The sequence below is a fragment of the Mustela lutreola genome, chromosome 10, assembly GCF_030435805.1.
Source record: "Mustela lutreola isolate mMusLut2 chromosome 10, mMusLut2.pri, whole genome shotgun sequence".
Taxonomy (NCBI): domain Eukaryota; kingdom Metazoa; phylum Chordata; class Mammalia; order Carnivora; family Mustelidae; genus Mustela; species Mustela lutreola.
The window spans coordinates 14,560,224-14,629,164 of NC_081299.1; the positions used below are offsets into that span (position 1 = coordinate 14,560,224).

At 48.9% G+C, this 68,941-nt stretch overlaps 3 protein-coding genes across 4 annotated transcripts in view; 2 read left to right on the forward strand and 1 right to left on the reverse strand.

Annotated features, from left to right (window-relative positions):
* Positions 1-9,184: 9,184 nt before the first annotated feature.
* Positions 9,185-38,485, forward strand: CDA (cytidine deaminase). 2 transcript variants are annotated; one of them, XM_059138344.1, is made up of 5 exons: positions 9,185-9,452; positions 21,390-21,501; positions 26,747-26,804; positions 36,991-37,072; positions 38,265-38,485. In XM_059138344.1, exons 1-4 carry the CDS (start codon positions 9,299-9,301, stop codon positions 37,042-37,044), a joined length of 378 nt encoding a protein of 125 aa, XP_058994327.1. In that variant the 5' UTR covers positions 9,185-9,298; the 3' UTR covers positions 37,045-37,072; positions 38,265-38,485. The 2 variants fall into 2 exon arrangements, with proteins under 2 accessions (XP_058994327.1, XP_058994326.1); XM_059138343.1 differs by lacking the exons at positions 36,991-37,072; positions 38,265-38,485 and adding an exon at positions 30,270-32,241 and having other exon boundaries at positions 9,196-9,452.
* A 4,250-nt stretch (positions 38,486-42,735) lies between these two features.
* PINK1 (PTEN induced kinase 1) lies at positions 42,736-61,388 on the forward strand. The gene is made up of 8 exons (XM_059138341.1): positions 42,736-43,210; positions 52,169-52,447; positions 53,408-53,508; positions 56,456-56,638; positions 57,113-57,276; positions 58,265-58,392; positions 58,916-59,152; positions 59,997-61,388. Exons 1-8 carry the CDS (start codon positions 42,815-42,817, stop codon positions 60,252-60,254), a joined length of 1,746 nt encoding a protein of 581 aa, XP_058994324.1. The 5' UTR covers positions 42,736-42,814; the 3' UTR covers positions 60,255-61,388.
* Positions 61,389-61,545: 157 nt separating this feature from the next.
* DDOST (dolichyl-diphosphooligosaccharide--protein glycosyltransferase non-catalytic subunit) overlaps positions 61,546-68,941 on the reverse strand; it is an 8,173-nt gene continuing 777 nt past the window's right edge. Inside the window, exons 3-11 of the mRNA XM_059138342.1 lie at positions 65,779-65,865; positions 64,689-64,792; positions 64,481-64,575; positions 64,096-64,189; positions 63,563-63,711; positions 63,031-63,178; positions 62,391-62,511; positions 62,178-62,284; positions 61,546-62,087 (exon numbers count right to left, since the gene is read on the reverse strand). Coding sequence (XP_058994325.1) covers positions 61,938-62,087; positions 62,178-62,284; positions 62,391-62,511; positions 63,031-63,178; positions 63,563-63,711; positions 64,096-64,189; positions 64,481-64,575; positions 64,689-64,792; positions 65,779-65,865 — 1,055 coding nt within the window. The 3' untranslated portion in view covers positions 61,546-61,937. The remainder of the gene's footprint in view (positions 62,088-62,177; positions 62,285-62,390; positions 62,512-63,030; positions 63,179-63,562; positions 63,712-64,095; positions 64,190-64,480; positions 64,576-64,688; positions 64,793-65,778; positions 65,866-68,941) is intronic.

Here is a 68,941-nt window from a genome sequence, read left to right on the forward strand (position 1 = left end):
TCTCTGGCTTCATTTAATTCTTGGATGAATGCGTCTACTGCCTGGGAGATGCCATTCAGAGTCCAGCCAAGCAAGTATACAGACGAGGATTGCCATGGGACAAGAATACTTACTGAGACCTTTTGAATTTCAGAGCGTTCAGGTAGAGAGAAAAGTTAAATGCTACAATTTGTTTATAAATAAATACTTCGTCACATTTCTATAAGTCGTAGATATCGATTGTTTCTTTCTTTATCTCTTTAATTTTTTAATTTTTTAATAAACATATCATGTATTATTAGCCCCAGGGGTACAGGTCTGTGAATCGCCAGGTTTACACACTTCACAGCACTCACCATAGCACATACCCTCCCCCCATATCCATAATCCCACCACCCTCTCACTACCCCCCTCCCCTCAGCCCCCCTCAGTTTGTTTTGTGAGATTAAGAGTCTCTTATGGTTTGTCCCCCTCCCGATCCCATCTTGTTTCATTTATTCTTTTCCTACCCCCCAACCCCCCCACATTGCATCTCCACTTCCTCCTATCAGGGAGATCATATGATAGTTGTCTTTCTCCTATTAAGTCATAGATATCTTAAGAGAAAGTTTCCTTAATCTGGAAGACTAAACTTTAGAGAACCAGCAATGTTTCAAACAAGGGTCATGAAACTATCATCTTTTTAGTTCCTTTGGTCCCATGTTACCAATTCTTGTTCGGTCTGAATACAGTCTTTTGGTTACTTCTGGAAATTCTTACCCATTTCAGTTTCAGAATACCTGTATTCATCCTAAATACAGGTAAAGAATACCTGTATTCATCCTAAAAGTCCTTTTTGCGAATCTCCTTGAAGATGACACTCATTTCACAAGAGGACAATTATAAGTGACAAAAAAATCAAAAACAAATCTTGTTAATCACCTGAGAGTTCATGATGATGCCACTGACAAGGAAATTCACTTATCTCTGCACATAATACTTCAATAATCAGAATATCAGGTGATGGTGGCCTTATAACCAGAAGGTAACATACCAAACAAACAAGCCTAATTAGTCAACGAAACTTTGAGATTTCATTTATGACTCAAATCTTGGGGAAGTTTGTTTGTTTGCGGGTTTTCTAAGATTTTATTTATTTGAGGGATGCCTGGGTGGCTCAGTCGGTTAAGCGTCTGCCTTCGGCTTAGGTCATGATCCTGGGGTCCTGGGATGGAGTCTGGCATCAGACTCCTTGCACAGCAGAGAGCCTGTTTCTCCCTCTGCCTGCCATTCCTCCTGCTTGTGATCTCTCTCTCCCTCTCTGACAACAAAATCTATATATACATATATATGTGTGTATATATATATATTTTTTACTTTATTTATTTGATAGAGAGCATGAACAGGGGGAGCAGCAGAGGGAGAGGGAAAAGCAGATTCCCCACTAAGCAGGGAGCCTGATTTATGCAGGACTCTTGGGGTCATGACCTGAACCACCCAGGTGCCCAGGAGGTGGGGAAGAGGGGGGATGCTGTTAAACCCTTAGAAAGTTCTAAAGCACAGTCCTAAATAGGATTAGGGATCATTAAAGACCTGATTAAAGTAAATAATAGAAACCGGTTTTCCTGGGAAAAGAAAAAAAGCCTTTGCTTCATTTCCTTATAAAGAGCAAACCAACAATTCAAGGAAACTTTCTTCTTAACAGAGAGAAAGCAGACTTTCAATCTTGTATCAATATACCTTAAAATCCATCTTAGTCCATCCTGACACCTAAAATTTCTTTCCAAAGATTTCCCTTCACAAACTTTCCACAACTTTCCTTTGCATTCAGATTTTGTCCCAAGCCATTTCTTACCCAAAAAAACCATCTTACTTAGGACAAAATTACCTTCATTTACCTTCAACAAAAATGTGGTTCCATTCCTTATAGCTTTCTTAAACCTACCAAGCTGCTTGCCTATTTCCATCAACCTTAATTCCGCTTAGCCAAATTTTAACTCTTAGAAACCTTAGTCAAACTACTCAGTGAAGACAAAGTAGTAACCAATGCAAATTGTCACACTAGAATTCTTTGGATCGCAAACCCACGAATCTATTAAGCATGGCTTTTTCCAACAGAAAAAGGCGCCCTCAGTCGAGGTTCTGGGACTCAGGAGGAAAGTCGGGGAAGTTGTGCCCGGGAAGGGGTTGAGTGAGCTTTTATTGGGCCAAGGCAGGGCGGGGCTCATAACCATATTTGGTGAGGTTAAAGGTTGGGGGTTGGAAAGTCCCAAAGTGGCTGGTTTCTGTTTCTCACATAGGTATCAGTTTACTCAAAGTGCCATGTCCTTGATAGATGTCCTTCTGGCCAGAAAGTCATGGGTAGAGGAAGAGGGCAGTCTGGAGGCCATTTTATTGTTCCTCCTGCATTCCCAGGGCCACCCCACCTAACAAAGAGGTCTTGTCCTTTATGGCTGCCACTAGAACAATGGCTTCCTTTTGGTTGCCCTTTTCCTTCTCTTGGGCCTCTATTTAAAAAGAGGAGACGTATTTGGAGACCTATTTGGATAATTATCATCCAATAGATCACAAGGGATCTCTATTTAAAAAGATGAAATTATCCATCTTCAGCAGTGTGTCTAGGGAGCTGGCTGGACCTACACCAGCTTGTGCAATTTCTGCACAGAAGCCGATTGAGTTACAAACTTATCTTGTGATATTATTCTCCCTCTGGAGTATCCAGGACGAGAGAGGTGTGTTGTGTTAAAGCCTCTCTTAGTCTAAGGTAGAGGGGGGCTCAAAGGGCTCCTGCACTACATGGGCCAGCTTGGACTAGTTTAAAGACTTAGCCCTAGTTCTCTTAAACCTTCTAAAACCCATGCCTGAGAGTATTTTTGTCTCCAGAATCCCAAGAACCATCATAGTCCCATTTGGGGTCTTCTAGAGAGACCTCCTGTTTACCAGCGGGGCAGGTCTCCTGACCTATTCGTGTTACAGGTTTTCTTTCTCCACCAGTGCCCGTGGTTCTTGGTCATGTGTCTTCAAAGAACAAAGAGGTAGACCAGAGAGTGGTAGGCAGCAAAGCAAGGCTTGCTGAGCACCAGCAAAGCCATCCTACAAGCCTCCCAAAAGAGAGGGGACCCGAGAGGGTTGCCACCCAAATTTCTATGTCTGGGGGTTTTTATGGGATTGTTGGCAGGCTGTTTTAATCTGATTAACCCTCCCTGCACGGGTCATCCAATCACATTTTTGTGACGTGGGAAAGGGTGGCGGGCTTCTTCCAGGATGCTGTAAAGGGTGGTTTCCTCTTAGGGCAGGGGCTCCTGTCCCTGCCTGCCGGTTTTCCAACGCTCTGTCATTACTGGTATTCCTTTCCCCATCGGCCATGCTTCATCCCCAATGTACCGAGCAGCCCGTAGGGCAGCTGGCTTTTCTGTAAGAATCAACATTCTAGCTTCCCAGTCTAATTCCAACATTTGAGTTAAATCTTGAAAGACTTCAGTGTATCGGCCAGGGTTATCTGCAAATTTGTCCACATCCCTTTTAATCTGTTTAAAATCTTGGAGAGAGAAAGGTCCATGGACCTTAATTGGGCCGAATTCACTGGCGTCTTAGTTCATGGACATAACAAATGTATCTCTTTGTCATCAGGAAGACTTTTGGTCTCAAGCAACCCAGGATAAGGACGGGGAGAAGGCTTAAAGGGCAGCAGTACCACCAGGAAAGGAACCTCAGGGAGTGAGTTACTAGGTATTTGCTTTTCTTGATCACTTATGGAGGCCAGGAGACTGGGGCCCAATTTATAGGTTTTACAAAAATCTGCCTGCTTTCACAGGGGGAAAAATAACCCTGAACATAAGGAACGTCCTCCCATTTACCCGCTCTTCTACAATAGAGATCTAATTGCTTTAAAAAAAAAAAAAAAAGATTTTATTTATTGGGCGCCTGGGTGGCTCAGTGGGTTGAGTCGCTGCCTTCGGCTCGGGTCATGATCTCAGGGTCTTGGGATCGAGTCCCTCGTCGGGCTCTCTGGAGGCTCAGCAGGGAGCCTGCTTCCCTCTCTCTCTCTGCTGGCCTCTCTGTCTACTTGTGATCTCTCTCTGTCAAATAAATAAATAAAATCTTTAAAAAAAAAAAAGATTAAAAAGATTTTATTTATTTATCTGACAGAGAGATCACAAGTAGGCAAAGAGGCAGGCAGTGATTGGCGGGGGGAAGCAGGCTCCCCACTGAGCAGAGAGCCCAATGCGGGGCTCAATCCCAGGACCCTGAGATCATGACCTGAGCCAAAGGCAGAGGCTTAACCCACTGAGCCACCCAGGTGCTCCAATAGAGATCTAATTGTAAGGTAATATTATATTTAATACTTGCCCTCTGGGGGCCAAATTTCACTATCCTCCAGGTGACATTGAGGCCAGGCCTACAAACAGAAAAACTTCATACATTTCCTTTTAAGTATCTGTGGATCATACTTCTCCCCGTTTTTGTTTTTGTTTTTGTTTTCAAGATTTTATTTATTTGACACAGAGAGACACAGCGAGAGAGGGAACAGAAGCAGGGGGAGTGGGAGAGGGAGAAGCAGGCCCCGCGATGGGCAGGGAGCCCTATGTGGGGCCCGATACCAGGACCCTGGGACCACGACCCAAGCCGAAGGCAGACGCCCAACTGACTGAGCCACCCAGGTGCCCCAAACTTCTCCCGTTTTTCAGGATGCATTCCAAAGGAGTTCCCGTGGAGGATGGGGTGCTTCCCATCTCGCCATCCCAGTGGGAGTCAGTTGCCTAGTACCTGTTACAGAGAGGTGACTACAAAGGTGTCTGTCATCTCTCTCTCATAAGCCAAGGCATCCCTTAGCGTGCCTACCCAATGTGAGAGGACGGCCTAACATCTTGGGGTGAGGAAGGACCAGGCCGGCAGGAGTAGCCATCTTTACCTACTCTGGGGTGTGACCCCTCAGGGCTGTCTCCATCCTTTTATGTGTCTCAGAGACCCCCGGGTCACCCATGGAGACCAACGCCAGGTGCAAAATGTCAGATTGCCAATCCTTACCTGTGCCCCCTGGCTGAACCTCGGACAGAGTAGGGGAAATCCTTTTCAAGGGCCTCATTCTTCGGAACCCTCTCAATTTAACTCTCATTGTTTGGTCATATAAATTTGCTTGCCACCCTAGCCCCGTGGTGCCTGGTCAATCAGGCTAATGATAAGCCAAATTCAATTATATTTCCTTGCCTTACTCCTTGGGCACTTTTTCCATCCAGATACCTGATGTCCCAACTGCAAGTATGGCCTGATGAGGGGGGCGGGCCCTGACATTTAGCATCATTGTTATTCCATATTCTTGTGTTGGGGCAAGAAAGTCTCAACCGTATGACCCCTTAAAGCCTCAGCCACTAATGCAACTAATCAAGGAATTGGCTAGGGGTTTAAAATTCCCTCCTTAATGTCCAAAGGATTCCATGGAGAGTAAAGACCCAGGAAATTTACCACATAAGAAGATAGCTCTAATCCTGCTTGCTGATAATTTGGGTTTTAATTTCTGTGATTACACTTAAATTGTACCTAACAGAAAAACCCTTGTCTTACCAGGCAGCAAAAAATGAGGGAAAGGTGATTCCTCCTAAGCTAAGTTCTCATGAAAGATACTTTTTTAAAAAGAATTTTATTTATTTATTTATTTGACAGAGAGGGATCACAATAGGCAGAGAGGCAGGCAGAGAGAGAGGAGGAAGCAGGCTCCCTGCCCAGCAGAGAGCCCGAAGCGGGGCTCGATCCCAGGACCCTGAGATCATGACCTGAGCTGAAGGCTCAGCCACACAGGAACCCTGAAAGATACTTTTAAATGAAAAAGTCTTATATGTACATAGGCAACTCCCTTCCCCCAGATGACAGTCAGCAGGAAGACCACTTTCAGAACCACTGAACCCATGACATTCCCAGGTGCTTAGAGAAGAAATTGCAGAGGATAGAAATCGATTTTAAATCCTGAAATGAATCCCTGATTAGAAGGGGGTACTTGAGGCGCCTGGGTGGCTCAATGGGTTAAGCCTCTGCCTTCAGCTCAGGTCATGATCTCAGGGTCCTGGGATCGAGCCCCGCATCAGGCTCCCTGCTCAGTGGGGAGCCTGCTTCCCCTCACCCCCCGCCTGCCTCTCTGCCTACTTGTGATCTCTCTCTCTCTCTGTCAAATAAATAAATAAAATCTTTTAAAAAAAGAAGAAGAAGAAGAAGGGGGTACTGATCATCGGGGGTTGGAAGGGCCTTACTATGGGCAAAGTCCCTGAGGTGGGAGAAAGCCTTTTTTAAAAAATCAGTGAACAGAAAGCAGAGCTGCGTAGAGTTAGGTCAACATTCCCTTCTTTTATGGAAGGGGGATTGACCAAATCTTTGTCCAGAAGCCTGTCCCCTAAGACTTGAGACCAATGGCGACACTATTCACTTTTAACTGGCTGACAGGTGCCTGGTTTTGTTGTTTATTAAAAGAAGAGGTCATCCAAGGGAAAGACTCCCTCCCAGGAAAGAAAAGAAAAGAGTTCACTTTTCTCACCCTTTAGTGGGAGTGTTCCCAGGTTTCAGCACCAAAACGAAGCAAGAAAGTGAGATTCTTGTCTCACGGTTGAAGAATGAATTTTGCAGACAAAGGAGAGTGAGCAGAGCCTTAGAATCTCATGAAGCAAGGATATGGAAAAAGCTCTCAGGAGGGAGAGGGGTCCTGACCCTGTCGCCAACTTGGAGACCTTGTGGCCTTGACAATCTTGTGACATCTTGGTTTGAGTAAGGACTGGTGATGACATCTCCAGGGTGGGGTCATCTGGTTTGTTCCCCTTATTTCTGGTTTCTCTGGTCTCAGCATTTCTGGGGTTTTTGCTGAGCCTGATCACGTAACCGTCCGTACCTACCCCGCCTGTCCCTGACTCATCTTCATCAGTAAAACATGGGCAGGAAACTTGTTTGCATCTACCTCTTGGTGAGGAGAACATGAAATAATTCAAATCATTGTGTTTAGCCCAGGGCTTGGCACATGGGAAGAGCTTAATAAGAGTTAGCTGTGATTATGAGTAACTGTTCTTTGAATGAAGAAGTCAGTTAATGGTATCTGAGCTCTAACTCGGGGATCCTGGGTGGTCCTCCTTCACAGAGGAAAGGTCTGGGGGTTGGAGGGGAGGGCTTTGGGCTCTGACAGTCTCCACCGCCACTCAAAACTCCTCTCTTATATATTCCTCTTCTTTGAACTGGGCAATTAACCTTTCTTAATTTTATATAGAGCAGAGATTAAAGCAAGTTTAGAAAATGTTGGTAATATTATTAATCTAAAACTTAGCTCTGTACATGTTTTCAAGCCCTCTCTCCCCCTCCAGATGGCCACTCCAAGCACATTCTGTCAGGAATTCTAGAACGACTATTGGTCCCAAGCCCCATTCAGCTGGGTATGCAAGGGGCACTGTCCCCACTTATGACCCAGGTAAAGAGCTTTGAAGGGGCCAATGCCATAATCTGCCTGGAGGTTATCCAAGTTTTCCTGATGCTATGGAGCCAAGAAGCCCAGCCCCAGTCCCAGGCAGGGCTGGCCTCGGCTGATGTGAGTCAAGACAGGGCAGGGGACAGAAAGAGCACTCCGACAGGCCTGATAGGACAGCAGGGCCTATATCCCTCTTCCCTTTGCAATTATACTTGGCTCCCAAAAGCTTTACAATTATTTCCTTGTGGAGTGGGTGCACTCGGTCCCCAGACATCCTTGGTTTTCTTTCCTGGAACCTTAGGAGAGGGGTCATCAGGTAGCCGGGTACGACAGCAGTACAAAAGCCAGGGGAACACAAGGACAGGTATCTCTGCCAGTCCTGCTTCAGATCCAAGAAAATGCTCTCAATGCCAAGTGTGTAGAACCAGAAGAAAATTGCACCAGCCGGCAGGAAGGAACCAGCTGCCTCTCTGAGGGCTAGATGTGTAGAAACGGGGTGGGAGGAATCTGAAGGGAGGAGGGCAGGGGAAGGGAGAGGAAAATGAGACAGACTTTGCCCAGCTGGGTGTTTCCCTATACCTCCATGGAGGAAGAGCTCCAGGCTAAAGGACAGAAAGATACTGGGCTGCATCTGTTTTGCCCGAGATGTCCGCATGCAGGAAATGGACATGCTGCCTCATCTTCTCCCCTCCTCCACCTTCCCCTCTTCCCCTGCCCCACCCTCCGTCCAAGCCCTCGGAGAAGCTGCTGGTTCACTTCCACTTGCTGGGGGTCCGCGGACGTTTGGACACCTCTGGACACGCTATCTGGTGTTCTGCCTTTCTTATGTGATCTTGGCCCAGTCGCTTAATGACAATAACTTCGTCTGCATGAAGTCACAAAGAGTGCTTTGTCCTGATGCCACAAGAGCCTCTAACCATACTCACTGGACACACATTATCTCATTCGAGCCTCATGACAACTCTGCAAGATACTGTTAGTGCACCCGCTTTACAGATGAGGAACCTGAGGCTGCAGAGACAGATGGTTATTAATTTCCTAAGGTCCTATGGCTAATACGAACTGGAATTCCAGCTAGGGTCTACTAAACTCCAAAGTTCAAGCTCTTCTCTAAGGAGGTAGAACAGAGATGGTCACTATCCTCACTGTAGAGATGAGGAAACTAGCTCAGAGAGGTCAAAGAACTGGCCAGTGGTTGTACATGTGGAAAGTGGTGCTGCCAGTATGTAAACCCATTTCTTTGGCCACCAACCCAATGTTTATTTTGCCAACAAAAATGTGAGGAAACCTGAGTAGACCACCTCAGAGATTCCCTCCAGCTGAGATACATTTAAATTCTGGGTTAAGAGAGGAGTCAGAAGGAGAATGGGTGAAAATAAAGAAGCAACTTGGTCTTACTGCTTTGTCTCACACTCCCTCCCTCGGGAAGCCAGAGTGGCTGCCCCAGCTCTGCCCTTTCAGCCTCATCGCATCACCCAGGGAAGGAGACAGTCAACACATTGAGGTGCATTTCAACCCTTGGAGTTTGGACTCCCCAGACCTCACACTGACGCCCCTGCCCAGCAGCCTCTTCCCCGAGGAGCCTGTGTCCGCAGTTGCCCCTTACACAGGCGCATCCATGCCCTGACCATTCGCCCCTCAGAGTGTTGGCAGCGAGAGTGGTCCCCAGGGGAGAGGGTGAGCACACGTGGGCACAGTCGCATCCTTACACACTGCCCCCCCCCCCCACCGCACCCTCCAATCCCAGCCTGCGGAGCGGGGCGGGGGGCGGGGGAGGCGGTGGCTGGAGACCCCGGCCCCGCCCAGCGCCCCACAGGGACACGCCCCGGGGGAGGAGCTAACGTTTCGCCGGCCGGGTGAGGCTGAGAGCGGACTTCTGCGCCTCCGCCGCCCTGGGGGAGAGACATGGCCCACGAGCGTCCCGCCGCCGCCCTGGAGCCCGAGCTCGTCCAGCGGCTGCTGCTCTCCTGCCGGGAAGCCAAGAAGTCTGCCTACTGCCCCTACAGTCACTTCCCCGTGGGAGCCGCGATCCTCACTCGGGACGGAAGGATCTTCTCCGGTAAGGGCGCCCCTGTCCCCCTCGGTCGCAGCCCGGGAGAGAGGTCGCCGGAGGACGGGAGGGAGGCGGCAGAGCAGAGGGCAGCTCTGGCCGCTCGTGGCTGGGCCAACACTGTAACGCTGGCATCGCCCCCTCCCCACCAACTACCCTCTCCCCCGCGCCCTGCCTGCTGTCCGGGACCGTGGGGCTGAATGCAGGTGCTGCTCAGATGCAGCGACCTTTTCAGTTCTTAGAGGACTGGGAAGCCAGAGGTGGGACGGGGAGGGACATGGGAAGGGGAGGCTGTAACTCAAAGCTGGGACACGGCTGATACTTTGTGAGCCCCCCCTCCACGCGTGGCCCTCTGCGAAGGCTTCCAGGTTTCATCACTCTCACCCACCCATATCCGTGTTCGGCCCATTTTTCAGTAGAGAAACTGAGGCCCGGAGAGAGGGACACGACTTGCTCAAGGTCACGCTCAAGGGGCGTTGGTGGTGGAACTCAGGGCTGGTGTCCCCCAAACCCTACTTTCTTCCCATCACCTACTGGGCGAGGAAGGAAATTGAGGAACCTATGGCCAACAGGCAGTGACTTGTTAGCGGAGTTCAGGCCTTGCAGAGTGATCCTGGAGGAAAGAATCAGAGAGGAGTTTGGGTGACTAGCAATGATCACTGGCCTGGGGAAGGTGAGAACTGGACGATGGAAACTGGAGTCAGCACTAATCGATTCCTAAGCTCCCTTTCTCTGGTCTGTTGGTTTTCTAGAAGGGCTCACTTGAACAAAAGTTCAGACTTGTTTTTGCTAAGCTAAGAGGCATTCGCATTCAAAGCAGCGGGGGACTTGGTGAGGAAGTAGTAGGGAAGCTACGCCCCTCCCCTTCAGAGGGTAGATGAGAATTGGCACAGTGGGACAGATGGGGACACCCAGCACTGCTGCCCAGAATCCGCCTCTACTTGGCAATGGCAGCTATTTAAAGGGACAGAGGTTCACAGGTGGACATCCAACCCATGACCTCCAGTAGCCTAAGCCAGTTGTGAGCCACTGCTCAGCTGTGAGTCTGGCTGGGGATCCCTGTCTCCCCTTGTATGGTGCCCCCCCCCCCGGGCCCGGGCTCTCCTTGCTGTTCATGTTACCTCTTGTCTTGGAGGTTCTGTCCGGTTTCAGGAGTCACCTGGGTCTTAAACCTCTTTGAGCAGGAGAAGGAACCTTGAGGGAGTGCTAGTATGTGAAAGGATAGTGAAGAATGTTATCCATTAACCCTTATAACCCCTCATGGCAGTTTGGGATCACAGAGAAATAAATGGAGGCTTGCAGGAACTAAATGCCCAAGTCATAAAGTTGAGATTCGAACCCAGAGCTCCCCTGACTCCAAGTTGGCTATTTCGTAGGGAATCAAGACTCTGTGTGTCTGGTGGGAATTCAGACCTGGCCTGGTGGGTCAAATGACTATTAAACATTAACCACCACCACAAACAACATTGCAGCCCACACTGTCCTTGGGCTCCAGGGGCTTGAACGCTGAATCCGCCATTGGCTCTTTCCAAAGCCTCCTTGCATGGATTTATTCATTCAACAAATATTTGTTGAGCACCGTGACGTCCGAGGTAAAGTGCCAAGTACCAGGGATATTGCAGTGAGCACAAATGATGTAATCTCTGCCCCCCCAATGGAGGTTCTGCGTCTTACACGGATCATGGTTTGAAAGGGGAAGCCTCAACCAATGACTGTAGGAGTGAATGAAGGAGGCGAGCCCGAGTGCGGCCTGTTGAGATTGCAGGAAAGAACCTTGTCATGCGGTGGAGATTTAGGGAAGCCTTTTGGGACGGGGCGGAGTCTCTGGACTTAGAGGCTCCTGGGTGTGAATCCTGGAGCTGCTGTTTTACCAGCTGTGTGACCCTGGACATGACCCTTCACCCTAATGTGTCTTACACATTTGTAAACTGAGGATCGTGCACTCACCTTTCTGGATGACTGTGAAGAGAGCTGGTTTCTGCCCTGATGGTTGGTGCCTGTGCTGATCAGCCATGGAATCCTCAGGCTATGAGCTCATGCCTATAAAATGATTAGCACAGTTTCTGCCCACAGGAAGGATGCCACTAGTGGTGGCAGCTTTCTCTCTCTCTCTCTCTCTTTTTTTTTTTTTAAGATTTATCTATTTATTTATTTGACAGACAGAGATCACAAGTAGGCAGAGAGTCAGGCAGAGAGAGAGGAAGGGAAGCAGACTCCCTGCTGAGCAGAGAGCCGGATGCAGGGGCTCAATCCCAGGACCCTGGGACCATGACCCAAGCTGAAGGCAGAGGCTTTAACCCACTGAGCCACCCAGGCGCCCCAGCTTCTTCTCTTTTAATATTATTATATTATTATTACTATTGATAATATAACATTACTATAAATATATAATAATATATATTATTATATTATTACTATTTGGAGGCAGATTGTGGAGGACTTGTGAAGGCTAAGCATTGACACTGAGATTTGGGGAGGTAGGAACGTAGGGAACCAGGAACATTATTAAGAAGAAGAGTAACATGAAAATGGAATTCAAGAGCAGTTAGTCTGACAAGTACTCAGGGAGGGCCAAGACAGAGGAAGGAGTGTCAGGAGGATGACGTCTGTCTTGTTTGCTGACCCGTCCACAGGGCTGGCACATTGACCAGCCTTAATATGTCCTCAGTTAAAAGTTTGTTGAATGCATGAGCGAGTGACTCGAACTAGGACAGTGGTAAGTGAACAATAAAGAAGGAAGGGACTGAGAAAAACTGTATGGAATATAGTTTCTAGATCTTCAGAAAGGAATATCTTCAGAAAGAAAGGAATATGTTTCTAGATCTTCAGCCAGGTAGACCAGGGGAATGATGAGGCACTGGCCAAAGCAGGGAGCAGAAGGCAGAGCTGGATTGGTTGGTGCTGAAGACATCACGGGCAGGGACCAACAGCTATAGTGGATTGATCACCCACTTAGTGACTGATCACTTGCTAAGCACTTGGCATGGAAGATCTCTTATGAGATCTTATATGGTATCTTAGAGCCCCCACATGAAGGGACACAATGACTGTCACAGGCACTAGAGCTGTTTCAGTTGTAAATGACAGAAACCAATCAGAAGCATAATGGCTAAGGGTAGATCTTAACTCAGGAATGGCTGGGCCCAGGAACTCAGATGTCACCATGCCCTTTATCCTTCTGGGTGTTTATTTCTTTCTCTTATCCTGTAGATGGGCTTTCTCCAGGCATCAGGGAACATGAGTGCAGGCAGCCTCTGGTTCACATCCTTAGAGCCTCAAAAGCAGAGAGGCAAGAACTCTTTCTCCACTAGTTGGAGATGGAAAAATTCCAGGGAAGGGCTCTGATTGGTCCTTCTCCAATCACGTGCACATCCCTGAGCCAATCACTGTTGTCATGATAGAGTAGCGCAATTGGTCCAGCTGACTCACACGCACATTGTTCCCAGGGCGGGGTGGGGGGGTGTGTCACCACAAGAAGGAGTATGGAGGTGCCAGAGCAAAACCCAAACACACACTCTACAAATGAGGTAACTCAGGTCAGCTTTTTGTGCTGCCCTCTGCCGCAGGGTGCATGTGCAGAGGGGGCCTGGGAGAGGGGGACGAATGGAGGGTGTTTACCAGAATCCCTGAATCTCCTGTCGATGGGAAGAGAGGGCAGAGGGTAGTAAGGCAGGGATCGGAGAGGTGTGGACCTGGAACAGTCAGAGGAAAACTGACATGCGTCGTGGGGTGAACTAGAGATGCTTGGGAGACAGAGCAGGTGCGGCTGAATTTAGACACGGAGTTTATTGTTTGGTACGAGACAGGCCTACCTAGTTCTGTGACTTCTTCCAGCCGCACCAAAGACCAGCCTCTGTGGAGTTTCCCTCCTCAGGACAGCTGGTGCCCCGTTCGGTTCAAAAGCAAGTCTGACAGCCTTGCTGTCACGGGCTTGTAATAATGATGCTTCCCCTTGACCCTGGCCGGGTCTTGTGCCTCTCAAGGATGGGCCACAGGATGGTGACTCATTACCTTCTGTGATCGCTGCTGGAGAGTTGCAGGGGAGAGGAGGAGCCCACCAGGGAAGGAGGAGCTGCAGAGGGAGAGGGAGGTGGGGGCACAGAAGAGATAGGGCAGCAGGGGGAGTTGGTAGGGGCAGTGGGGTAGCCCGGGGCAGCCAGGGTTTGTGCAATGCCAGAGGGGAGGTGTTGGAGGAAAGTCATGGAGAACACTCTTTGCTGGCACCATCCAAGGGATGGGCAAATTTGTCCTTGGGATGGTGGTCTGTCTCCCTCACCCCCTTGTCCCTAGAGGGACTTCAGCACTCTATATCCTCCTTTGCTGTTTGGGGGGAAGCCACTTTACTGGATCAGCTGTAATGAATTCTGGGAGGAACAAACCACATTTCTAAAAAGACACTTAAAGATGTCCTCGTTAATCGCTGAATCCAGCTTGTCTTGGCTTTAACTGTTAAATCTGATCCTTCATGGTCTTCCCCCAGACCAGCCCCTGGCCTCCTGACTCCCTCCCTGGGCTTCCCTTCTCCTCCAGGACTGCTCTCCAAGCCATGCCCTGCTCCCCAAAGCACCTCCAGGTGAGTCAAAGCAGGCATCTCTAACTGGCTTCCTGTCCTTCCCCGCCTTGCCCTGTCCTCCCGGCGGCAGGCCCATCTAGTAGCCCTCTCCAGTGTCCCTCAAGAACAGTTCCTTACAAAGATGAGCGTCACTAAAACCCCTGGCCTCTGTAGCTGAGTTAGAATAGGATTCCTGGGTCACAGTGTGTTGCATGTGCAGTGGGTAGGGAGATGGGAAAGTGGAAAGGGTGTAGTATTTCTTCAAGCACGTGGCCGTGACATTTCTTTGGTTCAGTGATTCTCAAATATGGTCCCAGACCTGTGGCCTGGGTACCTCCTGGGAACTTGCAAGAAATGCAAATTCTTGGGGTCTGACCCAGGCCTACTGAAGAAGAAACTCCAGGAGCAGGGCTGAGAAATCCCTTTTAAGAAGCTGTCCAGAAGATACAGACGCCGGGGGCTGGTATGAGAAGGACTGCCCTAACCATACCGAGATCCCTCGGGACGGAGTAAGCGCCGTGCTTTCGAACAAGGCTCTTTTCCCTGCGGGGTGGTCGGGCCCACATCCTCTCCTGGTAAACTTCCTTCCTTGGTGATAGCTTGATAGCCTCTAACCCTCGCCCTGCTGTCAGCGCCAAACCAGCTCTACCACATGTCCTCACAGAAATGCCATAGAGAAAAAGGACAGTCCTTTGTACCTGACAGCTCAGGGTGTGAGTCCAGGCTCCCTGCCAGCAGGCTCCGCTTTTATCTTCTCTAAAATGGGCTCCTAATAGTCTTTGCCCTACAGAGCTATTAAAAGGGTTAACGACGTAATATAGATGGAGTACCAGGCGGGTAAAAGAAAAACAATGAAAGAAAAGAATAAAAGAAAGCCATTAGCAATATCTTATAATTCGGGATCCCTAACTTGCTACCATGTCAGCCTGCGTGTGTCTGTGTGTGTGTGCGTGTGTGCATGTGTGTGTGTTTCAGAGCAAAAGCAAAGACAATACGGAGAATGATACTGGTCTGCTTGAATGGATGACGGCCTGTTTTCTGAGCTGAGGGAAGCAAAAGAAAATTGTCTGGGAAGAAGCTAAGGGCTTTCCTCTTTTTTTTTTTTCCTTTTTTTTAATAAGACTAGAAAATTCCACTTGAAGTTGTTCCTTTGCATCTCAGAGATCTAGCACCCAAGTGGGAAATTCCACTCATTGGATAAAAAATAACTGAGGGTCTGGCTGGCCTCCTTGTTCCAGGACCCCAAGCATTCTGCAGCACGGGGGTCCCTGCCCTCAGGAAGTTAATCTGTGATGAGAGAATGTGACAATAGAGACATTTCTTCAGGAAAGTGTTAAGCAAGGTGATGAAAATTAAAGCAAGATAAATGGATGGAGAAGGTTGGAGGCCGTGGGGGTGGGGGGAGGCAACTTGAACTAGGGTGACCATGGCGGGGTTCTCTGAGGAGGGAACATCTGGGCAGAGACAGGAGGACAGTGAACCATCTGCACACGGGGGAAAAGAGTTGCAGGCAGTGGGAACAGCCAGTGCAAAGGCCGTATGGCGAGAGAGTCCTTGGCATCCTTGGAGAACAGCTGGAAAGCCAGTGATCCTGAAGAGCCAAAGGAGATGAAGTCCAACAGGTAGGCAGGTTGGGACCAGGTTTTGTGAGGCCTTGTAGGCCCCGGAAAGGATTTCAAAGTGTCTGAAGAGAAGAATCAGAGCCACTGTCTAGAAGGAGCAGGTGCTCAGTCACACAGGCCTACCACCACCAAACCCTTGCCTTTATTATCGTTAAATTTTATTTTCGCATGTAATGCGAATTTCAGAGGTAGAGTTTAGTGATTCATCAGTTGCACAGAACACCCAGAGCCCATTCCACCCGGTGCCCTCCTTCATGCCCAACCCCCCATTACCCCATCCCCTACCACCACCCCTCCAGCAACCCTCTGTGTTTTCTCTAGAATTAGGAGTCTCTTACGGTTTGTCTCCCTCTCTAGTTTCATCTTATTTCATTTCCACCAATTCCAAAATTGACTTTTGTGCAGTTGGTAACAGCAGCTGGCCATTGCTGACCCACAGCGCTGTGCCAGGCTGTGTGCTCGCTGCTCTACGTGTGTGATCTCCACTCGTTCTCACCAGAGTCCTCCGAGGGAGGTGCTATGGCTTTCACTTCATAAATGACGAAACTGACCCTCGAGAAAGTTTTAGTGTCTTTCCCAAACTCTTAAGAGTCAGTAGGGCCAAGGGTCCCAGGGTAGAACAGAAACTTGGGGCTCTTTCTGCAAAGCCCTGATTCAGCCATGGGCTCTCTTCTAAAACAATCTCTCAAAAAAATGAATGAGTGAATGAACGAATAATAAAACAGTCTCTCTCCCTTCACTGGCCCTTTTAAATTTTTAGGCACAGTAAGGAAGATTTCTCCATATGAGGCCATTCTGAACTTCAAGTGCAGACACAGGCAATCGTCCTGAGGAAGGAAACTTCCGCCAAACCCAAGATTTCTGTGAATCACATTTAACAGGGAGAGTGCCCCTGAGTCAGGGAGGAGGCAGGGCTGGGGCAACCGCCCCAGGAATAAGGTGAGCAAGGATCTTACTCTGGGAGAGGCAGAAGTCAAATGCAAGCAGGCCAAAGTCAGCAGAGATGGGCAGGGCGGGCAAGGGCTTGTTTAGAGGAAGTCATTTCAGGCAGGCACCAGGAACTTGGCTGTGGAGACTAGGTGGGGAGTGAGCTGCATTCATTCATTTAACTTTTACTGCCCTTGCGAGAGAGAGGGCCAGTTATCCGGCTGTAGTGACTCACATTGAATGCAAAGAAATGCTTGGCCGAAGTCAAAAACACTTGGCGTTCAGTAAATGTCAACCATTGCTTTCAGGGTTGGAAGTCCCTGGTCACTCCTTGTCCTGGAATCCAACTGCACGGGCTGATTTCTGGATGGCCATAAACGACAGATGCCCATCCGCACTATTAGACAAAAGGAGGGCGTGTTGGCTCCTAAAACTGTGGGAAGATATGGCGTGCAGCCAGGCCTCAGGGCAACGGCACCAGCCCAGACTCTTTTCTGGCCATCTCTCATCTCAGCTCCCATCCGTTCTTCTGAGTGTCCATTTCCCCAGCGGTCTCCTCCATAATGAATGGAACCAGCGCAGCAGCCCGACCCAAGCCCAAACTCTCAGTCTCCTAGAGGAACTGAAGTTCCTGTGTAGAGAACTGTGATTGGCTAGGTCTGGGTAAGGCGCCTGGCTCTGATTGGCCCAGGGAGTTAGGTGCTCAACTCTGATTGGCCCAGTATGGGTCGTCCTGGCAATAGTCCTTCGGCCTATAAAAAGGTCATGTGAGACAAGATGGAGGCTCTCATCTGAACTGCTTGTCGGGCCGGTTGTTGCAGGAGGTCTGGTGACATTCATTCCTCTCCATCTGTTGGACATGAATGCCTGTGATCTTGAGAACCATGATGATGATTAGTGGATCAAATGATTAACTGAACCCCTCCTGAAGCGTCCATTTAAATAATGCACTGACAGAAAATTCTGTGGGGAAAATACATGAGGAAATAATGACCAGTTTCCAAATTTGACTACAGTAGGAACCAAATCCTGCAAAATCACGTTAAAAAAAAAAAAAAACACAAAGGAATGATTTAGGTAAGGAACAGTCTCAGGTGATGAGACAAATGGAAACGTAGTGACTCGCACAAGATGGCTGCTTGCTTCTCTCACCTAACAGATCCGGGATGGGCCGGAGTCTTGGGCATATAGACTGTTCTGCTCTGCTGTGGTCTACGAGGCTGTTCAGTTCAGATTCCTTGTCTCTTGATGTCCTGCCATCCCTAGAGTGGTGTCCACAGCCATGTGTTCAAAACCAGTACACGTCATCACATCCATGTTCCAGCCCCCAGGAAAGGGAAAGATGAGGTGGGGAGCAAACAATGGCCCCATAAAGATGTCATCTGGAGGGCACCTGGGTGGCTCAGTGGGTTAAGCCGCTGCCTTCGGCTCAGGTCATGATCTCAGAGTCCTGGGATCGAGTCCCGCATCGGGCTCTCTGCTCAGCGGAGAGCCTGCTTTCCTCTCTCTCTCTGCCTGCCTCTCCATCTACTTGTGATTTCTCTCTGTCAAATAAATAAATAAAATCTTTAAAAAAAAAAAAAAAAGATGTCATCTGGAAATTGCACCCACCGTTTCCACTTGTATCTTAATTGATTAAAATGACAAGACTATAGGAAACCTTCCAGTGAGGCTGGGAAATGTGGTCTCTTGGCTGGGTAGTAACATGTCCCATTCAACTCCAGTGGCTTCTGTTGGGACAGTAAACCCTGGGAACAATTAGTCTTTGCCACAGGACTACCTGTGGCCTGTAAGTATCTGTGTACATCCTTCTTTCCACATGTAGGATCCACTTACCACCTTCTTAAGAGAGGCAACCCAGGGGCACCTGGGTGGCTCAGTGGGTTAAGCCTCTGCCTTTGGCTCAGATCATGATCTCAGGGTCCTGGGATCGAGCCCCACGTCAGGCACTCTGCTCAGCGGGGAGCCTGCTTCCCCCTCTCTCTCTCTGCTTGCCTCTTTGCCTACTTGTGATCTCTCTCTCTCTGTGTCAAATAAGTAAATAAAATCTTTTAAAAAAGAGAGAGAGAGAGGTGACCCAAAGTCCCCACCCAGTCACGGCATCCAGCTCCAAGAGTGGAATCCCAGGGCTGTTCAGTCTCCTTCCTGAGATGTGGATGTGGTCCTGTTGGCCTAGTGGCCCAAAATCTAAAAGTAATCACCAACACCCCAGTTCCCACTCACTCCCACAATATTCAGTGCGGAGAAGAAGCAGGAAAGAGTAGGAAAGAATAACCACTATCAAATCTTCTGATAAGAAAAAGGAAGAACATGGAGCACACAGTGGCCACCAGTCCATGCAGTTGTCAGTCCTACTGGGCAAGAAGTGTGAAGGCTCCCTGCCCTGGTACACACTCTCTCACCTTTCTGCCCTGAGGGAAACTGTCCACTCTCTATGGTGGCCCCAGACTTTGCCCTCTGGGAACTCTTCCTTGACTATCCTAAACTCAGCCACACATCTGAAGTGGGTTTGGGGGAGAATTCCCCACCTTGGGGGCACACAACTCTCTGAGCTCACTTCTGATGGTGGGGTTTTGGGGACCCAAGTGTTTCTTTGGGGATTAAACAATCACAGGATTTTACAGAGCAGACTTTTGGCTTCTCTGGGCTAGCCAGTTCTGTGAAACACTTAGAAACCTCCTGGTTTATTTGCTTCATCTCTTCCATACAGGAGTACCATACTCAAAGATCCTTTCTGGGCATAGTTCTTAAGCCTACCAACTCCCCTTTTTTAGTAACTGGCTTCCCTGTTTGGCCCATCCCTGCTGCATCATTTTGATGATGGCCCCCCTTGAGGTCCCAAAACAATAGACTGGGTAAGAAGGTGTCACCCTTCATCAGATCTTTGCCATGGGGCCGATTCCCATTGTCAGGTAGTAAATCCTAATGGTATGTAGCACAGTCTGCTTCCCAGGTTATTAAAGGATGGGACCTTATTAAATAACCTGCCACAGAATAACAAGGGTCATCAGCTTTCCAGAGGGCCATGTCTGTTTTCCCATTCACGTCATCCAACTACTAAGCCAAGGCCGTGTATTTTTTTTTTCTTAAGGTTTTATTTCTTTTGTCAGAGAGCACAAGCCAGAGGAGCGGCAGGTCAAGGGAGAAGTAGGTAGAGGGAGAAACAGGCTCCTAAAAGGCCAGGCACCTGATGCGGGACTTGATCCTAGAACCCTGGGATCATGACCTGTGCAGAAGGCAGACACAACAGACTGAGCCACCCAGACGTCCCAAGACTATGTATTTTAGATGTTTGCTTTTTCAATGCTGCATTTCACTCTCATTACCAATTTCTCTATCAGTTAGGTGTAGGTTAAAGCTGCTGTAACAAAAATTCCCAAACACAATGACTCCAACATGACAGGATTCTCTTTTATTCTCCCATAACAACTCAGAGTAGACAGTTGTGCCAGGGCAAACAGGTGATTCGACTCTGCTGCATGAGTTGGACTAGGGTCCCCAGTGCCTTCTATCCTGTTGCTTCTCCATCCCTATGACCATAAAGGACACAGCCAGAGCTGTCCCACTTCCCCTCAGCCTGTAGAACATAAAAGAAAGGAGTAAAAGGCTATTCATTTCTTTACCAAAAATGTGATCCTGAAGTTTCCCATCTCGCTTTGGGCCACATCCCACTGACCAAAACTTAGTCGCATGGTTGTACTATGCTGCCGAGGAATCTAGCAAATACGGTCTCTAGCTGAGCGGCCGTGTGAGCCGGCATATTGGCTCACTTACTTACTTCTTACTTAAAGCAAGAAGGAGAGAGGCACCTGGGTGGCGGTTAAGGCTCTGCTTTGGGTCATGATCTTTGGGTCTGGCATGGTCAGGTTGTGATTTCAGGGTTCTGAGATCAAGCCCCACATCAGGCCCCCTACTCAGTGCTTCTCCTTCTCCCTTTCCCCTGTCTCCCCCCACTTGAACATGGATGACTCCCATCTGTCCGTGCTCTCGCTAATAAATAAATAAAATATTTTTTTAAAGAAAAGGAAGAAGAAGAAAATAAATCCTGGGGAGCAATTAATAATCTCTGCCTCGGAGAGAAAGGCAATCCATGAAGAGTGACACAGACCACATCCCGACAGTCAGGGGAAGCCCACTTTCTGCGGCGATTATCTCTGTGAAAATGGGAGTTTGTTAGTCAGTCAATCTGGCTATGCCAGTGTTTTGTGTCCTGGGAACAGGCTTTGCCCATTGTCCCCCAGGGATGCTCCTAGGAGGGACACTGGGGAGGACTCTCTGACTGTGGGCTCTGCCACCAAGCAGCCCGCCGTCCATTGGAGGGCTGGGATTGCCTGAAGCCTTGTGCAATCACGGACACCTTTTGCAAGGCTTGCGAGTTCCTTGTTTGTTAGTGTGTTGGTTTTGACAGTTTGTTTTGCAACACGACTCAAATAGAGTTCACTTGAACTCTGAGAGCTGGTAAACACCACCAAAATTTTGCCCAGACCCAATCGTTGAAACTTCTGTCTCTTAGATCCAGGACTGGGGAAGCTCTGCTCAACCTCTTAAGCCATGGCATCTCCCTTGACCTTGACCTTGACCTTTGCTGGGGAGGTGGGGCTGTGCTGCCCCTGCTCCAGGGCTATGCTTCAAGATGGAGGTATTGCGTGAGCAACAAGGGTCGGAATGCTGGGAAGGGTTATAGCAGTAGCAGGGGGTCACCAAGTCTCCCAGTGCTTCCTGTCAAGCTGTCCTCTCTGAGTAGTAGTGTTCTCCGTGCGCTGGAATGGGGCAAGGCTCTTCCGCAACACCTGCCACGAAAAGTGGTTCTGCTAGAAATGCCACTGGGTTTTCCTCTCTTCTCAGGGTGCAACATAGAGAATGTCTGCTACCCATTGGGTGTCTGTGCGGAGCGGACGGCAATCCAGAAGGCGATCTCAGAAGGACACAGAGAGTTCAGGGCCATCGCTATCTCCAGGTAAGGGGTGGGAAAGGCAGGTTGCAGCCGTATGCATCCATCTGTTTGGCCATCGCTCACCACACGCATGTTATCCATCTGTTCATTCATCTAACACATTTCTTCTGTACTTTCAATGTGCCAGGCACTGTCGGGCTTGGCTGAGTGCTGAGAATAAAGAGAAAAATCAGAAATGGGCTCTTCCCAGGATGCCTGGGATGGTTCAGTCAGTTAGGCAATGCCTTCAGCTCAGGTCATGATCTCAGGATCTTGGAATCAAGTCCTGCATCAGGCTCCTTGCTCAGAGGGGAGCCTACTTCTCCCTCTGCCTGCCACTTCCCCCGCTTGTGCGTGGCCTCTCTCTGTCTCTCTCTCTCTCTCTCTCTCTCCCCCTCCCACAAATAAATAAATAAAACCTTTAAAATAAAAAAAAGAAAGAAAGAAATGGACTCTGCCCTCAGTGAGCCCAGAGCAGATATCAACCAAGGTATCTTTAGCTTAAGGGTAGGTATGGTTTTTGTTCTAATAATAGCACAGACTACACCAGGATGCCTACAAGCCACAACAGAAAGGCAGCATAGAAACCTAAAGCTAGAGGGACCTAAGAATCACCTGATATAGACTCCCTGGCCATGACCCCATTTTACAGATGGACAAACAGGCCCAGCGAAGTTGGGCGACTTCCCTGGGCAAAGCTGGGAGGATCCCAGATCTCTGCAGCCTCACTCTGGGCTCATTCTACGCCACCATGCTGTGCCGGGAAATCAAACACCCTTCCCCACTCTCATTGAGCTGCCTCAGGGATCCCTCATTGGGAGAGGTGACTGCTACACTTGGCATTCCCCACCTCTGAGTGCCAGGATCACGACCTGAGCCGAAGGCAGAGGCTTTAACCCACTGGGCACTCAGGCACTCCCAAGATCCCATTTCTTTATAAGATCCTAAACTTTGCCTCAGTCTGGCCCCGAAGTGGACCAGGCTATTGAAGTCTATTTTCCCGAGCGACTGGAGTTAAGGGGCGCTGACGGAGAAGGGCCCAGCTTCCCAGAGCCTTCCCTTGTCACCAAGGTCTGTTCTGGCTCCCCTTCAGCTTAGGGAGGAATAAATGAGGCTGTGCTGGGAACATTTTGTGCAGATGAGCAGAGCTCAGGATGTGGATTACACTTAATTTAAAAGCAGGGTGTGGGGAAATAACTCATACAAAGCTGATCCAAGAAAATAATGGTATTCTGGGTGAAAAAGAGGCCAAAGTCAACAAAAGAGGATAATGGCACGGGAGCTTTGCTCTGTTTAGAATGTTCTAAATGAAAGGCTTTTTCTCCTCGTCATTATCTACTTTTAAAAAGGACTGGGTAGGGATGCCTGGGAGGCTCAGTGGGTTGGGCGTCTGTCTTCAGCTTGGCTCATGATCCTGGGGTTCTAGAATCGAGTTCTGCATTGGGCTCCTTGCTCAGAAGGGAGTTTGCTTCTCCCTCTGCCTGATCTGCCTGCCTCTCCCCTTGCTTATGCTCTCTCTCTCTCTCTGTGACAAATAAATAAAATGTTTAAAAAATATTAAAAATTAAAATTAAAAATTAAAAAAACAGGACTGGGTATCACTAGTGATGATTAGCAAATGTCCTTATTTACATTAAATCTGCATTTTTCTAGCACCCAACTACTCTGCTCCAGGGATCCAGCCTGCCCCAGCGTCCCTGAGCCAGCAATGCAGCCATTATTACATTAATGACTTGGTAAATTGGGTGCGTGGGTTTGCAGAATGAGTGGAAAGTGCCAGCTCCCTTGTTACACTAATGGGTGTGAACAGTTTCAGAGAGCCCCTTCGAGAGCTCCAGGACGTGTGGAGCTCCAGAGTGTGGAGCCCAGGATGGGATTTTGCTAACAGAAAGCTAAGCTTGTCCCAGGGTGGGCCCCAGTGTAGGCATCCAAGGCGATCGGTTTCCAGCCCGTCGCATCTGATAAGGATGGTCCCAGCACATGAGCAGAATCAGCACAAATACAGAAACTGTCAATCCCAGCACAAGGTGGGAGAGGTCGATGTCCTGCTGCACCAACCATATTTCGGGGCGTGTCTTCTCCCAAGCTTTCGATTCTTACTCTTAACAGGAAGATTGAGTAATGGTTAAAAACCCTGGTTCCGGGGTTAGTGAGACCTGGGTAACCCTGTTCCACTGCTTTTCGTCCCTAGCATGGAGGAGATTAACACACACCCCCTGGGCTGTCACCACACGACAGGAAGTGATTTCTGTACAGGTGCCGGCACAGAGTATGCAACAAACTACAGCTATTGTTTTCACTTTATCCTTTACACCTATCCTTCTTCAAGCTCCAAAACTCCCAAAGGCAGAGCCCGCAAATCCTGGATTCAGATTTTGGTCCTGCTAGCTCTGTGACCTTGGGCAGGTCATGTCATCGTCCACGACCTATAACATAAGGATGATAAGACTACCTACATAGCCCCTACCTTATGGGGTTGTTAGGGGATTAAATGAGTTCGTGTCCCTGAAGTCCTTAGCACAGGAGCCCGGCACAAAGAAGTGCAACGTAAGGGGAAGCCAGTACTGTTACCAGGCTCTCTCTCAACCTAAGAGCTATGCTGCCTGGAAGTGATTTCTTCTGACCTTTGAAGCCAAAGCCAAGTCCAACTTCCTGGTTGAATGCATGTTCACCCCACCCCCTTGAAGACCCTAATGCCAGTCACCTTGTCCAGGGAACTGTCCTTTGGACAGCTGGCCATGCATATCACAAGAATGAGAAAGGGAGTGGTGAGCTTGGCAGAGGCCAGATTATACAAGGCCTTACAAGGCATGGAAAGGAGGCTGAATTTCAATCAGAATGCCTCTACCATGGTCTTTTTTTTTTTTTTTTTTTAAGATTTATTTATTTTAGGGGAGATGACACAGAGAGAAGGGGAGATGGGGAGGGAGAGAATCTGAAGCCGACTACCCGCTGAGTGTGGAACCTGACGTGGGGCTTGACCTCACAACTCTGAGATCATGACCTGTGCCGAAATCAAGAGTCAGAGTTCAACCAACCGAGGCACCCAGGGGCCCCCGTCCTCTCCCATGGTCTTAACCACAGCCTGCCTGTTTGGAAGTATAAACATGCAGACTTTATCTCCTCTTCCAGACAGTAAGATCCCTGAAGATAGAGATTCTCCAATTGGTCTTTGTTGCTCCTTTCCCGTGCCTGCCTGGTGTAGTCAACATGTATGGGGAAAAGTAAAAAATAATACAGGATCCAGCCTCCAAAGAGCTTCTGGAAGGCTCTGGCTGCAACACCTGTCACCTGGTAATCATAAGGGTTCATTTGGCTCAGTGTGCATCCTGGGTCACAGGTCCCCACCCTCTCACACCCCCATGGGCTTTTGTTCTGAAGCTGGGAGCCTGCTCAGAAAGGACTCACCTTTCCATGCAGCACAACCTTTCTTTGGAACCCCACATATGAAAGGGAGTTACGAGGATTCGATGAAATAACACAATTTTCACTGTCTCTTCCCTCAGCTGCTTTATGCCATCCCTACCATCTGTGTGGATCTCTACCTCATGCATCGTTGGTTGGTTCGTTAGTCAGTTTATCTGGCTTCTCTCACTAGTCCTGACTCCTGAGTGCAATGAGTTTTGTCTGTTTTGTTCATTGCTGTATCCCCAGCACCAACAAGGCCTGGCACAATGCACCAATAAACATTTGTCAGTTAAAATGAGATAATTCATTTAAGTGCTTTGCAGGATGCCTGGAACCCTCCAGGCACATATTAAATAATATGGTAATCATTGCCAACATATATATGATAAGTTAATTTTAAATTATATGTAAGTTATATATAATAAATCTGTATGAGGAGGTACTAAAATGAAGACAGAGCTAATACGTGTAAAGGAATGAGTGCCTAGTAGTATAGGCAGTAGTGATACGTGTAGACCACTCTAAGGTTTACAAAGCCCTTGGCACACTTTTTTTTTTAAGATTTTTTATTTATTTATTTGACAGAGAGAAAAATCACAAGGAGGCAGAGAGGCAGGCAGAGGGGGGTGGGAAGCAGGATCCCTGCTGAGCAGACAGCCTGATGCGGGGCTCGATCCCAGGACCCTGAGATGACCTGAGCCGAAGGCAGAGGCTTTACCCACTGAGCCACCCAGGCGTCCCGCCCTTGGCACACTTTATCTCATTTTGTCTTCCAGCATTCCTGCAAAGTAGGTGCCACGATTCCCTACATGTTACAGGCAAAGAAATGCACACTGAATGGGTTAAAATGACTTGGTTAAAGTCACACATGGTTAGCGAAAGGAGGAGCCAACAAAAAGCCAAAGCTGAAGTCCTGTGTTCTTGCAGAGGTCTCTCAGAGCTGTGGGTCTAGAAGAGCAAGGATGATGATGTTAGTGGACATAACCGCTGGTGCTCCAGCAGACTCGGCGGCCCCTACTGTTAAACTCACCTTCCTTAAGAGCCACCCCTCATCCTGCTCAAAGCTAGAGGACTGCCTGTAGGTGGCTCTTTTCTGAGAGGCCTACCCTTGGCTGTAAGCATCTCTTCTCTAGACTTCTCAGATGCCAAGAGCCTGTTTTACCCTTTGACTCACATGTCTTATTTTTTTGCATGCCTCAGGGCCTTCACACATACTATTTCTGTTGCCTGCAGCACAGAAAAACATGGGGCTTCGGTCTAGCACCTCTGTTAGTTACTTCATTTCACTGAACCTGTTTTCTTGCAGATAAAATGGTCATTCTGACACTCAGGTTGCACTGAGAATTCAAAGAAATAATGGATAGCCAATGCCGGGTACAGATCTTGGCACACAGTAGCTGCTTGCTAATGGTGACTTAGGAATGCTCCATTTCCTCCAAGAACAGGACCAAATGCCATCTCCTCCACAAAATATTCTCTATTGTTCCCCTGACAGGGATTGTCTCCTCTTAGAGTACGTTCTTACCGCGTTTTGTTTAAAATGATAATTCATCCAGGTTTCTGCTTGTTCACTGGGCTGAGCAGACTCCTGAAGGCCAGAGAGATATTCCTCTTAACCTTTGTGTCCCTAGAGTGTGGGTGACAGTGAGTGTTTTGTGTCCCCGGAGTGTGGGTGACGGTAAGTGCTCACTAAACGTTTCCCAAAGGCACTGATGAAAACGACACGCCTCTGGTTGGAAACTGCCTGGTGGGATGGGGTGTGACCTCATCCAGAGCTGGGCAGAGCCTTGGGGCCTGATCTCCGCAGCTGTCCTCATGCCTCGGGAGAGACTGATCCGGGTTTGATTCTCTGTCCCCACAGTGACCTGCAAGATGACTTTATCTCACCCTGCGGAGCCTGCAGGCAAGTCATGAGAGAGGTAAGCACCTTGCCTTTCTGGAAAAGGTACACCAGCTGCGTCCCTGGCATTCCTGGTCTCCCAGGCTGTGGGAGCAAAGCCAGGCTGCCAGCCAGGACACTTAGCTACCGTCCTGTATGCCCTGTTGGCCGACAAGCTTGCCCAAGCTTGCATGAACCGCTGGAAATTATTCCTTCCTACAACAGCCACTGGAGTGTCTTCTGTGTGCTGAGCACTGAGCTAGGGCTGGGGAGACAGCAGTGAGCAGACAAGCCAGGCCTTGTCCTCATAGTTCACAGTCTAGTGCAAGAGACAGACAACAAACAAGGAGCAAAATAAACAGTTTCTGAGAATGATGAGGGCTATGGAGAAAAGAGTGCAGAAACAGGAATCCGAGGTCAACAAACATTGGTCTAGGGCAAAGCCAGCCCCGTCCCCTTACTTTTGTAAATAAAGTTTTATTGGCACACAGCCCCGCCCATTCCTGTATGTTTTGTCTGTGGCCACTTTGGCCCTACGACAGCACAGCTGGACAGTTACAAGAAAGCCCTGTGGCCTGCAGAGTCTAAAATAGTTCCTGTCTGGCCTGTTACAGAAAAATAGTTTGCCCACCGCTGCTTTAGATAGCCAGGAAGGGCCTGTCTTGGAGGATGACATCAGTGCAGAGATATAAATAATAAAAAATGAGGCAGACAAAGGTCTAGAGAAGATTTCCAGACAAAAGCAACATGTTTAGTGCCCATACACTTGGTGAGTTTGATTAAGTCGTGAGAGGGCCAGACAGGCTGAAACACAGTGAATAAGGAGGAGAAATGATGGGACTGAGAGCCTTATAAGCCATGGGACAGGGGGTACACTGGATTCCAAAAAGAAAGGGAACTGAGGAGTGCCTGGGTGGCTCAGTGGGTTAAAGCCTCTGCCTTCGGCTAAGGTCATGATCCCAGGGTCCTGGGATCGAGACCTGCATCAGGCTCTCTGCTCAGCAGGGAGCCTGCTTCCTCCTCTCTCTCTCTCTGCCTCTCTGCCTACTTGTGATCTCTGTCTGTCAAATAAAATAAATAAAATCTTTAAAAAAAAAAAAAAGAAAGAAAAGGGAACTGGATTGTGTCCTTAGAAATGGTGAAAAGCAGATTCGATGAGTTCTTAATCTGGACTCAGTGGTAAGTTTTTTTGTGCATGTATGTACATTTGGGGAGTGTCAGTAGCTTTCTCAGGCTCCCCAAGAGGTCTGTGTCCCCCAGAATCCCCAAAAGATTAAAGCCACTGGCCTGGAGAATCCCACAGGCCCTTGAACTTCCAGGTGACATCATCAGCCCTTCTAAACACAGCATCTCATTTCATCTTGACCCCAGCCTATCAGGGAAGTGGGCGGGCCAGTGCCCCCACTTCCAGAAAAGTAAAACGTCCTGCCGAAGGGCATGCAGCCAGATGGTGGTGAGCTGGCATTCATGGTCAGTTCAGGCTCACTGCTCCTCACGGCCCTCTCCCTGCCTTTGTGGGTCTATAAACAAGACCGATTCCCTTGGGCCCTGGAGGAGATATAATGGTGCTTTGCAGACTAGGAGAACAGGAGCGCCTGGTGCCCTGGAGATGTCTGCTTTTGGAGTTGTTTACATCCTGGGAGAGAAGGGGTTGTTTCCTTTCATTTGCTTTTGTGCCCTGGGGTTTCAAAGCATTGCCTATCGTGCAGACAGCTCCATTGTTTTTCTGCTTCTTGCTAGGCCTGCAAACCAGACAGAGTTAGCAGCCCATGGTTCCCCAATTCAGATGCAAATGCCACCATAAAGGCATTGAATCCACAATATGGACTCCTCTCACGGTTCGAGGGGCAGAAATGGCTACCCAGCACCTTGGCATGTCCAAGGCCATGTGAGGAAACCACATCAGGGTGCCAGCTCCCTGGCTTCCCAGGCCCCAGCTTAGGCCAACTGCTCATTGCTGTTTTCCCCAAACAGATTAGATGTTGGCAAAGGAGAGAAGGTGAATAAAAAAAAGCTGAAGGAGGGAGAGGCAGAACTGAAACCAAAAATGCAAATAACCAATGATGAAGCTTGGGGGCCGAGGATGGGGCCCTCGGACTCACCACCACTCAGGTTTCATCCATACCCTCAGGCAGAGCCTGCCAAGCAGAAAAATCTCCTTCCTTAAAGCATTAATTTAAAAAAAAAAAAAAAAAAAAAAATCCAGGGTGCCTGGGTGGCTCAGTGGGTTAAAGCCTCTGCCTTTGACTCAGGTCATGATCCTAAGGTCCTGGGATTGAGTCTTGCATCGGGCTCTCTGCTTGGCGGGGAGCCTGCTTCTCTGTCTCTCTCTGCCTACCTCTCTGCCTACTTGTGATCTCCGTCTGTCAAATAAATAAATAAAATCTTAAAAAAAAAAAATTCAGAGACTGATCATGCCCCGTAATAATGTGATTCAGACAGAAGCGTGGAAAGCCATTAGGCTACTCAACACCAGTTAGTAAGAACGGCTTCCATTAACTGAGCACCTGCTATGTCCAGGCACTATGTCCAGTGCCTTCTGTCCATCATAAGTCTCACAACGCATGGGTGGGCTGAGCCCCAGTTTGCTGACTCCAGCTCTGGAGCCCTGCGTCATGCACAGCTGTCTTCCTGCCCAGTACTTTCTTCTGTTCTTTTTTTTTTTTCTTTTTTTTTAAGGTTTTTATTTATTTATTTGACAGCTAGAGAGAGAGAGAGAGCACAAGTAGGCAGAGAGGCAGGGAGAGAGAGAAGCAGGCTCTGCTGAGCAGGGAACCCGCCGCAGGACTCGATCCCAGGACCCTGGGATCATGACCCAAGCCAAAGGCAGCTGCCCAACTAACTGAGCCACCCAGGCGCCCCACTTTCTCCTGTTCTGAAAGTCGTTTCACACATCAAGATGCTGAGCCCCAGAGGATCGGATCATTTGTCCAAGATCAAACATCAAGCAAGTTTTAGCTCCTGAAAGTAGAAGAGAAAGATGGGGAGGCAGATCTGAACTAAAATTTCTTCTTTGCTGGCTTTACCCTCTTAAGCGTAAAGTGGGGGTATGATAGCACTTACCACAAGAGCAGAGAGTAAAATCATGCATGGGCAGTATCTGGTGTGTAGTGAGCTGGGCGTGTACCTGCTCATGCTTGGGAGGAGTGGAGGACATGCTGGAGGGAAGCAGGGTTTTAGTTGTCCAATGTCCTGGCAGGAAGAGGTCTGGCCCTGGGGGTTACTGTTCCTGTAAAGCCTGGGGCAAGTCTCATCACAGAACAGAGCGCTTACTGCTCCTTAACAAAGTGCTGAGCACTGTTTTAATTGCTCAGTGGGCATTCTTGCATTGGCTCTGTCCTCAAGCTCTCTGGACCAGGTATTATGACTGTCATCCCCACTTTACAGATGAGAAAACTGAGGCACAGAGAGGACCATTCTGCAGCTAGAGTCAGACTCAAATCCAGGTCAGTCCTAACCCCTCGGGCACGCTACCTCCCTCATGATGGCTTTGCTTCTTTTCCAGTTTGGCACCAACTGGGCTGTCTACATGACCAAGCCAGATGGCACCTATGTTGTCAGGACAGTCCAGGAGCTGCTGCCTGCTCCCTTCGGGTCCATAGGCTGGCAAAAGGTCCAGTGAGTTCGGGAAAATGCCCACTGCCTGGAAGAACCTGGGTTTCCACATGTATTTAAGGGGACAGCTGCCCAGAGAACTTCACGAAGATGTTCTTATAGACCTGGAGACATCTGCCAAGTGAACAGGGCTGGGCAGAGATGGCTTTTCCAAATGCACTCGAGCGCAGAGATCTTCACTGAAGCAATAAAGGGTTTCGTTCCGTCCTGGGCCAACATCCCTCCTGGCAACCCACCTTGTCCTTCCTGGGACAGGAACACCCATCCCTTCCTTTCCTTCCCAAGGGCCATCTTTAAAATTCCAGCCAAGTCTGGACTGCTTCCCCATCAGCCTTCCCAAGGTTCTATACTGTTCTGAGCGACTTTTCTAATCATAGACCTCACAGAGTGCACGTTTTGCTCCATCTCTATCATTGTTCACAACTCTAAGGGTGACAGAGTGATTTGTCTTTCTAGAAAGACCTGGACATCTTCTGCTAGGGGAAAGTGGGACTGTGTACCCTTCGGTGTGGAGAGCTGGCTTTTTAGGCAACTTGCTCCTCCAGATGGGACGCCCCGCTGAGCTGAGCCAAACTGCCAATGGCCATTTCTAGAGTCTATTTTGGACTCAGGGTAGACCTGAGCACCTCTGGATGCTGTCCCCCTCTCCACGGCTGTATCTGAGTGATTCCAAAGTATAAGGGGAAAGGCAGGAGTTCGTCTAGACCGGGTAAAATTGTTTCTCTGGGGGCACCTGGGTGCCTCAGTGGGTTAAACCTCTGCCTGGGGATCAGGTCATGATCCCAGGGTCCTGGGATCGAGCCCCACATCGGACTCTCTGCTCAGCAGGGAGCCTGCTTCCCCCTCTCTCTCTGCCTGCCTCTTTGCCTACTTGTGATCTATCAAATAAATAATAAAAATAAAATCTTTAAAAAAAAATGTATCTCTGAAGACCGACTGTGTGCCGAGTACTTCCCCATGGATTCTTTTTTCTTTTCTTTCCTTTTTTTTTTTTAAAGACTTTATTTATCCATTTGACAGTGACACAGCAAGAAAGGGAACATAAGCGGGGGGCAAGGGGGTTGCCAGGAGTGGGAGAGGGAGAAGCAGGCCTCCCGCTGAGCAGGGAGCCCGACATGGGGCTCAGTCCTGACTCTGGGATCATGACCTGAGCCAAAGGCAAACACTTAACATCTAAGCCACCCAAGGTACCCGCATGGATTATTTTTATTTAAAGTGCCCAGCAGCTCACTAAAGTGGTTATCTACCCCTTCTTAGAGATGAGGGCACTGGGCTTCAGAGAGGTTGAATGACTCACTCTAGGACTGTGGGAAAGCTCAGACCCGAACCCAGGTCTCAGAACTCTGAGTATGGTCTCAAAATAGTGCGTGATCTTTGCCAGGAGCTGTGCTAAGGCGTGTAACACATATGAAGGCTTATGTGAACTCTCATTCATCAAGCTCAAAGTGCATTGTCCTCATTTTACCAAGGAACAAATAGAAGCTCAGAGAGGTAACGTCACTTGCCGAAAGTCACACAGCTAAGAGGCAGCAGAGCTGGAACTGGAGTCAGGTCTGTCTGATTCCAAGTGTTTTGTTGTTTCTGGCTTTTTTTCCATTCTCCTGCAGCTGAAGTTTGGCTGCCTTTGTATCTTTTACATGGCAAAAACTGCAAAGTTAAAGATGTGTAAGATTGGGCGCCTGGGTGGCTCAGTGGGTTAAGCCGCTGCCTTCGGCTCAGGTCATGATCTCAGGGTCCTGAGATCCCTGCATCAGGCTCTCTGCTCAGCAGGGAGCCTGCTTCCCTCTCTGTCTCTGCCTGCCTCTCCATCTACTTGTGATTTCTCTCTGTCAAATAAATAAATAAAATCTTAAAAAAAAAAAGATGTGTAAGATATAGTCTGCGCCCTTGAGGAACTAACTCCCAGTCTGACGGAAGAGAGATGTAAACAGGTCAAGTGCATGGAAATATACACAGTGATCCAGGCGAGTACCGGATGCGAGGTGGGTACAGTCGAGGTGCCATGCTGCCTTCTGGGGTGTGAGGAGGTTAGAGAGGGGACCATTGCATTGATGCACTGGTTATCAAACCTTGTCCGCCTCTCTGTCTTTTGCCCTTCTCTCTCATGCACACACAGAGTTAGGAAGGTGAGGCCTCAGGAAGGAAGGGAGCCAGGTTGGCCCTCTAAAGGGGGCTGATGGCTCTGGGTGTCCTCCCTGGAAGTTGGCCTTGGGACCAACCCCACTGGATGAGTGAGAATAGAGCACAGATTTCTTCTTTCCTAGGCAGGCAAGTTGCTGGGGGTGCTTGTAGTGGACAGGCAAGTCATCCCTTTCCTGTGAGTCTTTCTACTCAGGTTCAGAGCTCGTGGAAGTATTGCTGTCTGGCTTCTCCACAATACACCCAGACCTCCCCCCTGCCGCCATCTTGGGAGGCAGGAACAGGGTCCCAGCCTGGCTGCACGGCGCAGAAGTCGACTCTGCTTTTCTTTAGAAGTGGTCGATGGGGTCTTCAGCTTAGTCTCCTGAATGTTCTCAACAAAATGGGATGGAGAAAGAAAAAAAAAAGAAAGTTGAAAGAAAATGCACTAAGATGTTAACATCAGTTAAAATTCTGGTCAATGGGAATCTCAGTTCATGATTTGTTTTCTTTGAACATATCTGAATTTTTTAAAAATATTTTATTTATTTATTTATTTGACAGAGAGAAACATAGCAAGAGAGGGAAAACAATCGGGAGAGTGGGAGAGGGAGAAGCAGGCTTCCCGCCAAGCAGGCAACCTGATGGCGGGGCTCGATCCCAGTGTGACCTGAGCCGAAGACAGACACTTAACAACTGAGCTACCCAGGCGCCCCCATATCTGAATTTTTTTAATTTCCAAAATGTTTTAAAGAACTTTAAAAAATGAGAGAGCCCAGTGGGTTTCAAGTTTGGAGCCAGCCAGCCTCCAAACTAGGTGGCTTTGGGCAAGCTGTTTGATTACTCTGAGACTCAATTTCCTCATCTCTAAGACAAGGATGATAGTGTCCACCCCATAGAATTGTTGTGCGGATTGAATGAAATCCTGAGCCCAGAGGTGGATCCTCAGTGAGCTCTTTTTGATAAAATCAGTCATGACTTTTATTAAGGGTGACAAATGTTGGTCCTTTGAGAACGGATTTGATTTTTACCAACAAGCCCATCTACCTGTTCCTTTAACAATGATTGATCTGATGCCTACTGTGTTCTAGGGCTGGTGCCAGACCCTGGGGACACGGCAGTGAATAAGACAGATAAAATTCCTGCCCAGTTCTCAGTTTACCCCCTGGGAGATGAGATCTAAAGATTATAGGACGTCATGACAGTCACTGAGGGGAAGACAGCGCTCTGGAAGGAAAGCAGCCAGAGTGGAGCTTGTTTGAGAATGGGAGGGCAGCGCGGAGGAGAGATCGCAGCCAGACCACGAGAAGAGTCCTCCCACTAGGGAACAGAGCTGGGGAGGGGTGAAGAATGCGGACTGCCAGAAGCACCAAGTTCAGTGTCCTTAATACGTCCGTGGAGACAGACTGGGGAAGACAATCCTCAGAGATCCCAGAATTACTCAAACAATGACCGCTTGGAAGAACAGGACTCCCTTGGCTAGAGAGAGGCTGGGATGTTTGTTTAAAATAAAAGGATTCTCATTTTGTGTCCCCTGTTCTGAGGCCCTGTGATTTCAGAGCAGCACATGCACTGTTATTCAGAGCTGTCTATGTTTTTTAGGACTCTAAAGCAGAGTCCCAGATTCCCGTGGAAAAAAATAGAAGCATGTATATTTCTGAGGCTCTTGGCAGCCGCTGCTAATTGCTCATGTAAAATAGAAGATTCTTGAGGATTTCCTTTTAGCGGGGGGAGGGGGGGGGAGCACAGCTATAACTGACAGGTACAAGGGGTACTTTGGGTGCCTAGGTCAGAAGTGAGGCTAGAAATTACTATTCATGAATAAATAATGGAATGGCCTATCTCTCACACTTAGTATTTTGTGTATGATTAAGGACACAGAAACAAACATGGAAAGAACATCCAATGTGTTACCCGTATTTTTGAGGACTAGGGTAAGGGACAGTTAAGGGGAGGGGGATTAAAACCTCAATGACTGGGGCGCCTGGGTGGCTCAGTGGGTTAAGCCGCTGCCTTCGGCTCAGGTCATGATCTCAGGGTCCTGGGATCGAGTTCCGCATCGGGCTCTCTGCTCAGCAGGGAGCCTGCTTCCTCCTCTTTCTCTCTCTGCCTGCCTCTCTGCCTACTTGTGATCTCTGTCTGTCAAATAAATAAATAAAATCTTTAAAAAAAAAAAAAAAAAAAAAACCTCAACGACTGAGCAGGAAAAAATAGGGCATAATGATTGCATTATGTACCGATGGCCGTGTAACAAATTATGCCTAAATCTTGCAGTAGCCTAGGACAACAAAAAAATGTATTATTTAACAGTTTCTGTAGGTCAGGACTCTGGGCAGAGGCAGGTTATTTGGCTCAAGGTCTTGTACAAGGCTGGGGTTTAGATGTCGGCCAGGACTGTGGTCTCCCTTGAAGGCTTGACCAGGAAATGGCCCACTTCGAAGCACACTCACATGGTATTGACGGGATCAGGTTCCTGCGGACCGTTGCTGTTACTAGTCCTTGCTACATGGGCCTCTCTGCAGGGCAGCCTGCAACACAGCAGCTGCCTTCCCACAGAACAAGTGAACAAGACAGCGGGAGAGAGTGAGCCAGATTCCTTTTGTAACCCAACCACAATGGCAACATCGTATCCCTTTTGCCAAAACAAAAAAGCCATATAAAAATTCAGTAGCAATCCTGTAGCTTAAATACTACGGGGTAAATGCAGTAGTTGGTCCAGAGGTGGTGGGGAAGGTTAATCAGGGATGTGTGTAAGATATTTGACATTCCAAACTGCTTCCTTCTGGCTCCTCTCTACCCCCTCCCTCCTTCCCAGGGGGAGTGAGCACTGTGATTGGGAATTTAATCAGCCCCTTCCCCTCTCCTCCCCCTTGGGCGCCAGGCTGCCCACAGAGGGCTGTCAGGCAAGAGCTAGAGAGCCAGCAGACCCCACGCTGGGTGCTAAAGACCCAAGGTTTCAAAATCACAATCCCTGAACTAACAGAACTAACAGTATAAAGGAAGAGACAGAGAGGAAGCATCCAGCCCAGTCTAGGAAAGGTCAAGGAAGTCTTCCTGGACTAGTTATGAACAGGGATCCTTTCAAAGAGGTAAATCAAGACAGAGGCACCTGCATGTTGCTGGGGACATCTGCAAGTAACTCAATATTGCTGGGCCATAAATAAAGGTCAGGGAAGGGAGCCAAGAAGAAAGATGCCAGGGCCAAACAGAGAAGGACTTGCTGTACCAAGCCGAGGAGGTTGGGCTTTGAGGGGCAACGGGCAAGGGCAAAGAGCCTGCAAAGGACTGTAACAGCAGGGGACATGGCCATGTTTCTACTTTGCGTTATCACTGCGGGGCAGCGAATTTATAGGACTGGAGCCACAGAGTGTTGAATTTCTGAGCCACACACCTTCTCCCTGACCCCCATCATGTTTTCCTCCATCTCGGCCAGACGAACAAACACCCTTCTTCCCAATGTAGTCTCTCTCTCTCTCTCTCTCTCTCTCTGCCCATCACGGTCTGGCTCTAACCTCCAAAAACTGCAGCCCAGGAATTTCAAGTAGCCGGATTTTGATCTCGTAGCAGCTTTGCTCGGCCAACAGCTTTAGCAAAAACTCCTCCACCTCTGCTGGCAATTTAGAGATAGCGTTTCTGAAATGGTCTGTGGATAAAGGATGTTGCTGCTCCGGGAAAATTTGTCTCCTGCCAGGAGGAGACAAAGAGCATGAAATGCTGCCAAAGGATGTTGTCCACAAGGGAAGGTTAAACATCCCTCAACACTTCTTCTTTCTTTCTTTCTTTCTTTTTTTTTAAGACTTGTCTTTTTCCATTTTTACACCAGCATCAGCTTTTTCTCCCCTGTGTCCTTTGGGGGAAGGTTAAGAGATGCTTCTTAGGAATATTACCAAAACAACACAGTCTTGTCACCTGGAGGGAAAAGTGTACAAGGAAGACGGAGGGATGCCACAGAGCTGTGTGTCAGAGAAGTGTCCTAGGGCTTCTTCAAGGACTCCCTCTTTTCTTCTCGAATTCCCGTGGCTGAACATAACAAACCACGCCTGGTACGAGTCGATATGTAATACATGTTCTAGGGATGAAAGAGGGTACACAGACAGCTCCGCAGAAGACCACATACCTCACACCCTTCCCCAACTTCATCATCCTGGATAACACAGAAGAGACCGAAGAGGTTTCAGGAGGATGCCCTGAGACCTGAGGCTTGGGGCCACTCTCAGAAGCCCTTTCCTTCTCAGGGGGACTGAGTGGGGCGAGTGGAATCAGGGTCACAATCCCTAAGAAAGTCAGCTGCTGTGTCTCACCACATGAGGCTGTTTCTCTGCCCCGAGAACAGAGAACACAGAACCCCTGCGATTTCTTGGGAAGCCTCTCATTTAGAAATCCACTCGCCTGCCCTTTCCATACAGAGGGCAGTGGAAGACTCGAGCTTTGTGCTGTGCTTGATTCAGACCTGTCAGAAGAAACATCGATTTTTTTGTTGTTTGTTTTTGCAGGAGAACTCTCTGTTGAACCAGAAAGTGCCACGCCTCCAATGGAGGGCTAATTAATATCACTCTGGAGAGTTCCTTTCTGCAGGTGGGTGGGTTAAGCATCAAGGGCTGGCGAGGTGGTCTGCAGCTTAGGGGAACAAAACCAAAGGGGAACAACAAATGCCCTCTTTAATCAAAAACACTGGTACGCTGTCCCTGTCCCTTCGGTGAATACCTCTTACAAGCTGGGTAATTCATCACAAGCCTTAGGGTAAAATGTCCATTCCTAGGAGAGTAAAGAAAATCCTTGTAGTTAAAACATTCAGTCTCTCTGAGAACCTCTTGTTCCTTCTCAGTAAACGTTAAAGAGAAGAGCTGTGACGACAATGACACAGAGCAGATGAATAGATGTAAACTTCAAATGAGACCTTTGCCCCGACTAGGTTTCCATGGATCAGCCTGAGATTACCGGAGTGTGAAGTTTCTCCAACCTTCTCTTCCTCCGCTTTGTCCAAGGGGCAGTTTCAATGGAGCATTTAAAATTATAATTTAAAATTCTCTGAGATCCACTGAAAAGAAAAAGATAATACCTGATGTCTATGTGCCCCTAGAAAGAGGAAAGAAACTCATCTATGTATCTATGTATGTCTCGGGGCACCAGTGTGGCTCAGTGGATTAAAACCTCTGCCTTTGGCTCAGGTAATGAACTCAGGGTCCTGGGATCAAGACACAACAGGCTCTCTGCTCAGTGGGGAGCCTGCTTCCCCCCTCTCTCTGCCTGCCTCTCTGTTCTCTACTTGTGAACTCTGTCAAATGAATTTAAAAAAAAAAAGTGATACATATCTATGTATGTCTCTCCCAAATTAATATGAAGGGGTGTCATCAGGGCCCTGCAATTTCTCCTGATAAAAGAGATCAGGGGCGCCTGGGTGGTTCAGTGGGTTAAAGCCTCTGCCTTTGGCTCAGGTCATGATCTCAGAGTCCAGGGATCCAGCCCCGCATCGGGCTCTCTCAGCTCAGCAGGGAGCCTGCTTCCCTTCCTCTCTCTCTCTGCCTGCCTCTCTGCCTCTCTGTGATCTCTCTCTCTCTGTCAAATAAATAAATAAAATCTTAAGAAAAAAAAGGGAGAGAGAGAGAGAGATCAGAACACACACACACACACACACACACACTGCTCAGACAGTTGACTGACTACCTGTTCCTAGCCAGGGGTCCACCCTATGGCCAAGCAAGCCTGGGGGTAGGTGATTGAAGACTCCTTCCCGCATTAACATGTCCCCCTTGACTTCATATTTAAGGTGGAAGAAAGGGGTTGAAACATGTTCTCTCTTGGTGTCCTGCCTCTCCCACAACACCATCATCAGGAGAATAGAAGAGAAGACGCTTCCTAATGTTGACTGGCCCTGAACAATGGTAATTCCCATCCTCTGTTTCAGAAAGAGGTTGACTCAGATGTTTGCTACTGCAGAGCCAAGTTCAACTCCAGGTTTATAATACAGCAAAGTTCATTATTAAAATGCATTTGTTGTATGAAACCACTAAGTTCAAAGACAGTAAACTTTGTGAACTTTAACACACTATTCAAAATAAGTTCATTTTGGGGGGCACCTGGGTGGCTCAGTCGTTAAGCATCTGCCTTCAGTTCAGGTCATGATCCCTGGGTCCTCGGTTCCCCCTGTTCAGCGGGAGGCCTGCTTCTCTCTCTTCCACTCACCCTACTTGTGTTCCCTCTCTCACCATCTCTCTCTCTGTCAAATAAATAAAATCTCTAAAAAAAAATTCATTTTTTAAAAAATTGAGACCGTGAGTTAGACCAAACTTTTCAAAGAAGTTCCCATGATGTTAAAAAGATGTTTATGTAAAATGTTTATTGAGATATTACAAACAGAACATTGCACAAGCCAGAGTATAAATCTAGATGAGCTTTCATCAAGTGAACGTACCCAGATCAAGAAAGAGAATGTCACCAGCCCCCAAATCCTCCTTGAGTCTGCTTCTAGTAACCAGCTCCCCAGGCCAACTGCTCTCCTGACCTCTGACACTGTAGATCAGTTTCACCTGCCTTTGAACTTGATGCAGATGGAATCATAATAATCATTCCTTTCTATGTTTGCCTGCCTTCCCAATCAGTGTATTTATAAAATATATCCATGCCGTTGCACGTAGCTGTAGGTGCTTTTAGGCTATTTAGTAGTCCACTGGGTGAACATATAATTTACCCAGTCTGCTGTAGATGGCCATCTGAGTTTTTCCAGTTTTACACTATGAGAAATAATGCTACTACAAACATTTTTGGGGAAATATATATGCATTCCTCTGGTCTATACCTAGGAGTGAAAAATACCAGGTTCCCATTTAATGCTTATGTTAGTTTCAACATGTTTAAATTCACCAATTCAAGGGTGCCTGGGTGGCTCAGTTAGTTAAGCAACTGCCTTCAGCTCAGATTATGATCCCAGCTCCTGGGATGGAGCCTGGAGTTGGGCTCCCTCCTCAGCATAGAGCCTGCTTCTGCCTCTCCCCGTGCCCCCTTACTAGCTTATGTGCTCTTTCTCTCTCTCTCTCAAATAAATAAATAAAATCTTTTAAAAATTCATCAATTCAGGGGTGCCTGGGTGGCTCACTGGTTAAGCCGCTGCTTCAGCTCAGGTCGTCATCTCAGGGTCCTGGGATCGAGTCCCACATCGGGCTCTCTGCTCAGCGGGGAGCCTGCTTCCCTCTCTCTCTGCCTGCCTCTCTGCCTACTTGTGATCTCTGTCTGTCAAATAAATAAGTAAAATCTTTTAAAAAAAAATTCATCAATTCAAAGATGAAGCATTTTGCTGTTTTTACATTTACAGGCCAGCATTTTTACATGCTAGCCTGCTATCCCTACTTACTGCACAGCGTGGAACCAGGGCTGTTGGGAAGGACCCATGGGAGCTCTGAAATAAATGGGTTAGGCTGTGTCTATTTACTCAAGCAACGGGGAGGTGGGTCTCAGGGTAGACAAATGTCTCCTTGCGGAGAGAGGCTCATGCACACCGCACACACACTGAGCTATGGGGCCACGCCACGTTTCACACACCTCCTAGGGTCTCTTGCTTACAACCCGCCTTAGGGGTGAGGAATAGAGCTACCCATGATTACAAGGACATTTAAAAACTGACACCACATGGGGCACCTGGGAGGCTCAGTGAGTTAAAGACTCTGCCTTGGGCTCAGGTCCTGATCTCAGGGTCCTAGAATGGAGCCCCGCATCGGACTCTCTGCTCAGCGGGGAGCCTGCTTCTCTCTCTCTCTCTGCCTGCTGCTCTGCCTACTTGTGATTTCTGTCTGTCAAATAAATAAATAAAATCTTAAAAAAAAAAAAAACTGAAACCACCACAAAATATACATCTGAGGTTTGGCTTCATTTCTCGTTAAAAAGTAACTCTCTGACCCAAATAAATTATGTAAACCGTGTTTGGATCCTAATCTGAATAACTATAAACCAAAATAAAAAGATGGGGAGATCTGAGTATCAGCTGGAGAGTAAATGATATTATGAAGTTCATGTTCATATTTCTAGAGATGATAATAGTATGGTTAATGGGGTTTTTCTTTTAAAAGAACTCTTATCTCTTAGAGATAGCTACTGAAGTATTTATAAGTGAAATATAATGTCTGGGATTTGCTTTAAAGTAACGGGGGGAGGAGGGTTAGTAGGAAGATATAAATGAATAAAATAATAGCTATTTGTCGGTAATTGTTGAAGCTGGATAAAGGGTGTATGGGGTCACTAAATTTTTTTTGTTGCATAGGTTTGAAATTTCCCATTAAAAACAAAGTCAAGGATGGGGCGCCTGGGTGGCTCAGTGGGTTAAGCCTCTGCCTTCGGCTCAGGTCGTGATCTCAGGGTCCTGGGATCGAGCCCCACATCTGCCTCTCTGCCAGCAGGGAGCCTGCTCCCCCCCCCCTCTGCCTGGCTCTCTGCCTACTTGTGATCTCTCTCTCACTCTCTCTGTCAAATAAATAAATAAAATTCTTAAAAACAAACAAACAAAAAAGTCAAGGAAAGAAAAAAGAAATCACTCAGTACAAATCCATTGATCAGCTGTTCCTAACAGCGGCTTTGGGTAAAAGGGCTTTGCCACCAACAGGCAATGTGACTTTAGGCAAGCTGCTCTGTGTCTTGGGGCCTAAGTTGACACATTGGAAAAACGTAGATTTCAGGCGAGATTTCTCGTGGGGGGTCCTAAGAAGAGAAGAGGACTGTGGGTTTGTAGAGAGGAGGGGGTGGGATGGGTGTTTCAGGGGATCCATAATAGCTGAACTTGCCGTTTTGAGAAAGGAACACTTTATTGCTATTATAAAAACCTAGTAGAAACAGAAGTGGAAAGGGAAAAACAAAGGAATCTACACACAGACAAGGGTACTAGGAAGCAGTAAAGGAGAATAAGGCAAAGTTACATCTGCAGGATCTTACAACATCCAGCCTCATCAGCTGGGGAAGCCCCTTGGAGACAGCCAAGCTGGAGGCTGCATTGAGGGGCCTGGGCTGAACATCCTCCCCTCAGGTGGGACTTCTACCCACCGTCCCATAAGGGCCAGACTTCTTCGGCAAATATTGGAGTCTGAAGTTAAACATTTGTTTGCCTACATACAGTTTGGAGCAAGCTGCATTCCTCCATTATCATGACTTTACAGCAAGGAGCCTGGGCTAGGTGTGTTTGACCAACCCGCTCTTGGATTCCATTCTGGGGGGCCAGTCCAGCCTAGAGCCAAAAGGGATATAAGGCAAGATGTATAGCTCTTGGGAGTCCAGACCAGAAAAGCTAGTTTTTGTTTTTGTTTTTTTAAGATTTTATTTGAGGGGTGCCTGGGTGGCTCAGCGGGTTAAAGTCTCTGCCTCTAGCTCAGGTCATGATCTCAGAGTCCTGGAATAGAGCCCCACATCCGGCTCTCTGCTTGCTGGGGGGCCTGCTTCCTCGTCTCTCTCTGCCTGCCTCTCTGCCTACTTGTGATCTCTCTCCATCAAATAAACAAAATCTTAAAAAAAAAAAAAAAAAGATTTTATTTGAGAGTGAGAGAGAGCACAGGGGGTGGGGGAATAAAGCGCAGAGGGAGAGGGAGACGCAGACTTCCTACTGAGCAGGGAGCTCAAGTTGGGGTTCCATTCCATGACTCTGAGATTATGACCTGGGCCCAATGGCAGATGATCAAACAACTGAGCCCCTCAGTCACCCCCAGAAGGGCCAGTCCTAACCTGGAGCCCAGCTAAAGTCAACTAAGCAGGCTCCCAAAGTCATTCATGCAGGAGTCTCATAAACAACATTCTTTAGCCTGCCTGTGTGGGTGCAGGTCGGGGTGGTAGGTTACGCAGGACAAATCACAGAAACCTCCATCCATATAGTGCAGTGCGCAAGGACTCAACAATCGGGGCAACGTGAACTTTCATCTCAGCTCTTACACCGCATGTGACGACAGACTGTCACCTTGCTTTCCTTGCCTCAGTTTCCTTATCCATAAAAATGGCATCCTGTGCGAAAATGAAATGAATTAACAGATGTAAAGAGTCTGGCGCGACGGGCAATGGTCCATCAATATCAGTTTCCTTTCTCAATTTCTCGATTTCGCCCAGGAGCAGAGATGTCCACACTCGAAACCCTTAAACCCTCCACGCCGGGTTCAAAGTGCGCAAGCGAGAAACTACCCGCCGCGCAGGTACGCGCACGGCGCCCCCTCGCGCCCAGCCGGGGAACCGCCGGAGCGGAGGCCCCGCCCCCCGGCGCCCGCGCCTGCGCAGAGGCACTGCCCCAAGTTTGTTGTGGTGCCGAGCGTCCCGGACGCCTGAGGGGGCTGGAGGGAATCGGGTCGCGGTGCCACCATGGCGGTGCGACAGGCGCTGGGCCGGGGCCTGCAGCTGGGTCGAGCGCTGCTGCTGCGCTTCACCGCCAAGCCGGGTCCGGGCTACGTCTGGGGGCGGCCCGAACGGCCGGGCCCCGCGGCGGGCTGGGGTCGCGGAGAACGCCGCGGTCAGGCCGCGGGACCCGGCGCGGAGTCGCGCAGGCTGGGGCTCGGGCTTCCCGACCGCTACCGCTTCTTCCGGCAGTCGGTGGCCGGGCTGGCGGCGCGGCTCCAGCGGCAGTTCGCGGTGCGGGCCCGGGCCGGCGCGGGCCCTTGCGGCCGGGCCGTCTTTCTGGCTTTCGGGCTGGGCCTGGGCCTCATCGAGGAGAAGCAAGCGGAGGGCCGGCGGGCGGTGTCGGCCTGTCAGGAGATCCAGGTGAGGGGCGGCCCGGGGCGGGGCGGGGCTAGTGTGGGGGCGGGGAGGGGCGTGGCGGAGGCGGGGCTGGGAGTCCCCTGCTGCCTGGGACCGCGGGGCCAAGCTCTGCCTCTGTCCCAGCTGGAAATGCGTTGGACCTGAGCACTTGAGGTTCATTTGCAGTGGTACTGCTCTCCTGGTTTGGGGCCCGCACGTCCCATGTTCCCTTCCTCAAACGGCATGTTCTGGAGGTCATGCTGAGAATTTTAGTGCCCGCTGCAGCATAGCTGATGGCTTTGTGTAAATTTTCTAAAATGCAATGACAGTTAAATCATAACACTTCCTTTCCTGAGGTAGTTGTCATCCCCAGTCTATGGATGAGGAGAAGTACTCAGAGAGGTCAAGGAATTTTCTCGAAGCCGCACAGCTATTAGCAGTGCCCAAAGTCTGGCTCTGCAAAGCCTGTGCCTTTAACCTGAGCCTCCACAGTTCAGCCGATTAGTGACGTAGCTGAAGCCAAAGTAAAAACTATGAACCACCGTAGCAAACATAAGGACTAACAGTTTTTAATGCGCCTGTATGAAGTTACCGGGAGTCACTGGGTATGGGGGAGGGGAGACTTTGTAAATGCCTAAAATAGCTCAAAGACCTGTTTCTGCTGAACCAAAATATGTATTAGACTTGTCCAGACCAACAGAACCAATAGCATGTGTTTATTTATTTATTTATTTATTTATTTTAAAGATTCCTTTTAAGGAATTGGCTCTGCCGTTGTGGAGGCTGGCAAATCCAAAATCTGCTGGGTAGTCCGGCAGGCTGGAGACCCAGGAAAAGCCATTCTTGGGGTTCAGGTCTGAAGGCCATCTGCTGGTCGAATTCCCATTTCTTCCGGGGAGGTCAGTGTTCTGGGGTCTGAAACCGCCCACGGAGTTAGCAGAGAGCCTGGGTTGTACAGCATAGGGCTGAGGTCAGGGAAGATGGGGTGACTTGCCCAAGGACACAGCTCGTTAAGGACTGGGCAGTGTCTCCCATGTTTCCTGGTTTCCAGCCCTTGTTCCAGTTCTTACTCATCACCAGAGTGTCTCATGTTTGAGCTCTGGCCAGTCTGGGCGACAGGTGACATCTGGTCTAGTCCCCAGCTGCTGTCCTTGTCAGCAGTAGATGTAGCTGTGGAAAACAGTATGGCAGTTCCCCCAAAATTAAAAATAGAATTATCGTTTGACCCAGGAGTTCCACTTTTGGTAATATGCCCCCAAAGAACTGAAAGCAGGGACATGAGCAGAAGTTTCTAGATCCATGTTCATAGCAGCATTATTCACAATCTTCAGGAGAACCCAGATGTCCATGGGCGGACGGATCAACATAGATGAAATTTTGAGGACATTATGCTAAGTAAAATAAGCCAGTCATGAGAAGAGAGAGATTGTATGATTCCACTTACCTGAGGTACTTAGAGTAGTCAGGTTCACAGAACAGAAAGTGGAATGGTGGCTACCAGGCACTGGAGGGAGGAGGGAGTGGGCAGTTAGTGTTTAATGTGTATGGAGTTTCAGATTTGCCAGACGAAGATGGAGGTAGATGGTGGCGATTGGTTGCACAACAGTGTGAATGTGCTTAGTGCCATTGAAACTATACGTTTAAAAATGACTTAAATAGGGGCACCTGGGTGGCTCAGTGGATTAAGCCTCTGCCTTCGGCTCAAGTCATGATCTCAGGGTCCTGGGATCGAGCCCTGCATTGAGCTCTCTGCTCAGCGGGGAGCCTGCTTCCCCCTCTCTCTCTGTCTGCCTCTCTGCCTACTTGTGATCTGTCTGTCAAATTTTAAAAAAAAAAAAAATCTTAATTAAAAAAAGAAACAATTTAAAAGATGACGTAAATAGTCCTTTTTATTTTATGTATATCTTAACACAATTCATAAAAATAATTTTAAACCCTGTACATGAATGTTCATAGCAGCAATATTCGTAATAGCAAAATATTAAAAACCCAAACCTCCTTCAGCAGGTGAATTGTTAAACTGGTACGTCTATACATAAATATTAAGCAATAACCAAGAATCAACTATCAGTACAGGTAACAACCTAAATTAACCTCAAGAGTATTAGGCCTAGTGAAAAATGTCAGTCCCCAAAGGGTACATACTGTGTGATTCCATTTCTGTAACATTCTTAAAATGAGAAAACTGTACAGATAACAGATGAGTGTTGCCAGAGGACAGGGGTGGGTTAGGGGTAGGGGTTCTTCTGCAGTGATGGCACAGTTCTGGATCCTGATTGTGGTTGTGGTGGTGATTACACAAATCTGTACATGGGATCATTTGCATAGAGCTGGCGGTCCTAGCAAGATGGCGGCACCCAGGGCAGGATCGGAGCAGGCTGAGAGAGGACTGGGGAGAGGTTGAAAGAAGAGTTTGGGGGCTTTAAGAGACTGCTCAGCTCACCGCACGCCACAGCATCTCTGGGCTACGCTCACTGAACGCCGGCAGTGTCCTGAGTCCCACCGTGTTCCCCCTTACCAGTTTATTGACTCGGCTCCAAATTCAGCTTTCTTGTTTGCTCTGTGAAAATGGACCTGGGTCTTTGAAATGTTTTCCTTTGCTAAGTGACAGGGTAAGATTTGTCAGTAGAGGGTCCAGGAGAGATTGCAGGAGGAAGGGCTTTTGCTTCCTGGTTCCTCACCTGTGTGCTTGCTCTGCAGCCTTTGGGCCCTTGCATTGCCTGCGGCCTCCCCAGCATGTGGCTTCTGAAGTGCTGGGTGGTCAGCAGCTCCCCCCACCCCACACCCACACCCACAGTGCCTCCCTGCAAATGACTCTCCATCGCACCCTAGAAGGGGGATTTCCAGTCAATGCCAAGGCACCTTACCAGTGAATCTCTTGTTATTTCTGTTTGCTGTTAAAGTCAATTTATTATTATTTTTTTAATATTTATTTGAGAGAGAAAGAGGGCATACACAAGCTGGGGAGCAGCAGGCAGAGGGAGAAGCATGCTCCCCTGCTGAGCAAGGAGCCCAGGACTCTGGAATCATGACCCAAGCCAAAGGCAGATGGTTAACCAACTAAACCATCCAGGCGCCCCGCAGTTAATTAATTATATTAAATGTCACATATTTTTTTAAAAAGTTGCATAGGGCGCCTGAGTGGCTCAGTTGGTTGAGCGACTGCCTTCAGCTCAGGTCATGATCCTGGACTTCCAGGATCGAGTCCCGCATCAGGCTCCCAGCTCCTTGGGGAGTCTGCTTCTCCCTCCGACCTTCTCCTCTCTCATGCTCTCTCTCACTCATTCTCTCTCAAATAAATAAATAAAATCTTAAAAAATAAAAAGTTGCATAGAGCTGCACACACACACGAATGAATGCAGGTTTTAAAAGATGGTAAAAACCGAGTAAGGTCTCTGGTTGATAGCAGTGTGAGGAAACTAGGCGAAGGGACACAGGACATTTTGTGCAGATTTTTTTTTTTTTTTTTGCAACTTCTTGTGAGTCTAAATTATTTCAAAATTAAAACTTAAAAATTAGGGGCATCCTGTGTAGCCCAGTGGTTTAAGCCTCTGCCTTCAGCTCAGGTCATGATCTCAGGGTCCTGGGATCGAGCCCCGCATCAGGCTCTCTACTCAGCAGAGAGCCTGCTTCCCCCTCTCTCTCTGCCTGCCTCTCTGCCTACTTGTGATATCTCTGTGACAAATGAATAAATAAAATCTTTAAAAAATATATATCTCATTCTCAAAGCCATGGTTGATAAAGGATTACCGTACAGACCACTGCTTCCACTCCATGGAGTTTAAAAACTATTTGGCAAGGCAAGATAGACTGACTCTCTCTTTTTTTCTTTTTTTTTTCTTAAGTTAAAAGTTCTCCCACAAGGTGTATTAGCTTATAGGTACCCAGTGCTGTAGGAATCCTCCAGGTCAGGTTGCTGTGGGCTGGGCTGTCCCTTCTGGTTCTAGAGGAGGGAGGAGCTTCAGGTGGGACTTGATGGGTGAGTAGGGAGCCAGGCCTAACCCCTTCACAGAAACAGGTTTGGAGAGAGGCGCATGAAGGCGAGTATGGGCAGTGCACAGTAGAGCCCAGTGAGCTTCCACAAATAGGAAGCACTAGGCCAAGGTACTGGAGAAAAGGTGTTTGAGTGGAAGAGTGACCTGTGAACATGAACTGGTAACCAAAGGGTTAGTGGCACTAATAAACACAGCTGCAGTTTTTACCCAGGCTTTCTCCACTTGCTGTGAAGTACTCCTGACTCTCCTCCCCCAGGGAGGCAGATTTGAGCCTTCTCCCCACTCCCCCCGCACTCCCACCCCCGCCTTATTTCGTGACCTCTCAAAAAAAAAAAAAAAAAAAAACCCTTACCTTGCTGTCTCTGTGATTTTGCTGCGAGTCAGCAGGAGTTATACCCCAGCTAGTGTGGGGAATGTGGTGACCTAGGCTCTTTGTCCTAGGGACTGTCCCCAGAGTCAGCCGTGGGCACCTAATTTAACTCTTGCAGCAAGGAACCAGTTTTTTATTTCAGTTTGGACACGTGTCTCTAAGTGAGTATTTCGTGTGCAAGACCCTGTGAGCTTCTCTCCTCTTCCTGGTGGGTTGCCTCCAACTAGGGGGACTGCTGTGGATCTCGGAGCCACAGCCTGCTCGTTTGAGAGTTGACTAGGGAGCCCTTCCTTTCAGTGGTGAAACCCCGGCTTTAGGGGAGGAACCCGTGTTCACAGAGGCACTCATGACTCCATTTGGTTTCTCTGTTGCTGCAGGTTTTGGTATCTTTGGACAACACCAGCCATGTTCTAATTGGAAAATGGAAAGTGAATTTGATTCCCCAGTGCAGCCCAAACTTGGGCAATCTTTGTTTTGTAACACTGCTGATCATAATATTCATTAGACTGGAGAAAAATCCCCAATTAATGGAGCCATAAATCATATGTTTGGAAATTGGGCCTTTAAGATTTTGTTCGCATCTCGTTTGTGTATTTGTCCATGTATGCACGTTGTAAACGTGAGATTTTTTTTTCTCTACCTCTGGATGATGTTGCCAAAATTAATTTGTAGAAGAGCTCAATTTAGTTGGTGTAAAGGCAAGTGGTTGTAAGAATTGGGCATTCTGGAGGTACCTGGGTGGCTCATTTGGTTTAGCATCTGCTTTCAGCACAGGTCAGATCTCGGGGTCCAGGAATGGAGCCCTGTTTCAGTCTCCCCTGCTCAGCGGGGAGTCTGCTTCTTCCTCTCCCTCTGTGCTCTCTCTCTCTCTCAATTAAATAAAATTCTAAAAAAAAAAGAATTTGACATTCTGATACCAAGAAAAATACTTTAAAGTTCATGTGATCTGGGAAAACATTCAATATTAAAGATAATTTAAGGTTGTTGGCTTAATTACAATGGACATGTTTTTAAAGTTTCTAGTAATAGAGGTAGAACTTTTGTTCTGCCTGTATTTACTGAAAGATAGGTTCGTGTTACAAAGTATTATGAATAATATAAACATAATTACTGAAAGGAAATATAGGTTAGTTTTGGCTTCTTTTAGGAGAAACAGCCCTGTATGCAAGGGAAGTGTGACCGATTATTTAAAGAGGGAAAACTTAGGACAAAACCTGAATATTAGAAGAAAAGCTGTAGAAGGTCTGTGAGAAGGGAGTCTTTGGAAGGAAATTTTGTGCATGGTTGGGACCAAGATTATGGAGATTAGTCAAGAAGTTTATTCCGGAGTGATCGACAGCTGGGGAGAAGACAGGTGGTTAAGGGAACAGAATCAGGCAAAGGTCGAGCAGTGACACAACATCAGCAGAAGCCTCAGCCCATTCTCTGAGGAGTTCCAAAAGCTGGATTACCATCCAGAATTGGATTTTATGTACTCCTGTTGAACAGTCATTGGTTGAGACCACCTGGGAAGAGGGCATGACCTCAGCAAGGCAGCTGTCTTCAGTCAGGGCCTTCTCTAGTGACCACCGAGAGCTGAGGACTATTGGCTACATTCCCACAACTGAAGGTCCTTCGTTCCTGCTGGGGGTTCTGGCCAGCACATCCCAGCACCCACCACAAAGGCTCAGGTCCATGCAGCACCCCGGCTGGCTCTGTCTCAGTGTACATCAACACGGGCCATGACAGGGAAGGACAGCAGAGGGACTGCATACATTTTTTAATTTTAATTTTTATTTTTTTAAAGATTTTATTTATTTGACAGAGATCACAAGTAGGTGGAAAGGCAGGCAGAGAGAGGAGGAAGCAGGCTCCCTGCTGAGCAGAGTCAGATGTGATGTGGGCTTGATCCCAGGACCTGAGATCATGACCTGAGCTGAGGGCAGAGGCTTTAACCCACTGAGCCACCCAGGAGCCCTGGGACTGCGTACATTTTTTTAAAAAATTCATCTTGTTAGAATGAATTAGTTTTACTCTCAGAAGTACATCAGTACAAGATTAGAATTTGGTTTTCCTATTAAAATGACCATTTTCTTAGTTATTAGACTACTCGTAATAAGAAATTAAAATAAACAAAGGCTTTTTTCTTTATCTTTAGTCTTCCTAGAAGAAAAGTTTCCATGTTTTGTCTCCATTAGGTCTTTGATTACTTCACAGTTGAGTCTTAATATTAAAAGAGTAAGTTTTGCTCTATAGAGAGCTCTCTTTGCCTTTAGAATCTTATTGCCACCTTGGTTAAGTAGATAATTAAGTATTAAGCTTTGTAATGATCTGTAATCGTATTTAGGCATGTGCTGTAAAACCTTATGATATTTTTGACCAAATTCCCAAGATTCCGCTTCTAAATGAAATCTTTTTTATTAACAAGGCTTGTTTGTTTGGTATCTTACGTGGAAAGCATTGTCAAACAAGTGGTGACAAACCTTAGATTATGTTATGTGGGCGAATAGGATAATTATTCCAGAAATTATATAAAATTCCCAAGGTTTTGCTATGTCCTGGTATAATATCATCACTTACTCTTTTTTTTTTTTTAAGATTTATTTATTTATTTATTTGACAGACAGAGATCACAAGTAGGCAGAGAGGCAGGCGGGTATTGGGGGAGGGAAGCAGGCTCCCTGAGGATTGGAGAGCCCGATGTGGGGCTTGATCCCAAAACCCTGGGTCCATGACCCAAGCCGAAGGCAGAGACTTTAACCCACTGAGCCACCCAGGAGCCCCATTATCACTTATTCTAATTATTGAAGTTTTGTGTGTCACGGAAAAACCATGGCCATTTTTAGTCCTTTGTCATTTACAGTCATTGTTTTAGTCTGATGCTGTTACAGATATGTTTCAGCTTCAAAGAAATTTGTGGAAAGGACTTTTGACAAGTACAGGTCTCTGATACCTTTAAGATTGTAAAACCAAACTGAGTAAGAATTTTAGGAACTAACAGGAAAACTGCATTCAAGCAGAACAAGAATTAGTAAAGTGGGACTGAATAAACTGAGGAAGATGATTACTCTTGTTTGAAATGTTGCTGGTTCTCTAATGTTTGCTTTTTCAGACTTAAGGAAACTGTTTTTCTCCTAAGCTGTTGACTTGCAGAAATTTGGTAAAATATTCCTTTGTAGACAAATATGAAACATTTATCTTTTTCTCCCCACCTAATCCCTCCAGATTCAGAAACTCTCACTGAGCATTTTTATATATTCATGGCATTATATTTATTTGCATAAGTACAGTAAGAATCTGTTCTTATGATAGGACACGATTGGATTCATTGGTTTTATTATCAAGGCTTTGACTGGAATATTCACTTTGAGGGTGACATGCATAGACTCTGATATGACCAGGCAACTTTAAGGAACTAAGATTGATTTTATGGAGCCAGTGAAGCCCCTTGGAAAAATCAGCCTACGACCTTGCTTATAGGGTTCCCAGCAGCCTTTCTGGGTGAATTAAGATCACTTCCTGCAGGTGCAGAAACCTCGGGTTATTTGGGGGACCTCAAGAAGAGAGGATTTTACCCAAATCTATCGGTATTGCAGGCAGAGTCTGATGGCAGATATTTGGCTTGGCTTCTTAGCCTTTAGAGACTATTAAAAGTCAGTCTGAAATTCCTTATGGGAAGTTCTGGCAAAGCAGATTTTCTGTTTAAAAATAAAGCAAATCCTGTATGGCCAATCACTGTTTATTCTTGCAGCACTTATGTAAATAAATAGGCCAAGGTTATTGTTAAAACTAGAGTCTTAATTTGGCTATCTTGAGTGGAAATGAGGGTGATTTTAGAAAGAGAAACCACACATTTATGGAAGTTAAAGGAACTGTCTTTGGGTGTTTGTTGTTTGCCTCTAAAACTAGGATGGATCCTGAATTCTGGTTTCCTCTAGTATCTGGTTATGATTCTCCAAACTAAGCTTTCCAATTTTCTCCCATTCCCTAAAAATGCCCTTTCTTCTGAAACCCTGCGCACTAAAGCTAGACACCTTGAGGTGGACTTCAGATGTTTTAGTATTACTAGAGCTGTTTTGGAACCTAAGGAGGCAGATATTGTCCGCTGCCAAGGACACCAAAAATGGGACTGCTTGATTGCCCATGGAATGACCGGGCAGATCAAGGTGCCAGGCTGGCGGCCCACACAAAGACTCCAAAACCTTTTACGGTGGCTTTAGTGGTGGACACAGACTTAGCCAAACAGCAGCCCTAGATCTCCTCTGAAGGTCCGAGAAGAGCTGCCCGAGAACCATCCCGTAGCTGCCCGCCAACGCCTGCACAGAGAGCTGTCTCTGTGATCAGAAGCCTCCAGGGTTGTGTGGGGAGCTTGACAGACAAGGCGTGCCAGCCGCAGCAGGGAGACGTTTTGACCTCTTAACTAATGCAGGTTCCATGCTCAGCGGTCTCTGATTGCAGTGAAGGCACAGAGTTTGAGAAAAAATTATTCTGAATGATGGGAGAGAAAGGGAACTTGGCCTAAGCCCCGGATGAGCAGTGAAGACCATGCCTGGCTCTGCCTGTCCCCTCCCCCCCCCCGCCCTTCACTTGGGCCTTACTAGGCATCCTGGCTCATGGTGCGTGTTTTGTTCCTCACAGGCAATTTTTACCCAGAAAAACAAGCTGCTGCCTGACCCTCTGGACACCCGACGCTGGCAGGGCTTCCGGCTGGAGGAGTATCTGATAGGGCAATCCATTGGCAAGGGGTGCAGCGCTGCTGTGTATGAAGCCACCATGCCTGTGCTGCCCCAGAGCCTGGAGGTGGTGAAGAGCGTCAGGCCTCTTCCAGACAGAGACCCAGATGTCATTCCACGAGAAGAGGAGCCAGCCTCACCCCCCGCCTTTCCCTTGGCCATCAAGATGATGTGGAATATCTCGGTAAGGAGGGGGCCTTTCGGGCGCCTGGGTGGCTCAGTGGGTTAAGCCGCTGCCTTCGGCTCGGGTCATGATCTCGGGGTCCTGGGATCGAGGCCCGCATCGGGCTCTCTGCTCAGCAGGGAGCCTGCTTCCCTCTCTCTCTCTCTGCCTGCCTCTCCATCTACGTGTGATTTCTCTCTGTCAAATAAATAAATAAAATCTTTAAAAAAAAAAAAAAAAAAAGGAGGGGTCCTTTCATCTCTAACTTGGGCATTTCTCAAAACACCAGGGGTACCTGGGTGACTCAGTCAGTTAAGCGTCTGCCCTCTGCTCAGGTTGTGAACCGTGGGTTCTGGGATCAAGCCTCACATTGGGCTCCCTGCTCAGTGGGAGAGTCTGCTTCTCCCTTTGCTCCTCCCCCTGCTTGTGATCTCTCTCTCAAATAAATAAATTAAATCTTAAAAAAAAAAAAAAAAAGCCCCAATCTTGGTGGACCTGCCAGTGCTTTTTCCCAGGAGGCAGGCAGGCGGGCTCACCACAGCCCGGGCACCTGTATGTATGTTTAGGCTTCCTTGCCCACTCATGCAAGAGTTGGAAGCACTCTCAGATTGTCCTGTCTGCCAGTCACCTGAGGATCCAGTTAAAAGGCAGATTCTGGTCATCGGGCCTGGGGTGGAGGCTGGGATTCTGCCTTTCTAACCAGCTCTCACGTGATGCCACCCGGGTACCCCCAGGGAGTTTATCCTAACTTGAATATCAAAACCAATTCTGGAAGCGCCTGGCTGGCTCAGTCAGTGGAGCATGCAACTCTCAATCTTGGGGTTGTGAGTTCAAGCCCCACATTGGTGTAGAGATTACTTAAAAATAAAATCTTTTTTAAAAACCTCAAATAATTCCAGGCAGTAGCTGTCTATCCAGATTGCATGGAGGACATGGACACGCTCAGGTGTGTGTAACTCCGAATTCATGACTGTGTTCCAGGCGGGCTCCTCCAGTGAGGCCATCTTTAGTACCATGAGCCAGGAGCTAGTCCCAGCTAGTCGAGTGGCCTTGGCCGGGGAGTATGGAGCAGTCACTTACAGGTAAGCACTCATCTGCCGACCAGACTGGCTGTGAGTTCTTAGCAAAATCCTCACCTGTGTACTCAGAGCGGTGTCCGGCGGACGTGTAATAGACGGTAAGTGATTCCAGTCTTGGCAGGGCCAGGAGCTTTAAAAAAATGCGGCCTGTTCCCCAAGAGTTGTGTGTGTGGCAGAGGAAACAACGAGTCGGGAGCAGAGGTCAGGGTAGGAAGTGCTAGAATCATGGACGCTCAGGTGCTGAGGGGAGCCCATTTGGAAAGGCCTCTCGAAGGGACCATCCGTGGTGCCTTTTGAAGATGAGTAAGCAGAGAACTAGCCAGGCCTTCTCGCTGGCAAAGAAGTAGCCAGAGTAGCCAGAGAGGCCTTCTCCACAGAGGGAAGAGGGGTGGGTGGCAGCCCGCGCTCCCAGCTCTGTAGCAGGCGGTGTGCTCGCTTTCCTGCTTGCAGACCCTGCGAAGAGCTGCGTCTTGGCTGCTTGGGTTATAGCCGCAGTGCTGTCAGAAGCAGGGGGCAGACACAGGGACTTGCGAGAGCACGTGGAAAGCCCCTCCCATGATCTGGAAGGCTCCCGTGTGCCCGAGGGGCCATGCGGGCCAGCAGAAGCGGCTGCTTGATGGGCTTGGTGTCCTCTCCTCTCCTTAGTCCTTTGTAGGGAAGGACTGCTGCTTTTCCTCAGGCGGTTTTCCTCAGGCGGTTCTGTTGCTCACTTGGGCCTGCTGACGTCTGCGGCTGAGGCTGCACAGTCCTCCCACCTGAAGTGCCCCCTGTCGGCCTCCGGGCCCTTAGCCTGCTTTCTGTTTTTTCATAGCATTTCTCACCATCTGACCTTAAATCTTAGCTCTGTCTCTCCCGTTGTACTGTGAGCCCTCTGAGGGCAGGACTTTTCTATCCCTACAGCTCAGTAAATGTTCATCAAATGATTCCATGAATTTGAGAGAAGGTCTGTTACCTAAGGTACTGATGACGTCAGTGACTCAGACCCTGAGAGCTAGCTCTCTGGGCGTGTTTCTGTCCACCCTCTCTGCCCATCTAGGGATGTCAGGCTCAGCCCTTGTCATCTGCTCCTCCTGCCGGTCCCACCTGATCTCTGATCTTGCCCCGTTTACACCTGTGCTCCACCAGACTGAATCCATACCGCCCTGGACAAACACGCCAACTCCTGCATGCCTGTCTGCTGTACAGTTAGCTCTCCTCGGGCGGCCCTCCCCGCAGCCTCCTGTCCCACTCCATGCGTCCATTCAAACACACCCACATGCACACGTACCTCCACCGCCACTCTGCCCTTGGGCTCCCACGACAACTGGGCTGAGCTTTCCCACTGTGACATGAACAGCCTTGAGCTGTGATCCCAATTCTCCCACTAGCCCCAGTGGCCCCAGGCTAGGAGCAACGGTTTAACTCCCTTGATTACTTACAGAGCTGCTCTCAGATGGACTCAGGAGAAAGCAGTAGGCTGCACATGGACAGACTCCACAGCTCCGGAACTGAGGCCAATCTTAAGACGGGGGCCGGCATCCTGCTCCCTTAGTGTTGGCTTCCTGTCTCTGGGCTTCAGCTCCATTCTCTGCTTTCTGCCACCCCAGTGTCCTTATTTCTTTTTTTAAATTGTTTTAAGATTCTATATATTTATCTATTTATCTATTATTTTAAGATTTTATCTATTTTATCTATATTGACAGAGAGCACAAGTAGGCAGAGAGGCAGAGAGAGGGGGGAAGCGGGCTCCCCGCTGAGCAGAGAGCTTGATGCGGGCCTCAGTCTCAGGACCCTGAGATCATGATCTGAGCCTAAGGCACAGGCCCAACCCACTGAGCCACCCAGGTGGCCCCCCAGTGTCCTTATTTCTTACCCCACGTTCTTCGGTGTCTGTGTGCCTTTGGTTTCTACATCTCTGACTTCCCGTGACCCCGGTCAGGCCTCATGGCATCCTTCACCTTCGGCTCCACTGCTGACTGCTTCGTTACTACCATGTTTTTTCACTAGTGCGCCTCAAAAAGAGAAATGAACTGGCCCTCATCCCTTTGCCCACCAACCATTTGTGTCTCGGATGTGACTGCAGGCTCCTTGCCCCGAAGCTAGGAGCCCACCCAGTGAGAGTACTGGCTGAGGGGTGGGGCCCAGACCTAGCAGGCTGACTCACGCCATCCAGAACACAGCCACTGTGCCGCTGAGCAGGGCTGTGAGCGGGGGGGCTCCCCGAGGGGGACAGGTGGGCAGGCAGGTGACTTCTGTACTATAAACTGCATCTGTGTCTGTTCATTCACTTAGCAAAGGTTTTGTGGGGTATTTTAAAAGATTTGAGAGAGAGAGAGAACGCATGAAAGAGCAGGGGGAGGGGTAGAGGCAGAGGGAGAGGAAGAAGCAGACACCCCGCTGAGCAGGGAGCCTGATGCGGGGCTCCATCCCAGAATCCCAGGATCATGACCTGAGCCGAAGGCAGATGCTTAACTAACTGAGCCACCCAGGTGCCCCTCAACAAAGGTTTGAGCTCATACTGCACTTTAAGGGTTATGCCAGAATCTGCCATCAGAGATTCTAGGTCCTTTATATAAGCATTAACCTTACAACTTAATGTTACTACCTTATTCCCTTTGGCAATTGAGACTGAGCCTAGAGAAGGAACCTGGCCAAAGGCTTACAGTAGCGGACCTAGAATTCAAACCATATAGTCATGATTCCAGTCTCTTAACCACTGTATTCCGCTGCATGGGATTGACAGATGGACAGATGGACCAACCAGGGGAGTCATCAGATGTGACAAGTCATATTTATGGGTTTATTTTTTCACTTTAACCCCAGGTTCTGTACCCAACACACAGCAGATCTACAGTACATATTTGATAAATTAAAAAATGGGTGAATGTCAGTATTTATCATAGCATGATTATCTTTCCAACCGGTTTGTCTGATACTGGATTCCTATATTTGTCCCATTTGGCCGAAATAGAAGGTCCAAGGGAGGTCCAAAGCAACTGGCCCCTCACCCCAACATCATCCGGGTCTTCCGTGCCTTCACCTCTTCTGTACCACTGCTGCCAGGCGCCCTGGTTGATTACCCCGATGTGCTGCCCCCACGCCTTCACCCCGAAGGCCTGGGCCACGGGCGGACGCTCTTCCTTGTTATGAAGAAGTAAGTAGGAGCTGGTCATGCCTCTGTGCACCTGGAGCCCCCGGGTGGCAAAGAGGGGGGCCCTCACCCATGCCGAAGGCATAGTATCTCAGAAGGCGGGGTTCCTTTGGGGTGACTTTTCATGAAAATGGAGTCTCCTCTTCATTCAGAACCTCGTTCTCACCAGTGTTTTTAGTCCATTCGACTCTTGCCCCTCTCTATGGCTTGCCTTACCAGTTGTGTAAAAACAGTTCTCCTCCCTAACCCCCTGCACCTCCTGGCACGGCTGTCACTGGTGTGAGGAAGGAGTATCTGTACCATTACTTCTGTCATGTGGGGCCCCAGCTCTCCCTCCCTGACTTCAGGATAATGGGGTGGGGGGAAGAAGAACAAAAAACTCCAAGAAGAGGAAGGGCCATCATCCTAATAGTAAATAAGATGTTGGGGGGACCACTGATGTGCAACAGCCAGAGACCCTGTCACCCTGTCCACCAGCTACCCCTGTACGCTGCGCCAGTACCTTCGTGAGCACACCCCAAGCCCCCGCCTCGCCACCGTGATGATCTTGCAGCTGTTGGAGGCCGTGGATCATCTGGTTCAACAGGGTGTTGCGCACAGAGACTTAAAATCTGACAACATCCTCGTGGAGTTGGATGCAGGTGGGTCCTGGCCGCACCTTTCCAGATCTCCAGGGGCACCAGATTTCAGCTCTGCAGACACTTAGGACCCCCTTCAGTCCTTTCGGGTTTTATGCCCTACTATAAGTTGTGTCTTAATTTAGCTCTGTACCCAAGAGATGAGCAATCTTTCCTTCAAAATGGAGGCTTTCTTCTCTTTGTGGGGCTTTTGAAATGATGGTTAATAGTCCCCCAGTTCCTTCTGTTGCCCACTTACAGAACAAAAACCTCAGTGGCGGAAGTTTTCTCAAAGAAAAGAGAGGTAGATTTAGCTCAGCAGAACAAAGAATTTTCAGACAGTGGGAGCTGTCCGAATGTAAGCCCAGCGGCCCCTGGAAACAGTGAGCTCCCAGTTCCTCACACAGGAAGCACTGAAGTGGAGGCTGGTGGCCACTTAGCCTGTGAAGGACAGCCGGAGGGTGGGTACATTTTGAGCTGGAAGACTTGAAGTAACGGGCCATTAAATTGCTAGAGGAACTAGCTTCTTGAAGGAAGTCTGTGTGATTCCTTTTACAAATAACTAAACCCCAACATACCCATTTCTTAGGTTTGGACTTGGGGTTTCAAGTTCAATTTTAGTATATGTGCTGCCAAAGCAAGCACGGGGTTTCAAGTTCAGATCAAAGATCTTTGGGGCATCAGAGCTAAGCGCCATCTGCTGAGTAAACCGGGAGCAGCTCCTTCAGTCTTGGGACAGCTCCGATTACTTGATCAGTTACGTTGAGCCCAACTTTCATCGAGTTCTTTGCTTGAGAGCTTTGGTTTCCTAGGAGACATCTTTGGGCTCCTGTAGCCGGCCTCCCATTGAGTGCCCTGCTGAGTGGCCACCCAGCCGGGCCTCACTGGCCCGCACTCCTGGGCCGATGCCGTGTCCCTGTTAGCCCCTGACCCACGTCTTGGTGTCTGTGGTAGGGCACCTACGAAGGCCCCTCAGGAGAGAACCACTCACCTCTGCCTGTCCCCTCCCCAGACGGCTGCCCCTGGCTGGTGATCACAGACTTCGGTTGCTGCCTGGCTGACGAGCGCACCGGCCTGCAGCTGCCTTTCACCAGCTGGTATGTGGATCGGGGTGGAAACGGCTGCCTGATGGCTCCAGAGGTGAGTCTTGTGGAACGTGTCCTGTGCCCAGCAGACGTCTCCATCCTGTACCGCTGACCAAGAGGACGAGACTCGCTGCCTCATTACCCACCCGACACCTCGCTTTTCTGACCCTTAATTTGGCACAAGTCCCTTTCCCCTGTGTGTTAGTCTGGCCCTCCCTAATGTTTGCAGGAGATGTGTGTTTTGTCAGCATAAAGTAGGCAACCAAAGAAGATTCTTCTGGGTCTGAGCCACGACTCACTCAAATTCTGGGTTCCTTGGGACAGAGTTCAGATTAGCCCATGAGTCAGGTGCTATGTGTTAGAAATGCCAGCAGCGGGGCGCCTGGGTGGCTCAGTGGATTAAAGCCTCTGCCTTTGGCTCCAGTCATGATCTCAGGGTCCTAGGATCAAGCCCCGCATCAGGCTCTGCTCAGCGGGAAGCCTGCTTCCCTCTCACTCTCTGCCTACTTGTGATCTCTGTCAATCAAACAAACTCTTAAAAAAAAATACCAGCAACTCACCCGTTGCTTTCTAAACAGGTGTCTACCGCCTGTCCTGGACCCAAGGCTGTGATCGACTACAGCAAGGCTGATGCCTGGGCCGTTGGTGCACTTGCCTACGAAATCTTCGGGCTCTCTAATCCCTTTTATGGCCAGGGCGGGGCCCACCTTGAAAGCCGCAGTTACCAGGAGGCTCAGCTGCCCGAGCTGCCCAAGTCCGTGCCTCTGGATGCAAGACAGTTGGTGAGGTCACTGCTCCAGCGAGAGGCCGGCAAGGTGAGGCTGTCCCCAGGGTTTGCAGGGAGTGTGGAAGTTTATGTTCCAGAGTAAAGATCAGGTTTGGGCAAGACTGGAGTGACAGCTCCTCTTAGAAAGATAAAGGCCAAGTACAGGAGAACAAACTTTAGTATTATCACGAGTAGGGGAGCCGGCCACCAAATGCGAATTCCAGCATCGCAGCTCTTCTCTTCTTGGCTGTAGTGGCTTAAGTTACTTAGAAGATAATATTTTTAAGAAATATATAATGGAGTTGTAGTTTATACAACAGTTGACACCTAATGAGACAGATGTGAAGACCTCTCTCAAGAGCAGATCTGGGCATTTCCAAAATCAATTAGGGAACTTAAAGGCTAGAATATTTGAAGTCGTGATTGGGCACCGTAGGCCCAGTTCAGCTGGAGTGCCTCGTGGAAGGGCACAAAGGCAGATTGGGTTCAAGCTACTGTTCTGCCACTTCCTCCCACTGGGCGGCATGCTGTCAGGGCCACAGCCTGTGCTCACTGCTGCCAGTTACCGGCAAGGAGAGGACCCCTCACTCCAGAGAGTGCTAGGATCCAGGTGGTTTGTGGGCCTTCCTTGTTGGGGCGGCTGTTTCAACAATGCAGATTGCACAGGGCACGGGTAGGCCCCTGGAAAAGCCTGGAACAGGGGTAGAGAGCAGCCAGCAGGTGTCTGGTGAGTGAATGGTATTCTAGGAAGGAGAGACAAAGGGGTGAACAAGAATTTGGTTTTGGGGCCAGAGAAGGGAAGATTCTAAAATAAGAATTCGCTAACATATCAGGTGGTGGGTGGAATGCTTTGCCAACGATGTTCTAAGCTTCCGCTTCCCTGCCTGTTGCAGAGACCATCTGCCCGAGTAGCTGCTAACATACTTCATTTAAGCCTCTGGGGTGAACATACTCTAGCGCTGAGGAATCTGAAACTAGACAAGATGATCGGCTGGCTCCTCCAGCAGTCAGCCGCCACCCTGCTGGCCGACCGGCGCACAGAGAAGAGCTGCGTGGAGACCAAGATGAAGATGTTATTTCTGGCCAACCTGGAGTACGAGGCACTGTGCCAGGCAGCCCTGCTCCTCTGCTCCTGGAGAGCGGCCCCATGAGGGCTCTGCTCTAACTGGCGTATTACTAAAGAACTTAGCACTATCTGTGTGGTACTGGTCTGTGAGTGCTGCAGGGTGAGGTGGGCTCCCATGCGCGAGGGTGGGCGGCACGTGGAGGATGGCGCGGAGAGGCTGGTCAGCACTGGAGAAGGCCTCTGGTTTGGCAAATGGAAGGAAGAGCCAGTGGCGAAGTTCACGGTCTGCGGCCACTAACTCACCCTAGCTGTGCGATTTCAGGTGCATCGTGTAACCTGCATGAGGTTCTCTCACCTGTGCTGGGAGAAACTGGACTAGAGCGGAGCTGGAGAAGCTGGCAGACTTTCTACGGAGCGCCCATGTCACAGCTACTCCACTGTTGTTAGAGCACAAAAGCAGTTTGAAATACGTAAATATACCGAGATATGAATTCATGTGTCACTAAATACTCTTTTTAAAATTTGCTTCAACTATTTAAAAACATGAAAACCACTTTTGGCTTACAGGCCAAACTGGCCACGCCATCATTTGTCAACCCGCAGTCTAGATGAATCCAAGGGGCCAAACTCTAAAAAGAAATGATAATCACTAGGCCCTCTGTATATTAGTACTAACAATGTGGTAAGATCTGAGTACAAATCCACAGGACTGAGTTCTCTGTAGCAGGTGAGGAGAGGGGCTGGTGTTAACTGTGGGCCAGAAGCCCTGCCTCCCTCACAGACCTCTGTGAAGTCCCTGGCTGAGCAGATCTCTTGGTGGAGGAGGTTCAGGCAAAGCAGGGGTTATTAGAACAGCATGGACTCTAGGAATGGACCCTGGCTGGTTTGAAAGTGGCAGCCAGGACCTCGGTCTGCATGTCTTCCGAGCTAAGGCAGAATCTGCCAGGTCAGTATCCGCAGGCATCAGGATGAGAAGACGCTCTAGCATCTTCTATCAAGGCCTGGAAAGCTCGGGGCGTCTCTGAGAAAGCACTTCTGCTGAGCTCCTCCAGCTACTGACTGACGCAAGTCTAACAGAGCTAGAAGTGATGATGAAGTGGAAATTGACAGTGTGTTGTTTTACTTGCTGATCTGCCTTTTGACTAGTGTTTCTTACAGGAATTGTGAAGAATTAAATGCACATTTACAACCGAAGAACACATATTTGCTTTGAATTGAATATGTGGCTTTAAGAGTGATTCTTACACCCTAATAAAAGACAAGAAAATTCTGTGAGATCAACAATGAGGAAGGGATTCCACATACAATTTTACACGTGCTTTTTAGAGATCCAACTACCGCCTAAAGCAAGGTGAACATACACGTCAGCTCAATAATCCTATTAGAAAGTCAAACACCTTGGTGTATTTAATTAACCATGTCCTCTCCCTCGAAGTTCTAGGATTTCATGCTTAAGGGAAATGCAGTCCTTGGTCAGCGACACAACTGAACTGCATCCCCACCACAGCAAAGCACACGGGTCAGACAGAGTTGGAGGGCAATGTTTATCTTAGAAATGAGAGTGACCACATATGAAAAATACCACTTAGCACACATAAAAATCAGTCCCCACCCCCCACCCCTTGGTACTCGATGCTGCATTTCTCCCCTGAGGTAAGGCTGAGCCACTGTCACACAGCTTTTAAAAAAAAAAAAAACACCAACCAGGAAGACCCAATCCTACATAACTGCCATCCGCGCGTCTCAAGGAGTCCCAGGGCTCCGCCCCTCAGTCAGACTTCTCCTTCTCCTTCATGTGCAAGAAGACCGTGCTGAAGATGAACAGGCCCAGCATCATGGAGAAGGCGCTGGCGTAGTAGGGATAGGCCGAGGGGATGAAGCGCTCGTACTGCGTGTGCTGGAGTGGCCTCACGGACACCTACGACAGGGCAGAGGTGACAGGTCCGGGCCGCCCAGCAGCACAGGCGGGGCCGCTGGAGCCAAAAAGGGGACCGTGACTGACACTCACCTGAGTGGAAGAGTGCAAGTGCGTGTAGCCCAGCCGGTTGTAATCCACTTTAAACTGGAACACTCCATACACGTCCGGCAACTTGAACTGGACGCTGTATTTGCCACCTGGGGAAGATCCGAGACCGTAACCAGGAGCGGCTTCCTGCCTCACGAGAGCAAGCCACCGTGGCGCTGAGGGCCCGCAGCTTTCCCACGCACCGCTCCTACTTACCTTTCTTCTTCAAGAACGTCCTCACGAAAGGATCGATGCGGACAAACTCCAGCTGAATGTCATCCCCATCAAAGGGGACCCATCTGCCATCTGAGAGCTGCTCGATCACGATGCTGTACTCCTGAGACCGCAGGCTGGTCAGCGGGGGGCCGCCACCCTCAGAGCTGCTCTGAACCGCTCGTCTGCCTGACCGGACTCCGGGGGAGCCCCACCCCCCACCCAGGACAGAACTCCGAGCCACAGCTTGGCACAGGCCCATCCAAGTCTGCACCCAGACCCAGCTCGGCTCACAAGTGGGCCGGGCACTCTCGGGTCTTCCTGCTGCCACCTTCCCTACCCCTCTACATCTTCCAGACCCGACTCTACCAAGTCCCGCTCCCAGCAGCAAGCACCCGGGGAAGCCGTCCCGCTCCTGTCCCTCCACGGCGATCCCACGCCCCTTCGAACCCACGCCCCTTCAGACATCAGCTTATGTGCCAGGCGCTCTGCACCTACACGGACATTCTTAGGAATAGAGATGAATGTCTTCTTCCTTATTTAGGCCACTAAGGCCATCAGAGAAATGTTCAATAAAGACTTTCACGCCAAAGCAACTTGGGCAAAACTGCAAGGGGACCCTCCTGCTCCAAGGCGCGCTTACCACGAGGTCGGTGACGGTGTATGCATTGGGTGGGGCTGTCTCCCCCACCCGATGGTGGGACACAGGCCCCACGCGGAGGACCCCTTCCTCCTTGAACACCCAGCGGGACAGGGCCACAGCTAACTCATAGTTGCCTGTCTGGGAGTACCTGCAGAAGGGGAAATCGAGGCTAGAGCACCAGAACCGGCTTCTTCCCAGTGGTGCCTGATGGGTGAGACAGATCCCTGTTAATCAAGATAAACCCTGGGGGCCGTGCATATCTAGGTATCCTGCCTGGAGGGCATGTGGCAAGGCTGTCAGGTGGTGGTGCTCTGGGGTCACCTGCACGATCAATACACATCGAAACATCGCCAGATAAGCCATTACTACTTGAAAAGTTTGTGGAGTGCCAACACCAGTAACAGCAACAAAGTCGAGTCTTCAAATTATTTTAAAGTATCTGAAGATAGCTAGCCTCTGACACCCCTGTCACTAGAAGGCTCCTTCTTCCCCAGCATCCCAGACCACACCTGCCGGAGCCCCCAGCACCGACCTCTGGGAGCCAGACGCGGCCTTCTGCACTGCTGAGTTGAAGAAGGCATCACTGAAGAAGTCTAGGGAGCCGCTGAAGATCACCCGGGCGTTGTTCCTGGCCTGGAGCCCGGCAATGAGCAGGGTGTTCTTCCCCACTGCATGGGGGTACTGGGAACAACAGGGGGGTGTCATCCAGGAGAGCTTGGGCAAAGGACAAGTGACTAGACCACAAGCACCTGGGTCCTACCTGATGGTGGCACCTGAGGCCCCACTGCCTCTACCCTCTCTACCCGCCCCCCCCACGTCCACCAACCTCTCATTGCCCAGTCCCCACAGTGAGCTCTCTCCTGCTTTTGGTTTTTTAAGAGCCAGAGAAGGGGGCACAGGGACAGGTTCCACATGCAGCATGGAGCCCAGCAAGGGCTCAATCTCACAATCCTAGGATCAAGACCTGAGCTGCACAAGAGCTGGCGCCCCGCTTCTCATTTTCAAATAAAGTGCTCTACCGCCAGGTCCAGGATTTAGAGGCCTCAAGGCAGCAAGGCCCCTCACCTGGGTGATAGGTTTATCCGGGAAGAAGGAGTAAGAGGTGGAGGAGCCCGTCAGGATGTCCAATACCAGGGGATTGTCGGGGTCGGCCACCATCCTGGGGAAGGAAAAGAGAACACTCGACACTGAGCCCAAGGACCTGGAGTCCCTAAGGGCTGTTTCTTCATAGGGATGAGTCCTGCTTTCTCAACAGCTAAACCCCTGCTACAACAGCAGCCCTCCTTCCACCACAACAATGACGTCTGACTCTGCATTTCCGAAATTAATTTTGCGCACGTCCTCCAGGGAAAGGAACGCCCCCAAATCATCAAGTTTGGGTTAGTTTCCCAACAAAAGAAAGTGGTCCTGTCCTTTCCAGGGTTCTAGCACCCTATGCCTTCTCACTCACCCGACCCCTCGAAAGAGGATGGGGTTCAGAGATGATCTCCCGACAATGGTTGGGGCCTTCAACAGGTTCTCAGGGTCAGCCACGATGAGCGTATGCTGCAGCGGCAGAGGGAAAGACGAGGGTCAGGAAGAGGGGCCCCCACACCAACGACTCCCTCCCGACCTCCTCTCGGCTTCCCAGCTGAACTCTGCTCTAAGGGCCTGATTACCTGGCCAAGGTCTGAGATGTCGTAGTTGTGATGGTCAATGACAGCCGTTTTCTCCTCGTCAAACTCAATCCCACACTCACTGCCCAGCTCTCGAAGAGGATCACCTGCACAGACCCAAGAAATGCCTGGCTCAGCCCTTAGAGGTATACCCTGGGCCAAGCAGTGTTGCTTGCCCTGGCATCCTGGTGACTCGCTCATCCCAGTCATCCCAGAGCCCTGCAGCTTCCCCTGGCTGAGGTCAGCCCCAGCTGGACCGCAGGACACAGCATGGCACTCTGACTGCGGGGGTCAGAACCTGAATGGGTAACACAACCAACCACCTGGCTGCCTCCACCCCCAACACACAGAAACCCCTGCTGGGGCAAAGCAGGTACCTCAGACAGTCGTGACCTGGACGAGGCTGGCCTCACAGGACTTCTCTCCTCCTTGTCACCCCCAACGAGAAGCCCACCCAGTATGGTTGTAAACATCTGGCAATGCTGGGGCCCCTGGGTGGCTCAGTCGGTTAAGCATCTGCCTTTGACTCAGGTCATGGTCTCTAGCCCCAAGTCAGGCTTCCTGCTCAGCCAGGGAGTCTGCTTCTCCCTCTCTGTCCCCCTACTCCTGTGCTCTTTCTCTCGAATAAAATCTTTTAAAAAATAAATAAATTAAATAAACATCTGTCAATGCTGAGAAAAATGAAACAAGGCTGGCCAGGTGCCTGCTGAAGCCGAGTAATAACGCATGCAGGCTTCAGGATGCTGCTCTCTCCCTAATGCCAGGTATCTTTGAAATTTTCCAAAACAAAAAAATAATCTACCAAAATGCTCTGAGGTCTGCCCAAGGAGCCCCGACTTGTCATCTTTTTGTAAGGGGAGTCCCACCAACATGAACAAAAACAAAACAAAGGGAAAAAACAGGGCCCCCAGCCCTTAAGAGGCCCAACATCTCTGGTCACAGGAGCACAGGAGGGACTGAATGGCTCTGGAGTTCCCATACTCACTGCTCAGCCCGCCTAGCGAGCACCAATCTGGCAGCTTCCATTTGTAAAACTCGCCAAGCTTCCCAGAGAAATGAGGGAAAGCACTAGACCTTCCCAACTCAGACTTACCAATGTCTGAGCTAGCAGCCACCAGGACACTGCCTCCACCATCGATAAAGGTACTGATAGTCTCCACATTGATGTTGCCTCCGAAATCTGAAAGAAGCACCAGACTGAGCCAGAATACTCCTCCGACACGTGGGCGGGGAGGCTAGACCACCGACCAGCCACGATCCATCCCAGCCTCTGCGGCCCACAACGAGACAGTCATTTACCATATATGCCTGTTTCCCCAAACTGAAGATCTTAAAGGAATGACTTGAATTCATAAGCTTTTAACTTTGAGAAGTATAAATGACAGAGACAAACACCTACCAATTATAGCTATCAAGTTAGTTATGCACATTTCAAGTCACATATAAAATATATGTTCAGAAAAGATGCATTTTCCCACTCACATGTCATGATACAACTTCATTCAAACTCACTACCTGCACCTTTCACATCAGTATCTCTGTCATCACTGGAGTGACTTCCGGCTGACAGTCCTCTAGAACCCATCAATTTCACTTCCATCTAAATTGTCTTAGAATGAGCACTTCTAAATGAGGATGTACAGTCACTTAACACTAGTACTCATTTACCAACATGCGTAACTTTTCGCCCTATTAATCCTATGATTTAGATCCACAAGAGCCATAACAGAACCACTCTGTAGACTGCTTTTATTAAAGTGATCCCCAAAAAGGCACATTAACTTCCAACCTTTGTACTTACGAGACGGTATCTTTCTTTGGTCAGTCAATCCTGGTCAGGGGACTGCCAAGAGCACCCAGAACCAGATCAAGAGTCTTCCCCAAAGTACAACCTGATGTTCAACATAAAGTAATGGAGGGAGTGCTTAGGAATTCACTTAGTCATTACAAGAACGTTATTTCTTTTCTGCAGAAAGAAAACGACAGTGGGAGGGAGTGGGAGCTACATATACAGGATGTCCGGGAAGACCCAGGGCAAGTAGCATCTGAGGTCTGAGAGTGGCCCAGGCAGCATGGGGGGCATCGAGAATGACAGGTGTGGGGTCCCCGAGGCAGGTGAGCCTGTCCCAGCAAGGAGCCCAATGTGGCTCAGCTGGAGTGTGAAGGGGCGAGCAGAAGCAGGTGAGGCCATGCTGAAGCGGAGAGGGCAGCTCACGAGGCTCAACAGGCCCCTGTGAGGTTGGCCATGAGGAGGAGCCATTGGAGGTTTTCAAACAGGACACCAACATGACCTGCTTTTTATTTCTAAAGGACGATTCTGGAAGCTCGGTGGAGAATCGGGTACGGGGACTAGAATGGAAGCAGAGCAGTGGGTTAGGAGGCCACTGTGATAATCCAGGCAGTGAAGAGAGAAGGGTAGGGAGGGAAGGAAGAGAGGAGGAGGAGGAAGACAGGAGGGAAGCAGGAGGGGGGCCTCACTCCTATTCTGAAGGTAAAGTCAGCAGGGCCTGTTATGGACCAGATACAGGGTATGAGAGAGAGGGGGGCGCTAAGGGCAACCCCAAGATTTCCAGCTCAAGCAAGTGCCGTGCACTGAGACTGGAGAGAGAAGTCTGTCCGTCACATGTCCATTCTGAGTCCGTAATAGGACTATGTACAGATACAACTATGAGAATGGCCTTCTGAGGGGACATTTTCAGGAAAAAAAACAAAAAAGCAGTTTACCTTACCTTCAGGCACTGACAGAACATTCTGTACCTGCAACTTCACCTCTTCTACTACATTCAGAAAGCCCTCTATCCCCACTCCTACAGACAGGCCAGACAGGTCAGACAATTCAAAAGCAGCTCCAAGCACAGTGGACAGTGTGGTTCCCGGCCAGGGGCAATTCTGCCCTACGAGCAATGTCCAGAGGTGGCTACTGCCATCTAGAGCGACACAGGTTCAGAATGCTGCTACACATCTTACAGTGCCCAAGACCGCCCCCTACAACAGCATTATCCAGTACCAAATGTCCAGAAGCGCCACTGTTGAGAAATCTTTGTACAGTGGCAAGAATCCAGGCTGTGAGATAGAGCTACCTGGGCTTGAATCTAGGACACCTCTCCACCTTTCTGTACAAAGGTGTACAAAGGATGTGCTAAAGGACCATTCTTCTATGCCAGCAGTGCATGTGACTTGGGAGCTTCCTAATCCCAGAGTCAGGGAGGAACCCAGGGGCATGGAGAAGGAAGCCAGGCCAGGGTTCTCACACCTGAGGAGGCTAACTAGTCACAGCACCACAGAGCCAAGGCCAAGTTCTTACCCTAAACTGCCCCCAGCACATACAAGTCTTCTCCCCAGGAGTACCCATGCAGCTTTCCTGTAGCATGCGAGACTTACTGTGCTAGGCGCAGAAAAAGTACATGTGGGGCAGAGCTTTAAACACTGAATCTCAGAGAGACCTTCTTCCTTTTCCAGTGATTTTTCAAGCTTGCCCCATCAAAGAGAATGTCTTAGTTTGATATTGATCTTAACATTTCTCTAATGTTTGCTAGCCTCCTTTACGTGGAAGCCTGACTCCGTGCCTTCAGCAGGCAACAGAAGCTGGCTAGAACTTAACAGTGTTTACACTATTTATAGTTACGTTTTAGTGAAAAGAAGTGATGATACCAGCTTTCCATTTTTAGTGGAGATACTGGGTTCATCACTGGTTTCCTTTTAAAATGCTGTTAGAGTTTTGTTCTTTCTTTTTTTCCTTTTTTTAAAGGGGTCAATTTAAAGGAACATTAAGTATTAATGGGTGATGTGGAATACAGTAAAAATCAGGAAGGAGGTACAGAAATGACTAAGATTTGAGAAACACTGTTTAGCTTCTCTGACATTCCCAAAGCAAGAGCCTAGCTCGGCCTTCCCCCAGCCCTTCTCACCTACAGCTCGCTCCCTTCTCGGTGACATTCCCATCCACCTGGGCACAACTTGTAAGCTGTCACAGGAATGCTGACGTATCAATTGGATAAGCCAGCGAAGACATTCATTCTGTTCAACAACCAGCTCTCTGCTAGACCCATCCAGTCTCCAGTAGGGGGCTGGGCTAAATTATGGCTAATGTTCTAGCCATCAGAAACCGAATCCATCTCAATTCTTACCATCAATTACCAAAATGCCTCTGCAGACAAACTATTTAATAACATGCCATTTTCTCTCCCCACAGAAGCCAACCCAAGCAGGGGCACTCTCTGTTCTTTCCCACCAGACTCTTTATAGAGAAAACCCCC

What these genes read in the sequence shown, in the direction of transcription:
- CDA (XM_059138343.1), top strand. Translation starts at nt 9,299, where the DNA reads ATGGCCCACGAGCGTCCCGCCGCCGCCCTGGAGCCCGAGCTCGTCCAG. An exon ending in GGACGGAAGGATCTTCTCCG is followed by an intron (nt 9,453 to 21,389) that starts GTAAGGGCGCCC and finishes CTCTCTTCTCAG; the next exon opens with GGTGCAACATAGAGAATGTC. An exon ending in AGGGCCATCGCTATCTCCAG is followed by an intron (nt 21,502 to 26,746) that starts GTAAGGGGTGGG and finishes CTGTCCCCACAG; the next exon opens with TGACCTGCAAGATGACTTTA.
- PINK1 (XM_059138341.1), top strand. Translation starts at nt 42,815, where the DNA reads ATGGCGGTGCGACAGGCGCTGGGCCGGGGCCTGCAGCTGGGTCGAGCG. An exon ending in GCTGCCTGATGGCTCCAGAG is followed by an intron (nt 58,393 to 58,915) that starts GTGAGTCTTGTG and finishes CTTTCTAAACAG; the next exon opens with GTGTCTACCGCCTGTCCTGG. An exon ending in TCCAGCGAGAGGCCGGCAAG is followed by an intron (nt 59,153 to 59,996) that starts GTGAGGCTGTCC and finishes TGCCTGTTGCAG; the next exon opens with AGACCATCTGCCCGAGTAGC.